The sequence below is a fragment of the Panicum hallii genome, chromosome 1 (genome assembly GCF_002211085.1).
Source record: "Panicum hallii strain FIL2 chromosome 1, PHallii_v3.1, whole genome shotgun sequence".
Lineage (NCBI taxonomy): Eukaryota > Viridiplantae > Streptophyta > Magnoliopsida > Poales > Poaceae > Panicum > Panicum hallii.
Window position 1 is genome coordinate 23,626,147 of NC_038042.1, and position 71,306 is coordinate 23,697,452.

General features: G+C 50.5%; 2 protein-coding genes across 2 annotated transcripts; one reads left to right on the forward strand and one right to left on the reverse strand.

Moving 5' to 3' along the window:
• The first annotated feature begins 6,569 nt into the window (after positions 1–6,569).
• Positions 6,570–7,616, forward strand: LOC112874522 (early nodulin-like protein 1). Its single transcript, XM_025937894.1, has 2 exons — positions 6,570–6,794; positions 6,923–7,616. The coding sequence occupies exons 1-2, from the start codon at positions 6,617–6,619 to the stop codon at positions 7,360–7,362; spliced, it is 618 nt and encodes a 205-aa protein (XP_025793679.1). The 5' UTR covers positions 6,570–6,616; the 3' UTR covers positions 7,363–7,616.
• Positions 7,617–7,905: 289 nt separating this feature from the next.
• LOC112896517 (anthocyanidin 5,3-O-glucosyltransferase-like) lies at positions 7,906–50,733 on the reverse strand. The gene is made up of 3 exons (XM_025964521.1): positions 50,652–50,733; positions 44,866–45,031; positions 7,906–8,851 (listed from the first exon to the last, which is right to left on the reverse strand). The coding sequence occupies exons 1-3, from the start codon at positions 50,731–50,733 to the stop codon at positions 7,906–7,908; spliced, it is 1,194 nt and encodes a 397-aa protein (XP_025820306.1).
• Positions 50,734–71,306: the final 20,573 nt, after the last annotated feature.

Below are 71,306 nucleotides of genomic sequence, written 5' to 3' on the forward strand. Positions count from 1 at the left end.
GCCTTCGGCTTCACTGTCTGCTGCTTTTGCCATGACACCTTCTTCCACCACCTGGCACCGCCGGCTTGGTCACCCCGGCCGCGACGTTTTGGCTCAGCTCAACCGTAGTATAGATGCTCCTTGTACTAAGGCTCCTGCTGAGCACCTCTGTCATGCGTGCCAGTTAGGTCGTCATGTTAGACTTCTGTTTTCTTCTTCCTCTTCGCATGCTGCGCATGCTTTTGATCTGATTCACTGTGACCTGTGGACATCTCCTGTACTCAGCATGTCTGGTTATAAATATTATCTGGTCATTGTTGATGATTTTTCTCATTACTCTTGGACTTTTCCTTTGCGCACCAAGTCTGAGACCTTCCCCACCCTCCTCCACTTCTTTGCCTGGGTGTCCACTCAGTTCGGCCTCACTGTTAAGGCCGTCCAGTGTGACAACGGGCGGGAGTTCGATAACTCCACCTCCCGGTCCTTCTTCCTGTCTCGGGGTGTTCAGCTGCGTATGTCTTGTCCGTATACCTCTCCTCAGAACGGCAAGGCTGAGCGGATGATTCGCACGACGAACGACGTCGTGCGCACCCTTCTGATCCAGGCCTCTCTGCCCCCGCGCTTCTGGGCTGAGAGCCTCCACACCGCCACCTACCTGCTTAACCATCTCCCGTCCACTGCTTCTCCTGCTCCCACTCCACACGACGCTCTCTTCGGTACCCCTCCTCGCTACGACCACCTTCGGGTCTTCGGGTGTGCGTGTTACCCTAACACCTCCGCCACCGCTTCTCACAGGCTGGCGCCCCGCTCGACTCGTTGTGTTCTCCTCGGGTACTCCCCTGACCACAAGGGGTACCGATGCCTTGACCTCACCTCTCGCCGCGTTCTGATCTCCCGACACGTCGTCTTTGACGAGTCGGATTTCCCTTACTCTACCTCCTCTACACCTTCTCCTGACCCCGAGCTGGAGACTCTATTTCCGACTGACCCGGTGGTTCAGCCACCGTTACCTGTCTGTCCTTTCCCTGCAGGTTTCCCTGGCACGCCGACACCGTCTCCAGTGATCCCTGCTGCGTCGAGCGTGGCCCCGGTGCCCGCGGTCGCGCCACGCGCGGTTCCCGGACCTCCGGTCGCGCCGCGCGCAGCCCCGGTGCCTTCACGTGCACCCGCGCGGTACGCCCAGCCGGTGCAGGTGTACCGGCGTCGCTCGGCACCGGCCCCGCCACCACAGCAGTACGCTAAGCCGGTGCAGGTGTACCGGCGTCGTTCGGCGCTGCCACTGGCGCCGCCTCCTGCTCTGGAGGCTTCTGCGACGCCGTCGTCGGCGCCGTCGCCGCCGCCGCCGCCTCCTCCGGCTCCCTCTCGGGCTGAGCCGGAGGTATACCACCCGCCAGTCATCCATCGGGATCCTCGGCATCTCCATCCCATGGTGACTGGGTGGATGGCGTCTCAGGCCGCGACTCTCTCCGCCGCCGAGGGAGAGCTGCGGGTCTCTCCGATACCCTCCTCTATCCGCGACGCCTTGTCGGATCCTCACTGGCGTCGCGCGATGGAAGAGGAGTACGCGGCTCTTCTTGCCAACCAGACGTGGGACCTCGTGCCGCGTCCGTCTGGTTGCAATGTGGTGACTGGCAAGTGGATCTGGACGCATAAGTGTCGGGCTGATGGCACACTGGAGCGCTACAAGGCTCGTTGGGTTCTCCGGGGGTTCCCCCAGCGGCCTGGTGTGGACTATGATGAGACTTTCAGCCCAATCGTGAAGCCTGCTACGGTGCGCACTATCCTGTCGCTTGCGCTCTCGCGCTCTTGGCCTGTGCACCAACTGGACGTGAAGAATGCGTTTCTTCACGGCACTCTGTTAGAGACCGTCTACTGCTCTCAGCCAGCGGGATTTGTGGATTCGAGTCGTCCGGATATGGTCTGCCGGCTCAACAAGTCTCTCTATGGGCTGAAGCAGGCTCCTCGGGCTTGGTACTCTCGGTTCGCCACGTTCTTGCTGACATTGGGGTTCACCGAGGCCAAGTCTGACACGTCTCTCTTCGTCTGCCGCCGAGGGAATGAGACCTCCTATTTGCTGCTCTACGTTGATGACATTGTGCTCACCGCCTCCAGTCAGCAGTTGCTTCAGAGTGTCATCTCCTCTCTGCAGCAGGAGTTTGCTATGAAGGATCTCGGTCAGCTCCACCACTTCTTGGGCGTCACTGTTGAGCCTCGCCCGTCTGGTCTTCTCATGCACCAGCGGCAGTACGCACTCGATATCCTGGAGCGGGCTGGGATGACTGATTGCAAGCCCTGCTCCACTCCTGTCGACACTCAGGCGAAGCTGTCCGCTGATCTGGGTGATCCGGTGGCTGATCCTACTGCCTACCGGAGTCTGGCTGGTGCTTTGCAGTACCTCACCTTCACCAGGCCAGACCTCACCTACGCTGTCCAGCAGGTCTGTCTCCACATGCATGATCCCCGTGAGTCACACCTTGCTGCGCTGAAGCGTCTCCTCCGCTACGTCCGTGGCACTGTGGACCTCGGCTTGGTACTTCACCGCTCGTCTTCTGCTGAGCTGGTGGTCTACACCGACGCTGACTGGGCTGGCTGCCCGGACACTCGTCGCTCCACTTCCGGCTACGCCGTCTTCCTGGGCGGTAACCTGGTCTCCTGGTCGTCCAAGCGGCAGCCGGTTGTCTCTCGCTCCAGTGCCGAGGCGGAGTACCGGGCTGTCGCTAACGGCGTAGCGGAGGCGTCCTGGCTACGGCAGCTCTTGGCAGAGCTCCACAGCCCGCTCGCCAAGAGCACGCTCATCTACTACGACAACGTCAGCGCCGTGTATCTCTCCACCAACCCCGTCCAGCATCAGCGGACAAAGCACGTGGAGATCGACCTACACTTCGTGCGCGACAGAGTCGCAATCGGCGATGTACGGGTCCTCCACGTCCCGACTACCTCCCAGTTTGCTGACATCTTCACCAAGGGGCTGCCCTCCTCGACTTTCTCGGAGTTTCGATCCAGCCTCAACGTAGCCGGTGGCTAGTTGTGGCTGCGGGGGGGTATTTGCCCTTGTACTCTCTTCTTGTCCAGTCTTGAAGACCGCTGCGCCAGTTGTTCAGACTGCGGGGGGGTGTTGGAGTATTGTGGCCCATGGAGGCCCATGCCATGTACATTACCTATATACCCACTTAGGGTTTTGGAATGGATGAGACACTCTTACTCTCTTTCACAAGGGATAGAAGATAAAAACAGGGCTAAATAAGCGAGTTTGAACTTTTCAGCTCCAAAGAAGGGGCTGCTATTTCTTTCAGGGCCATACAAGGAATTTAGAGTTCAATCTATCCTCTCATCCTGCATAGCTGTTGCCAGTATCTTCTTGTGCCCCACGGGCGCAACAAAGGCATCCACAACATATATACATTTGCGCCATTTGTTTGCAGCCTGCATGGGAGAGAGGCAGGGAGGCAATCATAGTTAATTCTTTGTTCTTGATCTATAGGTCATTGAAATGGTTTCTTTGATGGATCGTTTACTCAAGCTAGAAAATATGGACCTGCATCTTACTCCATATCGAGTTCTTGCAACTGGACTAGATGAAGGGCTGATTGAATTTATTCCTTCCAGTTCACTCTCTCAGGTAACTTAATATTGAACATAATGGAAGCTGATGTTGAGTGGTCAAATGACAAGTCAGCTTCTTATGAATTTTAGCTTCATAATAGTACCTTGATTTGTACGTACTTATGGTACAAATCTCTGATGAGTTAGGTATTGACTATTCTCAGGTTCTGTCAGAACATCGCAGTATTACAAGTTATCTACAGAGGTTCCATCCTGACGAAGATGGTCCTTTTGGTATTACTACCCAATGCTTGGAAACTTTCATAAAAAGCTGTGCTGGTTACTCTGTAATTACATATATAATGGGCACTGGAGACAGGTTGGTATTTCTTAATTGCCTTCTGGTTCTGACGTCTGAGTACCTCTATAATAGTAATGTTGCACAACTAAAGTTAATTTATAGAGGCTGTGTTTCAGTTCACTGTACGAACTAGGCCATTGTTACATGGAACATGCTTCCACCGTCAATCATAGCTGCTGCTGGTATTGTTGCATATCCAACACTGTGCGTTTTGTTTGAGGAATTGCATTTGCCTCAGTGGCCTCTTCAGTTTTTGTCTCTCTCATGAAGGATAGGGTTATTTAGTGTTCATTATATAATTACTAATGTATGTCAGTGCACCGTATGCTTGGTCAGCAGCAAAAGGAAAAAATACTGTAGCAGCTTAGCAAGGTCCATTAAGAATGATGATCTGTCAACTATCACAATTTTCACGTCTTCCTCTTGATATAGCGAGTTACTCATGTTAAGTTTCGATAATCTTAACCAGGGCTAACATTTTAATCTATTTTCTAGGCATCTCGATAATATTCTTTTAACAGATGATGGGCGACTTTTAACAGATGATGGGCGACTTTTCCATATTGACTTTGCTTTTATTCTCGGTAGAGATCCAAAACCATTTACACCACCCATGAAACTGTGCAAAGAGATGGTTGAGGCCATGGGTGGTGCTGAAAGGTAATTGTCGTAGAAAGCTTTGTTGAGTATTTGCACTTGTACTTATTTGCTATGTCTGCTCTTGAAGCATCATCATAACTTGTCTTTCTACTTCAGCCAATATTACTCGAGATTCAAGTCCTACTGCTGCGAAGCATACAACATTTTGCGGAAGTCCAGCAGCCTCATTTTGAACCTATTCAAGTTGATGGGGAGATCAAATATTCCAGTTCTCTCTCCCGACCAAAATGGAGATGTCAAGGTAAGTTGATTGCTACAAGTTGTGGACCTTGCACATTCTTCTAAAAAACTGTCAAAATGACACGCATTATCTCTTGATTTGTTTTGTTCTGGAAGGGCATTGATCTGCTTCAGCAGAATTTCCGGCTGGATCTGGATGATGAGGAGGCTATAGATTTCTTCCAGGGTCTCATCAACGAAAGCGTCACAGCCTTGTTTCCGCAAATGGTTGAGACCATCCATCGATGGGCACAATACTGGCGATAAGCTGACCGTCAGTTAAAATTTGTACATTGTGAATTTGGTAAATATTTTGCCCGCTGCCTCATGTTATATTATCTACATAATCAAGTTATTTACCATCAGAACCGAGTTAAATTTTTGCATAGATCATATAACATGAGGCAGCACATGGCGAGTAGTTCTTTGCAGGTGACTAGTATTAGCTCGCTACATAATAACAAAGGATTGTATATAGTGCGAATCTTGGCATTGGTGATTTGTGACACCTCCACTTAGGGTTGAGTCCATTAGTAATGGGAGGCAGTCCATATACTGGCGTGTGCTCAGCGGTGCTCAGCTAAATCATTATCGTCTAAAAAAGGCTAGTTAACATACTAGCTCATCTCTAGTTTGTGCATAATTAAGGACCTGAGTGTAATGAGAAAGGTCCTTGAAAACATGTGCCTACTTCCTGTAATAGTGGTGTAGTCTAATACATGTCTGAAGTTCGAAACATATCAGTTGTCTAGAAAAATTAAGGTCCTGAATGTAACGAGAAAGTTAGTTTAGTATAAGAGATGTCTTATGATTAATTTGGCTAAAAGAAGTTAGTTTTTTGCCTTCGATCTATCAGCGAAGTCCAATTGCTCGTCAAACTTCAAAACCAATCCATTTTGATCGTTGAACTATTTATCAGTACTTGTCAGTTAAGGCTCCTCCAATGGGGATCAATTGTATTTGTATTTTTGCACATGGAATCTGTACGTCCGCTATACTCATTTAAAAATTCAAAAAAGTAACTATAAATCGAGTGCACATTGCACTGTTCGGAGTTTAGAGGCTGTTTGGGAAGGTTCCGACTGGCAAAGCACTGTTCATCGGAGCTTAGTTACGGACATGACTGCACGCCTCAGCGTCTGCAGCATTGCAGAATCATCTTTCTATTATTAGAGGTTTTTTTAAGCCTCCACGTGATGCCATCTAGAAATTCTCGTACAAATTAAAAACATCGGGCCATCAATCTGACAACTCTAATCACATTATTGAATATTTATTTTTTCTAATAAATTATCCACCTATGCTATTATAAAAATAGGTTAAATTAATCTCTAAACATATACCTAAATTACCTAGTCCTGAACGGGCTCTTAGAATCTGCTGCTCTCTATTTTATAAATAAACAAAATCAAATAAAATAAACATCTGACGGCCGTTAACAGTGGGACCCACGCTTCTGGCTCAGGTGCCTGACCAGCTGACCGTTGGAGCTTTCTTCTTCAGTTCTTCTCCTGAAAAGACGACAAAGCCAACGGTAAAGTCCAAAACAGAAGATACTCGTGTCGTGCTCCCCGGCGTCCCCGCCCAGCCATTGCTGCTGCCATCGCCACCCAGCAGAGCCAATCGCCGTTACCAGACAGGCTAGATGCCAGTCAGAGGAAAGCAATAACGCCGCCAGCCCCCACCTCCCGAACGTTCGAGCCCAACGGCCACTTTGATCCCGTGCTCGTCCTCAGCCTACTTAAACGCACCGAGCCCGCCTCCAGGGGCACAGATCACGCCTTCTGCTTCTCCTCTGCCTCGAGCTCTCTCCCGCAACATCGCCCCTTCTTGCTCTTCTCCTGCAATAGTGCAATGGCGTCAAGGGCGGCGCTCCTCCTCTGCGCTTCGGTGGTCCTCGCCGTGGCGGCCGCCGCCGTGGCCAGGGACTTCGTCGTCGGCGGCGCCGACGACGCCTGGAAGGCGCTGGCGCAGCCCGACGCGCTCACCAAGTGGGCCTCGATCAACCGCTTCCACGTCGGCGACAACCTGGGTAAAGGATCCCTCGCCGTCGACGTTTTCTAGCGTAGCGAATCTGTGGGTCCAAGAATCGCAGAGATTTGCTGCTGCCATTTCAACCGTGTTTAATTTCTTGACCTCCTCTTCTTCGCGGCCGCGCAGTGTTCAAGCTCGGCGGCGCGGCGGACGACTCGGTGCTGGAGGTGACCCGCAACGACTACAACCGCTGCAGCACGGCGGCCCCGCTCGCCACCCACAAGGCCACCGCCGGCGGCGCCGCCGCCACGGTGCCGCTCCCCCGCTCCGGCCCGTACTACTTCGTCGGCGGCGCCCCAGGCAGCTGCCAGAAGGGCGAGCGCCTCCTCGTCGTCGTCATGTCCGAGAAGCACGGCCGCGGCCGCCTGCGTGGCCTGGCGCCGGTGCTGGCCCCGGCGCCCGCGCCCGAGGCTGAGTCCCCGCTGGCCGCCAGCTTCATCGGGGGCCCTGCCGCGGCGCCGGCGCCGGCCACCGGGGCCGCCGGGAAGACGGCTGCGTCTGCCGGGACCGGCGCTCTGCTCCTCGGCGCCACCGCCGTCCTCGGGGCCCTGCTGGTTGGGTGGTAGTGGAAGTGAAAGCGTTTTGTGTGCGGTGTTTGGGGAACAAGGATAGTTGCTTGCTGTTAAGCTCTATGGAACAAGGATAGTTGCTTGCTGTTAAGCCATGATAGGAGAGTTTTTTGTGGGAGATGATCAATCATAAATGGATAATTCAAAGATTATGTTGCAATCGAGAGTCGACAAATGTAAGGAGACACAATTATCGATCAGGTTAATCGATGATATGAAGTTGTGAGACAACGTGCAGCCTCTCCTGACAATATGCTATACTGGACACAATATTCAGTGAATCGATGAGACAAATGTAAGGAGACAACAGTTATCGATCAGATTAATGGGTGATACGAAGTTGTGAGACAACATGCACCCTCTCCTCACAATATGCTATACTGGACATTCTTGAAAATTCAGTATTGGAAGTCAGCTTTCAATATAGCAGCACATTGCCCCAACTGACTGATCAAATTCTACTGACATGATTGCAAGGTACAAATGGAAATAAAATCTTATTTTACATTTATCTGTCACACCACCCTATCAGTAACCATTTCAAGAGCTGCTAGTCTGCCCCAAATCTCTGATAAACTTTGCGAATGCCTCTTTAGAAGACCCGCCTTCCTTGATAGCCTCCAAGGCCTTCTCCTTGGTGACCGCGAGCCGCTCCCTCAGCATCTTCCCTTCCTCAGTGTCCATCACCAGCCTCACCTTCGCCTCCACCTCCTCCGCCTTGACAAACTCCCCGTACCCTTCCATCTCGACCGCGATCTCCATCTCCTCCACCAGAAACGCCTTGTTCATACTCTGCTCCGCGTACAGGGGCCAGCATATCATCGGCAACATAGCCATGATTGCCTCCAGCGTGGAGTTCCACCCGCTGTGCGTCACGAACGCGGCGATCGCCTCGTGCTCCACCACCTCCGACTGTGGCGCCCAGTTCTTCACCACCATGCCCCAGCCACTCGCCCTCTCCATGAAACCCGCCGGAAGCAGCCGTTCCAAGTCCGGCTCGGGGAACTGGCTCTGTTCTTCCCGCGGGGACACCGCCCACAGGAACCGGTGGCCGGAGCTCTCTAACCCGCGGGCGATCTCCTGCAGCTGCGCGGCCGAGAAGGCGCCCATGCTGCCGAAGCAGAGGAACACGACGCTCCGCTTGGGCTGCGCGTCCAGCCACGCCAGGCACTCGTGCCTCTCGCCGCCGCTGTCTCCCCTGCTGCCGCCGTTGACCAGAGGCTCGATGCAGTAAACTCTCGGCGTCGGTCTGCCGGGCGCGCAGACGCCGTCGTGGAGGGCCTTCAGGGCCGTGGGCTCCAGCCAATCGAAGGTGTTGACCAGCACGCCCGCTCCCTTCGCCATGCGCTTGAGCTGGTAGAGCCGGACCTTGGTCGCTTCGCTCTCCTTGTCCTGCACCGTCTGCAGCATGTCCGCCTCGCGGATCGGCAGCATGCCGGTGTTGGAATATTTGGGCCCTTTTAAACTCTTATTGACCAGGTGCGTGCTGAATTCAAGACAGGGGTTTTGTACAATGACACAGTACAACAATTTTGAAAAGGGATGTAGTGATCGAAACTTGAACCCTTGTATATTGTATAGGTATGCCATTTTAGCTCGCACCACGGAATTACGATCACGTGGTTCGACTCTGCGATTACTTGCACGCAGGCAAAACTTCTTCATGAAAGGTCAAAAATAGACTTTTATTTCATCAGCCTGTTGGGAATGTAGGTGTCCGAGAATGAAAGCTCGGCAACAGAGACCTCCCAAGTTTGATGAGCCAGGCAGTTTCTGTATTCCATGCTTGATAGGGCGCTAGAACCAAACCACTCACAATGTAAATTTAAATAATTCTAATAAAATCTCAAAGGCCCATTAGTGCAAAGGTGTATGGCAATAAATTAGTCTCATCTTGCCAATGGAGGTGCAGGAAATCGAATTTAAATAGTTGGATGCTCTCAATGCTCTTTCAAGTGTGGGTGAGAGGAAGAAGGAAGAACGCGCGCTCGCTCGCTACGTGTGCGTGAATAGTCCGCCAAAATCCGGTCCAATCCTTACGGGAACGCGGCTTCCTTTTGCAGATTTATTTTGCCACTTTGAATCTGTTACGGATTTCACGCACGGAATTTTTGGAACTCGTAACTGACTTGGTTTTTGAATGCTAAAAACCCTAGCAGTTCCTTCCTATAAATACGTACGGGTGCCGGCTAGAAACAGAATATAACAGAAGACGCACAATACGCCTCGACCTACCTGTTGCGCCGCCGCGTACGCTACTTTATCCCGTTCGTCGGCGTGCACCGGCGATTGGGAGAGCAGGTCTCCGGAACCTCGTCCTCAGCGATCCTGCACCGGGAGAGGGCGAATAAGGTTTTTGGGAAGCGCTCTGCGCGACTGCTCAAACGCTTTCACATCGCTGTCCTCTACGTCCTCGTCGCCAAGGCTCATCTTCCTCCTCGTCAGTGGGGCGCGACTCGGCGTCGTCAAGCGCGCGGAGGTGCTGATCGTCGCCGTCGTCTTATTTATTCCGGACAGCCTAGAGATGTACGATTTTCTATTCCTAACTATGTCTTTCATACCTAGTATGATCTGGTTAGGATTGATTTTGCTGCTACAATATTTTATCTTAAATCACTTGATCAGCATGTTTACATATGTTCATTTTCTGTACGCAATTTTCATCATGATCATGATTTATCTTCGGATTAATTTAAAACTGAAACTCTTATTTATTCCATCAATCCAAAAATCTTATTATAAGAATTTCAGTTTCATGGCTGGATTTGTTGATGCTCTGAGGCCCGAGAAGTTTTCTGGCGAGCACTTTAAGAGATGGCAAACGGGAATGATTCTGTGGTTCTCTACCATGAACCTGCTGTGGGTGTCCAAGGGCAAACCTGAGGGGCTTCTTACCCCTAAGCAGGTGTCAGACTCGGGGCCACGGGACTGTGTACATAACGTAGTTTAAAGAGGTTTAAGAGATTAAGTCCGTCTTATCTCTTATTTATCTCATTTATCTCTTATTTATCCAGTTTAAGTAGGAGATAGAGCTAACCGATACAGAAGGAATCTACTCGAGATATGTTCTGGTACGATTCCTTAGCTGGTGTTGGTTAGTATCCTTGTAACCCTGGTCTCTCGGATATATAAGGGAGGACAGGGACCCCTCTCAAAACACGATCTCCAGATCATTCTACACCAAAGGCAATACAAACCACCATACAGGACGTAGGGTATTACGCACCTAGCGGCCCGAACCTATCTAAGCTTTGTGTTCCTTGCACCTTCGAGTTCCTGATCTCGGCGTCTCCTCACCCAAAACTTACCACCTTGGGTATATCCCTCAGTGGGCAGCCGGTAAAACACCGACAACTGGCGCGCCAGGTAGGGGAGTGCGTCGAAGATCCACCGGCGAGCTCGATGGCATCTTTCCGATTCCCCAGGTCAGTTCCCTCTCAGGGCACGATATTTGTTTTTGGCTCGTGGGTCTGCATCGCAGATGGTGTGGGCGATTTTTGGTGATTCCTCGTCGACATGAAGCCAAAGACTCCCGCGGCGGATCCTCACAGTGACCTCGACAAGTTCGTTGATGATCTCGACGACCTGTCGATCCATGCATCCGCTGCGAAGATCAAGATGGAGTCAGCTCTCGGCTCGACTTCATCAAATGCTGCGGCAACTTCCCTTGGATTGGAATCATTCCAATCTAAGGACTCATGTAACCGATCTCAACTCGGTTTACGGGGCCTGGCCACTGATCTTCAGGAGGCCAGCGTCTCTAGGTCCCTTTTCGTGCTAGAGAAGGACCTGGACTCTCTGCTCCAGGTCGAAGGGCCTGAAGCCACAGCATGCCAAGGGGCTTCGGGTTGTATTGGCGCCAGTGATCTGATGATGAAGCGTCCCCCCATCAGGGAAGACTTAAAAGTGTTAATTTATCAGTCCCAGGAGGCTGATAACACTTTTATTACAACAGATGGTACATCACCGTACAACTCTTCGCGGTAGTGGGCAGTGAAGCGCCACTATCGCGAGGATTACAACTAAAACCCACACCACTACACTAGTTACGAAAAGGGAATCATCAGAGTCTTGCGCCATGCGGAATCCAACGGTGGCCTCAACCACAGGCAAGACTGGGTGCAGGACGAAACCCTACTCGTTGTCTTCGGGGACGTAGTCTGGGTCTTCCACTGTAAAAGTAAGAATGGGGTGAGTACAAACGTACTCAGCAAGTCCAATCACACCCACGGAGGGGGTATAACAGAAATTAATGCAAAGGACAATCCAAGGGTACGGTTAGGGTTTGTTTGCGGAAAACTCGGTTATATGCAAAGGTTCGTTTATAAATATTTTCAAAACTAGTTTTCAAACACCAAAAAGCACGTAATGTTGATCCACACAGGATCCAAGTTTTAAACTGCTACCGGACTCCCCGTCCGCCGTAGCACACGGCACAACTGCCGGACACCTTCCAAACAACTCACACCAGCCCAACCATTCCCAGAGAGAAACACTAGTTATGTGACCACACCATAACTTGCCCAATACCGTGGGCACGGCTATTCGAATAGATTTTCAACTCTGCAGAGGTGTGCAACTTTACCCACAGGTGGGGTACCACAGCACGAACACCTTAGTGCCGGTGCAGATCCCATCAAAGCCCTTACCCACCTTAGCTAGATCTGACTAGCCACCACGGGATCTATCAAGGGGTCATTCGACCTATCACCGAGGTTTAACCGGGGCATAAGTCACACAGAGCTTATCCCGTCTCCTTGATCACCCGTTGCACCCAGCTCTCCTGATGGCTATCAGACTAACTAGTGGGGTTAGGCCAAGCCGTTGCCCATACAACGGTCAAGTGGTTTGCACGATAGGAAGCTAGGTGAGACGACACATCAACTCGGTCCTTAGGGGTGACAAGATGGATATCTCCCTTCCACGCTCAACCACACAGGTACGAGCACACCAACGGCAATTCACACAGAAATGCCATCCATCCCGTCTAACTCACTTTTCAAAACCACACTTTATCCCTTCCCACACGTACACACACTTTCTTTGCAAAACCAGGTGGTCAAGGTATGGTTATCACAAGTAGGGGTGGCCATCCTACCATGTTTTCGGCACACAAAACCATGCAATTTTATAAAACAGGCCTCTGGGTTGTGTTTATAAAAACTAGGACAGAAACATGCATCAAAGGGTGGAGTTGAACTTGCCATCGTCAAGTCCTTGCGGAAGGTCCTGATCGAAGTACTGTCCCTCGGGTTCGGGGTCGCAGAACTGGTCCTCGGTTGCTTGGTCGCAGTCGGGAACTTCTTCGTTCACTCCGTGTCCTACGACGCAAACAAACATACATACAATCAAGCGAAAGAACTAAAAGCTTTTATCGTTGGGCTTGAATCGGAAATAATTTAGTTACGGAGTTAGGGGTGATATCTTTGGGTGGTTTCTTAATGGCATGACTAAAACTATACTAGAAAGGGCGTGGTAAAGTTTCGGGTCGATCGGAGGTCGTTTCGCACATAAAATGACGCGCTAAAGGTGGTTTCAGGGGTTAAGCGGGGGGTCCAGGGGCTTGTTTGTAAATGTTCGGAAAGAGTAAGGACCTATTTACGAATCCTAGAAATACCCTGAGCATGTTAAAATGTGTCGAGTATAACTAGGTTTATGTATCGAGGGCTCAAATTGAAATAACAAACGTGCGAGGTTTCTTTTACAAAAAGGAAGTGGATAGGGTGCTCCTAGAGAGGGGGGGCTTCTTGGGAAAAGAGGGAAAAGGAGGGGGCTGTGGGCAAAATGCCCCTTCTTCCTCCTCTCCCGTGCAAAACAGAGGAGGGGGGAGGCAGGGCGCCGGCGGCGGCCCGATCCGGCCGGCCAGGGCACGGCGGCGGTCCGGGGGTGGGGGAAAAGGGAGAGGGGCGCGTGGGGATCCCATCCCCGGCCTCACCTCGGGCTGAGGTGGAGCGTGGGGGCCGGCCGACGGAAGAGGGCGGCGGCGGTCGCAGGGCACGGCGGGACGGCGCCGGAGGTGGGGGAGGCGAGCGGTTAGGCGGCGTGGTGGGTTGTGAGGGTGCCGGGGGTGCCGGGGGCCTATTTATAGGCGCCCAAAGGCGGCGGGTGGTAGAGGCCGGTGGAGGGGCCGGCGAGCGGCGCGGGGCGCCTTAATGGCGGCCACGTCGTGGCGTCCGTGTCGTCGAGCGGCGGTGCGGGCAGCGAGGCCGGGGCGTCGCGACGGTGCGGGCACGTGGGGCGGCGCTGTGCGGCACAGGGCGAGAAGCGACGGCGCGCGCGCGGGCGGGACGCGGCAGCGGCGAGCGGCGCGGCACGCGCGGGGACAGGGCGCACGCGTGCGCGCGCGGCGCGGCGTGTCGCAGGTCCGGGGCGAGGGTGTGCACGTGGGAGCAGTGGCCGGGCCGGGCGCCAGCGGCGGAGAGGCGACGGCGCGCGCGGCGGGGCGACGGGTGGCGCGGCGAGCGGCGTGGCCACGCACGGGGAGGCGCGGGCCAGAGGCGGGTCGCGAGCGGCAGGTGGCACGGCGCGGCGTGCGGGGCACGCGGGACACGCGGGGCGGGCGCGCGTGCGCAGCACGGCCGGGGTAGCGCGGGCGCGCGGCCGGCCGTCGTTCGGGCATGCGGCAGGGGAAACAGGAAAGGAAAGAGAGAGGGAAGGAGAGGGAAAAGAAGGAAGGAAAAAGAAGAAAGGGAAAGAGAAAAGAAAAAAGAGAGAAAAGAAATGGAAGAGGGAAAAGAAAAAGGAGAGAAGGAGAGAGAGGGAGAGGGGCGCGTCGGCGCCGGTCGCGGCGGCGACCGCGGCCGGTCGGCCACGCGCGCGCGGGATTCGCGCGCTGCACGAGGAGCGCCGGCGCTAATTGCGGCGGGCGGTCGCGCGTGAGCGACAAGCCATCGAGCGATGCGGAACGGAACAGCGATCCGGTTAGGGTTAGGGTTTTGAAATTGAACCGTTTTTACGAATTACTCTAGCGCGTGAGCGGTGCGGGATGAAACGGCGGTCAGGCTCGCGTCGGCCGTCAGTGTGACGGTGAAACGGAGAGAGTTAGGGTTTTACGACGAATACATTTTCGGTCAGGACACCTTAACGCGTAGTTTAAATTTGAAATTTTCAGGGCGTCACAAACCTACCCCACTTAAATGAATCTCGTCCTCGAGATTCGGCTGGTTCCTAAATAGATGGGGAAATTCCTTCTTTAGGGCCTCTTCGCGTTCCCATGTCGCTTCTTCTACTCCATGTCTGCTCCATTGAACCCTGCATATCCGTACTTCGGAGTTTCTTGTCCTTCTAGTGACAGTGTTGTTATCGCCGTATTTTGACCGGGCCAGAAGTGGGCCATGGAGCAAGATGGGCTTAGAAGGCAGTCGTGACAAAGCTTGCAAATTGGGCCCTGTGCGGAAGATGGAGGCCATAAGGCCGTGTAAATTAGGAATAAGAAGTTAAGATTCGTGTCGTGTTAGGTTAGGGTTAGTTAAAGAGAACAAGTCCGCGGACTATAAATATGTATCATGAATAAACAAAAGAAGAATCATTCATCATCAACTCTCGGCGTATCGCCTCCCCTGTTCTAGGGTTTTCATCGGGTAAGTGCTATGCGACCCCGATCACGTTCTGCGTGATCGGGGTAGCGTTACCTTTGCTCGTTCGTTCATGCGTTGCTCGTGCTGAAGCCTTGTAGATGGCGAGTAGCGTTGTTTATCCTGGCATGCGTTGAGTAATCTTTTCCTTTGTGCTTTAATCGTGCTTTATATGTTACTCTCGCATGTTTGATTGTCGTGTTCGTTCATGAATACGATGGTTTTGTCTTGTTTCGTAGTTATCAGTAGATCCAATCTGTTGTGGCTGGTTTCTATTCATCTAGAAGCTTGGTTCGATATATGCATGATTAGGCCTTGCAAACGAGTTGAATGATCCGATAGTATACTCTATATCGGCTTGTCGCTTGAATGGAGGTTGTGTCAGGGATCGGCTTTCAGTTGTTTCCTTGCTCTCTGTTTAGATCGTTTTCTTGATGCTTTTGTGTATTTGTTAGGCTCAATTACGTGTAGGATGTTCCGATCATGCAGTGAGAGCTTAGTCGTCGTAGATTGGATCAGATTGTTATTTATGAAGCAAGTTTTATGTGGACATATATATGTATATATCCCTATGTTGCCCGTCCCAAAGATCCGATCCGGTATTGACACAATCGGCTCTTCATAGCCGATACCGGGGAGGAGGTAATGAGCCGATCACGGCTCGGACTAATCTTTACATATGTTTGTGCACGCAGGAGTTTGACACGTCACACCTTCCTGATCGGGTGTAGGATCAGGTGGCACGCCTAGCGACTCTCAGCCAGGGCGCGCGCCAGATCACTGGGCCATTGACCGAGGGACCGGGGCCCACCAGCCGTCCCGGAAGCCTCCCGGCTCCTCGTGTTGCCTGTCGCTGCCCGCCGGCGGGTTTTGACCGACAACACATTCTGGCACGCCCGGTGGGACGTTCTTCATCGACTTCGTCATCGTCATCGGCATCATCTTCATCGACTCCGTCGTCTTCGTCGACTCCGTTAGCGGTGATCAACAAGATGGCAAGGGAAGATCCGATTACTTACGACGAGCTCTCTGCTGAACACTAGCAGAGGTACGATGAAATCAAGACTCAGTTTGAAGCCGATCTCATCGGCTCTTTCGAAAGGACTCGCAACCATGGTGTCAGGTGGAAGGGATTTTCACCTGAAGGTGCTCTTGATGGGGTGGATTTATCCATTCCGTCTGAAGATCGTACTAGAGCGCTGCGGCAGGAAGTGAATTATGCGGTGGCTCATTCATTGCACCGACATTCGGAAAGTTTGGTTAATGCTTTTGAGCGTGTGGCTCTGCGTGTGGTCCAGGAGATTATGAAGCATCAACATTCCCCAACTGGACCTACCTTGGGAAGTCATAGAGGAGAATTGCCGTTCCAAACCAGACCACCACTACCATATACACTTGCAGCTGCAGAATCCCATGGTGCTCCAGCTTATGTAGTTTATAAAGAAGGTGGTGATCCCATGGATCACCAGTTTTTCAGCGAGCCACCTAAGGAGATCCCACATGGTTATGTGTGTATGTATATACCGGACAGTAATAATCCGGTACATCCTGTACAGAAGACAGTTGGAGGGGTTTCTGGAGCTGACGCGGATAAGCAAGCTTGGCTAGCAACTTATGCCACAGGGCCGAGTCATGACAGTGTGCACTCGGCCCCCGGGTTACAAACGGCGGAGCAAATTGGTGCCATCCTAAGGGATCAGTTTGGTATTTTGCCGAAAAGGAGAGCAATCGGCTATACAAAGCCGTATCCAAGCGATTATGACCTAATTCCATTGCCACCCAAGTATCGGCTCCCTGAGTTTACCAAATTCAGTGGGGCAGAAGGTTCTAGTTCTATCGAACATGTGAGCCGATATTTGGCACAGTTAGGCATGATTTCTGTATCGGATCCGTTACGAGTAAGGTTCTTCTCACAATCGCTTACAGGATCGGCCTTCGGGTGGTATACGTCATTGGGTCCTGACTCCATCCGTACATGGAAGCAGTTGGAAGAACAATTTCATATTCAGTATCATTCAGAAGCTGCAGAAGCAGGTATTGCCGATCTGGCGCAGATGCGACAGAAGCGTGGAGAAACCGTGGCAGAATTTATTCGACGCTTCAGGGAGATGAAGAACAGGTGCTATTCAACGCGGATCTCAGAAAAGGAAGCTGTGGAATTGGCATCTCTGGGGTTATTGAAGCCGATTAGAGATCTGGCTTTTCAATTGGAATTCACTTCGCTGGCACATCTCGTCCAGAAGTTGACGACGCACGAGCAGCGTCACCCTGAGCTGTATCAAGAAAAGTTCAAGCGCCAAGTAGCGCTAGCTGATACTGAAGAAACCGATGACTCCGGAGAAGAAGCGGAAGTATCGGTTGCAAAGTGGGCTCGTGGCGCAAATCCTGTATCGTGCAAGTGGGTAAAACAAGCAGGACCGGCAAAGGGGTTTGATTTTGATGTGAGCAAAGTGGAACAAATTTTTGACTTATTGTTAAAAGAAAAGCAGTTGAAGTTTGCAGAAGGATACAAACCCCCTACGGCGCAGGAATTGAAAGGAAGATCATATTGCAAGTGGCATGATTCTTTTACCCACAGCACAAGCGATTGTAAGGAACTCCGTCGGCAGATCCAATCGGCTATTGAACAGGGCCGATTGATCCTGGGCCAGACCGCCATGAAAGTTGACACTCAGCCGTTCCCTGGTGTCAATATGGTGGAAAGTACCGATCGGACGGCAAGGCGACAACTGGACTTCGCACTAGGCATCAACATGGCGGGGGTGGCATCACGCCGCCAGATCAAAGATGGAGAGGCTGATTCGAGCAATCGGCCCCAAAATGAAAAGGATGAATATGTTACAGAAAGGCAAGTAAGGTACGTAAGGAATCAACGGCCAACTTCTTCTGATCTTCTCAGGAAGTACGAGTACCAGTACCAGCAGCGCCTCCATTGGGAATCTGAGGAAGAGGAGTATGAGCGCCGGACCGGGAAGCGCTTGAGGAAGCACGAAGAAGCCCGCGATCATTGGCACTGCCCGTTCTTCAGGTACTGTTGGGATTCAGGTATGAGCCGATTGCCTACAATCAGGGATTGCCCAGAATGCGGACCAAGGAGACCAGAAGCAAGGGATTCGGTTTTCCAGCGGATAGGACCTGCTCCAATCCGGCAGGTGCGGGTTCGGTCACCACAAAAGGAAGACGAAGAAGAAGACAGGTATCATCGTCCCCGTTGGTGCCCCGATGGACTTAGTCATTCCCAGAAGCGCAGGGTTCAGCGGCTGCGTAGCTTGGAAGAGGCCGAAGCCAAATACATCGAGACTTTAAGGAAGGCACGACCGGATTTGGCAGAACGAGTTCATTATGTGCAGGAAAAGGAGTCGCGCCCGCCCAGGAAGGAATGGCGGCCCAAGTCAACAAAAGCCGATAAGAAGGTATCGGCTGATGCACATATGGTTTTTGTGCTTCCTGCAGAGTTCTACGCGAGGCCCCAGGAGGAGCCGTCGGTAGCCCAACTCGATTTGGGACCTCGGCCGGTGATATTCGAGAAGCCGCAAGCCGGCCTTGTTCTTTTTACAAAAACTTGGAAAATAGTGGGATGTATGGAACGGCCGACCTTAAGGATCGGCCGAGTTTTTTTATGCTGTGTCCTTTCTTCATCTGCAATGTTGATTTAACGGAAGAAGAAGGAAAGTTAGGATATGGTTTCACATCGGCTGATGAACTTGAGGAGATAGATATCGATCCTGGGGATAAGCCACGACCAACCTTCATAAGTAGGAAGTTACACCCGTCACTACGAGAGCCGATGATAGCTTTGCTGAAGGGATATGCCGATTGCTTCGCCTGGGATTACACGGAGATGCCTGGACTGGATAGGAGTATAGTAGAGCATCGGCTTCCCCTTAAGAGTGGTTTTCGACCGTTCCAGCAGCGGGCACGGCAGATGAAAGCCGAAGTCCTGGTTGAAGTAAAGAAAGAAGTAGAAAAGATGCTGGAAGCCGGATTTATCAGGACTTGCAGGTACGCTGAATGGATCTCGAGTGTCGTGCCCGTACAAAAGAAAGATGGCCGATGGAGGGTGTGCGTGGACTTCAGGGATCTTAATAGGGCCACTCCAAAGGATGAATACCCGATGCCCATTGCAGAGACATTGATCAATGCCGCCACCGGTCACAAGATTTTGAGTTTCACGGATGGTAATGCAGGGTATAATCAAATCTTCATGGCACCTGAAGATATACATAAAACTGCGTTCAGAGTGCCTGGAGCGGTGGGTTTGTTCGAGTACGTGGTTATGACTTTCGGCCTGAAGAATGCTTGCGCTACGTATCAGCGGGCCATGAACCATATCTTCCATGATCTGATCGGCAATCTAGTAGAAATTTATATCGACGACGTTGTGGTAAAGTCAGCATCGGTCGAGGGACATCTAGACGACCTGCGGCGGGTTCTGGAACGAACTAGAAAGTTTGGGCTCAGGATGAACCCAAAGAAGTGCGCTTTTGGTGTGTCGGCTGGGCAGTTCCTGGGATTTCTGGTTCATGAAAGAGGAATAGAAATTGGTCTAAAAAGTCAGGAAGCCGTACGCACCATGGTGCCACCCACCACCAAGAAAGAGCTCCAGCAACTCATTGGTAAGATTAACTTTGTCAGGAGGTTTATCTCTAATTTGTCTGGACGAATTGAGCCTTTTATGGAGTTAGTCAAGACTAGAACCACTGACGAGTTCCGCTGGGGGGCAGAACAGCAACGAGCATTTGAAGAAATCAAAGAATATTTGTCAAAACCGCCTGTGCTGGTGCCACCACAACAGGATAGACCATTCTATATATATTTATCAATGGGCAATACTTCTATTGCTTCGGTAGTGGTACAATTATATGATGGCAAAGAGAAGGTGGTCTTTTATCTCAGCAGAAGGTTGTTAGATGCAGAAACAAGGTACCCCGACATGGAAAAACTTTGTTTATGTTTATTTTTTACATGCACCAAGCTTCGCCATATCCTGCTATCGGCTGAAGTAGTCGTCATCTGCAAATCGGATGTCATAAAACACATGCTATCGGCTCCTATTTTGAAAGGCCGATTGGAGAAGTGGATGTTCGCGTTATCAGAATTTGATATCCGATATCAACCTGCAAGAGCGGTTAAAGGGCAGGCGTTAGCGGATCTCATTGCTGAGAGGGTTAACACCAGCATTGCAGCACTTTCTATACGAGCCTGGGCTATGTACTTCGACGGATCAGTGTGTGGAGATGGATGCGGCATCGGCGTCTTACTGGTGTCGCCTCGGGGGGCAACGTATTCTTTCTCGATCAGGTTACCTGTCGCCTGTACCAACAATCTTGCAGAATATGAGGCGGTATGAAAAGGTATGGAATTGCTTCTAGAGGCCGGAGCCGAAGCAGTGGAAGTTTTCGGGGATTCAAAATTGGTGATTTCCCAGCTTACAGAAGAATACAGGTGCGAAAGCGAGCTGCTGTTCCCAATGTGGGTCCAATGCCAGGAATTAATAGCGCAGTTCAGGTACATTAATTTTTATTGGATACCTAGAGCGCGGAATGCCGAAGCTAATGATCTAGCACAGCTGGCTTCAGGGTACAAAGCCGATGGGCCAGTTCATCAGGCGTATTTCCTGGACCAGGGAGATTGGAGAGCCGATATCTTCAATTACTTGAAGGATTCGGCTCGGGGGGCACCCAAGAGGATACGATACAAAGCTATGAAATATGTCCTCATAGGGGACGATATGTTTTACAGGACCTTGGAGGGGTTGCTGCTTAAATGTTTGGGGCCAGTTGAATCCAATCGGCTCCTGCATGAGGTTCATGAAGGAACGTGTGGGACTCATCAGTCGGCCCACAAGATGAAATGGCTAATTAGGCGATCAGGATACTATTGGCCTACCATGCTTGAAGATTGTTTTAAGTATTACAAAGGGTGTCAAGCATGTCAGAGGTTCGGAAAGATCCAGATGGTGCCAGCGTCCGTTATGAACCCCATCATTAAACCATGGCCGTTCAGAGGCTGGGGTATGGACATGATCGGCAAAATCAATCCTCCATCCAGCAAGGGTCATCAGTTCATTCTAGCTATCACAGATTATTTTACCAAATGGGTGGAAGCGGTCCCGATGAAGTCGGTGGCATCCAGGGATGTTATTCAGTTCGTCAAGGAGCACGTCATTCACAGATTCGGGATTCCACAGACTATTACAACAGATGGTGGCTCAGTTTTTATTTCGGAAGAATTCAAGAAGTTTGCTGCTGATATGGGAATCAAGCTGATTAGATCGTCCCCATATTATGCTCAGGCAAATGGACAGGCCGAAGCGTCCAACCAGAGTCTTATCAAGTTGATCAAAAGAAAGATTGATGAGTACTCTAGACGTTGGCACGAGGTCTTGTCAGAGGCACTTTGGGCATACCGCATATCATGTCACGGAGCGACAAAAATTTCTCCCTACCACTTGGTCTACGGGCAGGAGGCCGTGTTACCATGGGAGGTCACGGCCGGATCAAGGCGTGTGGAATTCCAGAATGACTTATCCGCTGAAGAATATGCTACTCTGATGAGCGATAATGTGGAAGATCTCACGGAACTCAGGTCACTGGAGAAGATCAAGGAGAATAAGGCTAAAGTGGCCCGTGCATATAATAAAAAGGTCAAGCCAAAGGAGTTTCAAGTGGGAGACTTGGTTTGGGAAGCAATATTACCATTGGGAACTAAAGACGCGGCCTATGGCAAGTGGTCTCCAAATTGGCACGGGCCGTACAGGGTTGACCAGGTCCTACCTGGGAACGCGTACATGTTTGAAGAATTAGACGGCGTCAAGTTTCCGGTAGCAGTCAACGGCCAACACCTGAAGAAATATTTCCCAAGTATTTGGGCTGACGAACAGTAAAGCCGATAGCACCCATCAGGCAAGAAGCCGATGCAACCAGCAGGTTAAGAAGGGGGGTGAAGGTTGAGTCGACGACGTTAGCATTGGCAAGACAGGAAACGGGAAAAGGGCCGATGAGCGCTGATCGGCCCGTACAATAATAGAAAGGATTAGAACAGCCGATGCGTTGCCATTGACTTTAGAAGCTTTTGTTTATGTCAATCAAAGCATCACGAATTATCAAACAGCCGATGTGCCACCATCGACTTTAGGTTCACTACATGGGTTCACCACATAAAGATACAAGGTTTATCCTTAACAGGACTACTGAAGAAAGGCGTCTATAGCAGCGATAGCATCTAGACGGATACGGTCGACCTCAGCAAGTACCGCCTCATCATCTTCGTCTGCCCCCGGCACTACTTGTTTGCTCAAGTTGCTCAGCTCGGCCAAGTCCGCCTTCAGCTCGGAAGTCAAAGCTTCTGCCTCCTGCTTAGAACCCGCAATGAGATCCTTTTCCTCCTGGATGCGCTGCTTGGCGGCCCGGACTTTGGCTTCAAGGTCTTCCAGTTCTTTTTCCAAAAGCCGAAGCCGATGGGAAGAAGCGGATGTGTCAACCTTCGCGTCGAGTGCGGCCTTCTTCTTGTTGATCGACTGACACATCTCAGCGATGATAGTCCTTAAGAGTGATTGGGAACGCCGAGTCTCGAGCCTGCGGCGAGCTTCTGCCACTTTTGCTTGGAAGGAAGAAAGGTATCCGGCCGGCAAGAGCTTGGCCTGGAGACTCACCGGGAGCTGGGAACTGACCTCGTCAAGGATCTTTTTAACTGCACTGGAGTCTTGAATCAGCGCGGAGATCGGACCCAACAGAAGCTCCTTCACGCGGAGGAGCCGATCGGCAGTGGTGGTCAGGCCCGAGGAAGAGTCATCGGCTTCCAATATGGTCGACCCAATCGTGGCAGGATCAAACGCAAGGAGTTCTAAAAGATCTAGGTTCTGGAGGAAAAGAGGGTAAGCAAGGTATTGCGGGAGAAGACCAAAGAAATTGCAAAGGAAAAGGGAAAGTCATACCTGTCCTGAGAAGGAAGTAGCGATGGCCAACGAAGGGACAATCGGCTCCCGGGGGCGCACCCTTTCCGAAGGACGAACGATAGTAGCAGAGGCCGCCTGAACCGCACCCTCGGAAGAAGAGGCAACAGCCGACGGGGCCACAGTCGGCTCCGCGAGAGGGATGGCCGATGAGATGGCAATCGGCTTCGCGGGACGTACCTCTCGTGCAGGGGAATCGGCAGTGGCCGAAGCGGTAGAGGATCCTTCCAAACAGGGGCCAGCGGGGGATGGAGTCACGGTCGGCGCCTGCAGGCTTGGTGAGGCAGCTGGGATAACAGCTGACGCAGAAGGATCCTCCAAGGTTGTTGCGCCCGGATCACGGAGAGCAATCAGGGCCCTGATAGGCGCATTCACATCCTCTGGCGCCTCTGAAGATGAACCTTTCTGGCATGGGGGTTCCTCCCCGCTGGAGACTTCCACAACGGCAGGCTGCAAGAGAAGAGAGTGCCGTTAAAGGAGACATGAACAAAGGCCCGATTGCAAAGCGAGAGGAGGGGTCAAACCTGGGCGACGACTGGAGATGAGGGAACAGGAGAAGACGGCGTGGCTTCCTTCCGGACCTTTCTGACCAGAATTTTCCTCGTTTTGGCGCGAGCTCGGGGGGCAACAGCTTCCAAAAGCCGTTTTCGCTTGGGGGTCAGCTTAGCAGTGCTCGGCTGAATCCGCATCACGCTTTTTGAGGGAGGAGGCTCATTCTTGCCGAAGAGAACCACAGGAGCAATCGCCAGGAAACAGAAGGGCGATCCATCATCGTTCATCGGCTCTGGGCCATCTTCTTGATGCAGAAATAAGGTGAATTCAGGAGGGATCCAGTAAAAGTTAAAAGAAGAAACACCAATCAAAGGCGGTACCTCTCCAGCCGGGATATCATACTCAGGATGGATTTGCTGCAGCATCGGGCCCAGAGCTCTTCGGAAAACGTGAGTTTTCCACATCGACCACCATCCCTCAAAGTCGACGGCCGAAGAAGTAAAGGAAAGATTGGTGGGAACAGACAAGGGAAGGTCTGTGAACAGACTGTAGCACCTCTGGGTGGTTAAGGCGTCAGGAAGGTCCACCCTGCTTGATGTCAACAGGTGAAGAAGGAAGTGGGGAGGCACCTGCGCAAGACCGAACTGCCGGGCTGCTACGACCGGCTGGTAAAACTCATAACCAGGCTTGAGGATCCGGTTGGAGGTGCTCATGCCAACTGGGAGGAGACAGGGCTGAACCATGATAGAGTAAAGGCGCCTGGTGTCGGCATCATAAGCAATGTCGGCCAGTCGGAAGGTAGCCGGGTTCTCAAAGAGCTCGGAATCGGCATAAGGAAGGAAGTTTGGGTTGTCAAGGCCTTTGTAGAAAATCCGGAACCATCGGGAAGCATCTAGAGGGTTCAGTTTCCCGCCAGGGAGACTATACAAGGCCTGCCCAAAACTAGTACTCCTAATCTGTCTCCCACTCAGATCAGAGAAGGAATTGCCGACTAAGGAAGGAAAATCAGGGTCAGAACTTTGGAAATAAAGACGAGCCCACAACTGGATAAACCACCATGGGCCACTGGTCCTGATTTTCTTCTGAGAAAGAAGGCTAGAAGTCATCAAATGGAGATATCTGTAAAGTTCCCCAAGAAATAGCTTACCAAGGCCAACAGATTGACCCCTGGCCAGCTCATAAGCCAAGGAGAGGTAGTTCTTGGTTGGAGCGAGGGAAGGGCCACAGAAGAGGAAATGTTCGAGCCATAGGTTCAGAAAGGCTGTGTGCTCCTTCTCCGATACAGGGCCTTTGCTTTTCTGGTGTTGGCTCAGGTATGTGCTCCAGTTAGTGCACTCGGTTTTGGATGACAGTTTATAAGGGACCACAGGGAGGCTGTAAGCAGAGGGGCAGGTTGATGATATGTCCAAGCCGGTAATCATCATAACATCTAGCAATGTTGGTGCTAATGGGCTGTGCCCGAAGAGAAAACAATTCAAGGCGTCAGACCAGAAATAGCCGATGGTCTTCAGAAGGTTCTCGTCTTTTTCAAGGGGAGAGAGAGACAGAGACAGAGCATCGGCTATCCCGATGGATTCCCATAAGGGCTGGTAAGCGCTCGCTACTCTGTTGTACCAAACTATCCAGTTTTCAGGTGGATTTGGCCAAGCGCGGAGGCTATCCGACCAAGATTCTAGGTCTATATCCTGACTCACAAAGGGGATCCGATTGGCTTCACAAGAGATCAAATCTATGGGTTTCTCATAGGAACGAGGCCCAAGGCAGAAAGAATTGGGGGAAGAAGGGTGCGGCAAGAAGATATCGGAAGCCTGAAAAACCCTAAGAAAAACAAGATTGCCGAAGGAGGAATTAATTAACCGCGCAGTAAAACTTGTAGATGCTGTGTTAAAATTAATGGGGAGTCGGAGTTCACCTTCAGACCAAAGACATCGGCGGCGGTGCGCGAAGACTCCGCGATCGGGAATCTTGAATCGGGATCCTGGAGGGCGGATCTAGGTTTGGCGGCGCAAGATTGGATATGTGTCTCAAGGACAAAGGGGGATCTTGCGGCTAGGGTTTGTGAGCGAAAAGGAGATCGGAGTTAACCTCCAGATGGTTGCGCTGGTTTGAAAGGCCGGCAGAAGGAAAAGTAAATTGAAGAGCGATTTCAGATCCGTATTGGTATACCCTAAAGCCGATGCGTTGCCATCGGCTCTTGAACAAATTATTGTGCACAAAAAAGAGGAGTTAATACGAAGACAGATTCCATTCACAGCAAGGTGGAAAAACAAAAGAGGGGCTAACTACTCCTAAAGATAAACTAGCAGGGACACCACGATCTACCACCAGTGCACATCAGAGGCCTTGCGGCGCTTGGACGGTGGAGCAATGCTGGTGCCGCTGTTGCTGCTACCGTCGCGGCTATCGCGTCGTCCCCGCCACTGCTGCTGGTGAAGCCGTCATCATCGTCGGCTCCTTCGCGGCCGTCGGAAGTGTCGTCCGATGACCTGTCAAAGAAAAAGGTACCTGCCATCGGATCTTCCTCGGAGGAGATGGAATCGGATTCTTCCTCTGAGAGAGAAAGGTCTTCTCCCCAAAGGGCATCGTCTTCCTCTTCTTCCAGCTCGGCTCCGAGGAGAAGTGCGAGATCCTCGCCATCAGTTAGAGAATCGTCGTCTTCAGACTGGTAATGGAAGTCCCACTCCACCGCGTCCCAATGCAGGGGAGCACGGACCTCATAAGCGGCGATGGGGTCATATTCTGGAGTTGGTTCTCGTGTTGTTTCGGATTCGTAAGAGATAATAGAGGAGGCAGAGGAGGAAGAGGCCATGGTAAAGGAAGGAAGGAGGAGTCGGCGATGGTCGTGAGAGAAAGTGGTTAGAGAAGGTGCTGGAAACCAGTTTATAAAGCCAGCAAGTGGGTGAAATGAATCGGCGCCGTAACGGTTCCCTAGGAGGCCGACGCAGAGCCGTCACGTCCATCGGAAGCCGAAAGGGCAGGGTTGTACGGATCGGAAGATGAAGGGTCAAGGCGGTGATGATTTCGGAATTATCATTACCGAAACCAGGGGGGCATGTGTTATCGCCGTATTTTGACCGGGCCAGAAGTGGGCCATGGAGCAAGATGGGCTTAGAAGGCAGTCGTGACAAAGCTTGCAAATTGGGCCCTGTGCGGAAGATGGAGGCCATAAGGCCGTGTAAATTAGGAATAAGCAGTTAAGATTCGTGTCGTGTTAGGTTAGGGTTAGTTAAAGAGAACAAGTCCACGGACTATAAATATGTATCATGAATAAACAAAAGAAGAATCATTCATCATCAACTCTCGGCGTATCGCCTCCCCTGTTCTAGGGTTTTCATCGGGTAAGTGCTATGCGACCCCGATCACGTTCTGCGTGATCGGGGTAGCGTTACCTTTGCTCGTTCGTTCATGCGTTGCTCGTGCTGAAGCCTTGTAGATGGCGAGTAGCGTTGTTTATCCTGGCATGCGTTGAGTAATCTTTTCCTTTGTGCTTTAATCGTGCTTTATATGTTACTCTCGCATGTTTGATTGTCGTGTTCGTTCATGAATACGATGGTTTTGTCTTGTTTCGTAGTTATCAGTAGATCCAATCTGTTGTGGCTAGTTTCTATTCATCTAGAAGCTTGGTTCGATATATGCATGATTAGGCCTTGCAAACGAGTTGAATGATCCGATAGTATACTCTGTATCGGCTTGTCGCTTGAATGGAGGTTGTGTCAGGGATCGGCTTTCAGTTGTTTCCTTGCTCTCTGTTTAGATCGTTTTCTCGATGCTTTTGTGTATTTGTTAGGCTCAATTACGTGTAGGATGTTCCGATCATGCAGTGAGAGCTTAGTCGTCGTAGATTGGATCAGATTGTTATTTATGAAGCAAGTTTTATGTGGACATATATATGTATATATCCCTATGTTGCCCGTCCCAAAGATCCGATCCGGTATTGACACAATCGGCTCTTCATAGCCGATACCGGGGAGGAGGTAATGAGCCGATCACGGCTCGGACTAATCTTTACATATGTCTGTGCACGCAGGAGTTTGACACGTCACACCTTCCTGATTGGGTGTAGGATCAGGTGGCACGCCTAGCGACTCTCAGCCAGGGCGCGCGCCAGATCACTGGGCCGTTGACCGAGGGACCGGGGCCCACCAGCCGTCCCGGAAGCCTCCCGGCTCCTCGTGTTGCCTGTCGCTGCCCGCCGGCGGGTTTTGACCGACAACAAGTGTCTAGAATTTTGACCGGTACCTCCTGGTATCGCAGATCCGGCTGCAGGTCTATTGTTTCCACTGGCACATTTTCTCCCTCGGGTACTCTCAAACACCTTCTTAATTGCGAGACATGAAATACTGGGTGTATATCTGACATTTCTTCTGGTAACTCCAGTTGGTACGCTACTGCTCCGACTCTCTTCAGAACTCGATACGGTCCAATGTATCGAGGGGCCAATTTTCCTTGCACTTGAAACCTTCGCGTTCCTCGAATGGGTGAGACCTTGAGATATACAAAATCGCCTGGGTTGAAACTTATTTCTCGCCTTCTCTTATCTGCGTAGTTCTTTTGCCGAGATTGAGCCGCCTTCAACTTCTCGCGGATCTCCGCTACTTTTTCTTCTGCTTCCTTTATTAGTGCAGGCCCTACTAGTGCACGTTCTCCAACTTCCGACCACATCAAGGGAGTTTTGCACCTTCTTCCATAGAGGGCTTCGAATGGCGACATGCCCAAGCTGGCTTGGTAGCTATTGTTGTACGAGAATTCTGCATAAGGTAGGCTCTGCTCCCAATCATTTCCATAGGTCAGGACGCATGCTCTCAGCATATCTTCCATGACCTGATTTATTCTTTCGGTCTGACCATCCGTCTGTGGGTGGTATGCGGAGCTAAAATCCAACTTAGTGCCCATGGCTTTATGCAGGCTTTTCCAAAATCTAGAGGTGAATTGGGTTCCTCTATCCGAGACAATTCTGCTAGGCACTCCATGTAACTTTACTATGTTCTCCACGTAAAGCTTTGCCAGCTTTTCTCCGCCATAAGTGGTTCGTACGGGTATGAAATGAGCCGATTTAGTGAGTCGGTCCACTATTACCCATATGGAATCGTGTCCCTTCTGTGTTCTGGGTAGGCCTACTACGAAGTCCATTCCTATTTCATCCCATTTCCAGACCGGGATAGGCAAGGGTTGCAATAATCCTGCCGGCTTTTGATGTTCGGCCTTGATCCTTTGGCAGGTATCACAATGAGCCACGAATCGTGCAATATCCGCCTTCATTCCATTCCACCAATATTTTTGCTTTATGTCCATATACATTTTGGTGGATCCTGGGTGGATGGAGTAGGCTGAGTTATGGGCTTCGTCCATGATTAGCTGCCGGAAGTCTCCATTCCGGGGCACACAAATCCTATCCTCGTACCATAATGTCCCCTTATCGTCTACTCTGAAACTCGGCGCTTTGTTTTCTCCAGTTTGTTTGCAGATCTTCATTAACTCTTGATCCGATTGTTGGGCCTCTCTAATTCCATCTTCTAGTGTCGATTGGATGTTTAGCACTTGGCTGGAACCTCGAGGAACAATGTGCACATTTAATCGTGCCATTTCCTCGCATAGATGGTCATCCTTGGGTCCATAGGTTTTCCGGCTTATGGCGTCGGCCACCACGTTCGCCTTTCCGGGGTGATACTGAATTTCCAAATTATAGTCCTTGACCAACTCCAACCATCTCCTTTGCCTTAGGTTTAAATCCGGCTGGGTGAAGATATACTTCAGGCTCTTGTGGTCGGTGTAAACCTCACACTTATTTCCAATCAGGTAATGTCTCCAAATCTTAAGGGCATGCACTACGACTGCTAATTCCAAATCATGGGTCGGATAATTCTGCTCATGAGTCCTGAGTTGGCGGGAGGCATATGCAATGACTTTCCCGTCTTGCATCAGTACGCACCCTAATCCTTGTCAGGATGCGTCACAATAAATGACAAAGTCCCGATGGATGTCCGGTAGGGTCAGCACTGGGGCGGTTGTCAACCTTTGCTTCAATTCTTGAAAACTTCTTTCACAATTTTCCGTCCAGGCGAACTTTTTCTCCTTCTTAAGAAGTTCCGTCATGGGTCATGCTATCTTAGAGAATCCCTCAATAAATCTCCGATAGTATCCGGCTAATCCAAGAAAACTTCTGATTTCACTAACGTTGGTCGGCCGCTGCCAGTTGGAGACCGCTTCGACCTTCTCTGGGTCCACTGCTACGCCTTCAGCGGTCAGAATGTGACCAAGGAAAGCTACTCTCTCTAGCCAGAATTCACACTTGCTAAATTTGGCAAATAGTTTATGTATCCTTAGCTTTTCCAACACTACCCGCAGATGTTGCTCATGTTCCTGAACACTCTTGGAGTAAATAAGTATGTCATCGATAAAGACTACGACAAACTTATCCAGTTCGTCCATGAATACCTTATTCATGAGGTTCATAAAATAGGCAGGGGCATTGGTTAGTCCGAAGGACATTACGGTGAACTCAAACTGCCCGTAGCGGGTGACAAAAGCTGTCTTAGGGATGTCACTTTCTCTAATCTTGAGCTGGAAGTATCCCGACCTTAGGTCGATCTTGGAAAAGTACTTGGCTCCTTTTAGCTGATCGAACAGGTCATCAATCCTGGGGAGGGGGTACTTATTCTTAATGGTAACTTCATTCAGTGCCCGGTAATCTACACATAACCTCATACTCCCATCCTTCTTCTTGACAAACAGCACTGGGGCTCCCCATGGCGACGAGCTTGGTCTGATGAAGCCAATTCGCTGCAGTTCTTCTAGTTGTTTCTTTAATTCTGTTAGCTCAGAAGCCGCCATCCTATAGGGTCTCTTGGCTATCGGAGAGGTTCCGGGAATAAGGTCTATGACGAATTCTATATCCCTGTCCGGCGGCATACCGGGAAGCTCTTCGGGGAATACATCTGGGTATTCGTTTACTACCGGGACTCCTTCTAAGGGCTTGGCTTCCATGCTAAATACCATTGGGTCAAACTTACTATCCCGGGTACGGCAGATCACTTGTACTCCTTCGTGGTTTGTTAGGTGTACCACTTTGTCGGTACAGCCTATGAGACCATTGTGTCGGCTTAACCAGTCCATTCCAAGGATCACGTCTAATCCCCCAGACTTAAGTACTACCAAATCTGCTAGAAAGTCTACCCCACTTAAATTGATCCTTACTCATGGACAACCTAATTGACAATTGATGTCGCCTCCAGGCGTCCGAGTTAATAGGGGTGTTTTTAGTAGCACTGTAGGTATTTTGTGTTTCTCCATATAGCTCGAGGATATAAACGAGTGCGATGCTCCAGAATCGAATAGTACTATTGCCAGAGCTGAGTTGACTAGGTACTCACCGAGCACTACGCCTTGAGCTTCTTGAGCCTCCTGCGCATCGATGTGATTGACGCGGGCTCGTCCAAATGATTGCTGGGGCTGTTTCGTCTGCTGGCTGTTGTCGTTGTTGCGGATAGGCACTCGGTTGGCACCGGTCAGGGCTGGTCTGGGTCCATTCACCGAGTTGGAGAAGGCTGATGTGGCCGGCTTATTCTTGGCGTAAGGGCAATTGGCAATATAATGCCCTATCTCGCGGCAGTTGAAGCAGGCCCTAACATTGTTGTTGTCGGAGGCGGCCAGACTTGCATTGCTCTGTGGGGCCCTCATGGTATTCTGGCTTCTAGGCTGTGTGTCAGGGGCCCGTGGTCCTGTCACTTGGGACTGAGTCCTATACTGCATTGGGGCCTGAGATCTTGGTGCAGTGTAGCAGGAGTTTCTCGGCCTTTGGAAGCGGTCCTGTTGGCGAGCCTTACTTTCCAGGAATTTGCGTTTATTATCTTTCCTCTCTTCGACTTTGGCCCTCTCCGTGAGGATGGCTTTGTTCATCAGGGTGTTGAAGTCCGGATAGATCTGTGGGGTAAGCAAGGTCCGGAGTTCTGGGCTTAATCCCTTCTTGAACATGTCTTGCTTCTTATCGTCGTCGCTCACTTCTTCCGGCGCATATCGGGCCAATTCCATGAACCGGTGGGTGTACTCTTCCACCGTCATGCTTCCTTATTGTAGTGCACGGAATTCATCCGCCTTGCGTTTCATGGTGGCCGAAGGGATGTGGTAGCGGCGGAACTCCCTTACGAATTCTCCCCAGGTGATGGTAGAGGCATCTTCGGCTGCGGCACAATAGTTTTCCCACCAGGATAATGCTGTTCCGGTGAGCTGGTGGGCTGCCAGAAGGACTTTGTCCCGGTCCTGGCATTCGAATGGTTCGAGCTTCCTCTGAATCACTCGCAACCAGTCATCTGCATCCAACGGGTTGCAAGATCCGGCAAAGGTGGGTGGTTTGGTCCTTAGAAAGGCCGTCAGCTTGTTGTTCATGTTCTGCCCTCGTGGTTGCCGGTTAACGAGGGCGTTAGCCAGTGTTTCCAGTATGAGGGTCTGGTTGTGAATTATTTGTGCCAGGTCTCCGAGGGGTGGGGGTGGTGGTAGTTGCTCTCCTCCTTGGTTTTCTCCTCGGTTCTGGCTTACTTCTTGTTCTCCTTGTGGAAGATTTTGCCCTACAGGCTGCGCTTCGGCACCAGCGGCTGCAGGGTTCCGGCTGCGGGAGGCCCTTGTGATGCTTCGGGGAGCCATCTGTTGATTGGGTAGAGTGGAGTTACTATTATGTGATGTTTAAGTTGTTTAATTCGTATATAAGGCAGAACCTACCTTCTGCCAGTATTTATATAACAAGCAGCAGACAACAAACCAGCATACAACATCACAAACAACAAGCACAAACAACTTTATTACTGCAAGGGGGGTACAGCTTGGGGTAAGGCTAGGTCTCGTACTACTCGTCCGGGATCAGGTACAACTTAAACAAAAGCAGCTGGGGACACATCACTAGGGTGGCGTCGGTCATTTTACTCGCGGGGCGGGCCTTCTTCTGGGGCGGGAAGCGTGAGTGATCCTTGCTCGTCGTCCTCTGGATTTCCATTGGTCAAGGGTTGCGCTGCAGCATTCGCTTTGATGGCGGCAGCGGAACTTTCAGGGTTCTCGGGTGGGGCTTGTGTGTTTCCAAAAAGGGGTCCCCATCCTATGATGGGCGTCCCGAGTAAAACATGGTCCTCCCCAATTGCCGGGACTGGTGTCCCACTTCGGGTCCAATCTTGCATGCGCCGGTCTCGGGCTTGCCTGAGGCTTTCTTGGGCGACTGCTTCGCTACTGACCGCGGCTGCGGCTCTCGCCTCGGCGTGGGCGGCTCGGATCTGCTGTATCCTCACTGCGAGCTCTGCTTGCTCGGCTCGATGGGTCTATTCCCTTAGAAGGTTGGCTTGCTCATCAAAGAGTTGGTCCAGGGCGGCTAGGTAAGTAGCCACTTGGTACAGGGGGCCTTCTTCGTGGCGACGTCGTTCCAGGTTTCTCATGCGCGCTTCCCAGACTGGGGTTCTGATGGCCGGCGGGAAGAATTTGGCTGGCGTGGGGGCGAGGTGTTCTTCAAAAATCCGGCACAGATAACGGAGTGCTTTTCTGATGGCCAAGGGGTAGGTGTCTTGGTGTCTAAACCGCATGGCGGTCGCTCGCCAAGGCTGAATGTCGGGGTAGCGGTTGCTCCTGGCGATGATCAGGATCACCCTGCAGCGGAGGGTACCATGGTGCTCGTACTCTCGGCTGTAGTACCTTGGGCGTTCCGTAATGCCAAGGTCCTCCAGGGTGTTGATTAAGAGGCCGGGAAAGCCAGGTGCTGCTTGGCAATCGCCCTGGGTCCATCCTTCCTCAGCCATCTGAAACATGAACAGGGTAAACAGTCTAGCATAGATACAAAAGGGAGTGGATAACATTTATTATTGCAACATGGGGGGTACAGTTTTCAGGGCTACGTGGCTTATTAGGGTAGAGTTCTAGTTCAGTGTGCTAATCCTATCACGGGGATTCTTCCTCGGTCCTGATAGAGCGCTTCTTTATTGGAAGGAACCGATCCATCTCGTTTTCGGTCTGAGTACCCTTATCCCAATGGGTTTCCATGGGTTCTTCTTCTTCTTCCTCTATCCATCCACCTATTCCGTTGCGGTTCTCGTATTCTTGCATCTGGGCTTGGAGGGCGGCTAAGGAATACTCGGCGCTTGCGGCTCTTGTCCGTTGTTCCTCCAGCTCCTGGGTTATCTTTTCAATCCCATGGATTAGCTGCTTCAGTTGTACTGCCTGTTCGTGGTAGAGCGCATCCATGCCAGTAAGATAGATGGACAGGTGGGAAACCGTATCTTCCAGGTCTTCTTCTTCTCGTCCAAGTCCCCTCATTCGGGCAATCCAAGTGCGTCCTCTTCCCTCAGCGGGTGGGAAAAATCCCATAGGGGTCCGCTGAAGGTGGTGCCTATAGAGCACACGCAGCCGTCGCAGGGCTTTGCGGGCGGCCTTTCGATAGGTGTCGGGGAAACGGAAGCCAGCGGTGGAGATGAACCAAGGGTCCACATCAGGGTAGCGGGTGCTTCTCTCCACAAAAACCATCATGTCGCACCGAAGGGTGCCTCCGGCGATGTACTCACGGTAGGCATACTCCGGTGGTTCCATAATCCCGACGCGTTCCAGGCTGAGCAATAGTAACTTGGGAAGGCCAGGCTCTGCGTGGCAGATTCCGTTAACCCATCCATTGTCAGCCATCTGGAACAAGGCAAAGACCAGTGTTGAGTGTTTGTGTAAAAAAAATTTCTAAATCGGGACAAGTTCTAGGGCCTAAAAAGGGGTCTCGCTCCTAGGGTCACGTCCTACGGCCAGCCTACGGCTCTGATACCACCTGAAGCATCCCCCCATCAGGGAAGACTTAAAAGTGTTAATTTATCAGTCCCAGGAGGCTGATAACACTTTTATTACAACAGATGGTACATCACCGTACAACTCTTCGCGGTAGTGGGCAGTGAAGCGCCACTATCGCGAGGATTACAACTAAAACCCACACCACTACACTAGTTACGAAAAGGGAATCATCAGAGTCTTGCGCCATGCGGAATCCAACGGTGGCCTCAACCACAGGCAAGACTGGGTGCAGGACGAAACCCTACTCGTTGTCTTCGGGGACGTAGTCTGGGTCTTCCACTGTAAAAGTAAGAATGGGGTGAGTACAAACGTACTCAGCAAGTCCAATCACACCCACGGAGGGGGTATAACAGAAATTAATGCAAAGGACAATCCAAGGGTACGGTTAGGGTTTGTTTGCGGAAAACTCGGTTATATGCAAAGGTTCGTTTATAAATATTTTCAAAACTAGTTTTCAAACACCAAAAAGCACGTAATGTTGATCCACACAGGATCCAAGTTTTAAACTGCTACCGGACTCCCCGTCCGCCGTAGCACACGGCACAACTGCCGGACACCTTCCAAACAACTCACACCAGCCCAACCATTCCCAGAGAGAAACACTAGTTATGTGACCACACCATAACTTGCCCAATACCGTGGGCACGGCTATTCGAATAGATTTTCAACTCTGCAGAGGTGTGCAACTTTACCCACAGGTGGGGTACCACAGCACGAACACCTTAGTGCCGGTGCAGATCCCATCAAAGCCCTTACCCACCTTAGCTAGATCTGACTAGCCACCACGGGATCTATCAAGGGGTCATTCGACCTATCACCGAGGTTTAACCGGGGCATAAGTCACACAGAGCTTATCCCGTCTCCTTGATCACCCGTTGCACCCAGCTCTCCTGATGGCTATCAGACTAACTAGTGGGGTTAGGCCAAGCCGTTGCCCATACAACGGTCAAGTGGTTTGCACGATAGGAAGCTAGGTGAGACGACACATCAACTCGGTCCTTAGGGGTGACAAGATGGATATCTCCCTTCCACGCTCAACCACACAGGTACGAGCACACCAACGGCAATTCACACAGAAATGCCATCCATCCCGTCTAACTCACTTTTCAAAACCACACTTTATCCCTTCCCACACGTACACACACTTTCTTTGCAAAACCAGGTGGTCAAGGTATGGTTATCACAAGTAGGGGTGGCCATCCTACCATGTTTTCGGCACACAAAACCATGCAATTTTATAAAACAGGCCTCTGGGTTGTGTTTATAAAAACTAGGACAGAAACATGCATCAAAGGGTGGAGTTGAACTTGCCATCGTCAAGTCCTTGCGGAAGGTCCTGATCGAAGTACTGTCCCTCGGGTTCGGGGTCGCAGAACTGGTCCTCGGTTGCTTGGTCGCAGTCGGGAACTTCTTCGTTCACTCCGTGTCCTACGACGCAAACAAACATACATACAATCAAGCGAAAGAACTAAAAGCTTTTATCGTTGGGCTTGAATCGGAAATAATTTAGTTACGGAGTTAGGGGTGATATCTTTGGGTGGTTTCTTAATGGCATGACTAAAACTATACTAGAAAGGGCGTGGTAAAGTTTCGGGTCGATCGGAGGTCGTTTCGCACATAAAATGACGCGCTAAAGGTGGTTTCAGGGGTTAAGCGGGGGGTCCAGGGGCTTGTTTGTAAATGTTCGGAAAGAGTAAGGACCTATTTACGAATCCTAGAAATACCCTGAGCATGTTAAAATGTGTCGAGTATAACTAGGTTTATGTATCGAGGGCTCAAATTGAAATAACAAACGCGCGAGGTTTCTTTTACAAAAAGGAAGTGGATAGGGTGCTCCTAGAGAGGGGGGGGGCTTCTTGGGAAAAGAGGGAAAAGGAGGGGGCTGTGGGCAAAATGCCCCTTCTTCCTCCTCTCCCGTGCAAAACAGAGGAGGGGGGAGGCAGGGCGCCGGCGGCGGCCCGATCCGGCCGGCCAGGGCACGGCGGCGGTCCGGGGGTGGGGGAAAAGGGAGAGGGGCGCGTGGGGATCCCATCCCCGGCCTCACCTCGGGCTAAGGTGGAGCGTGGGGGCCGGCCGACGGAAGAGGGCGGCGGCGGTCGCAGGGCACGGCGGGGCGGCGCCGGAGGTGGGGGAGGCGAGCGGTTAGGCGGCGTGGTGGGTTGTGAGGGTGCCGGGGGCCTATTTATAGGTGCCCAAAGGCGGCGGGTGGTAGAGGCCGGTGGAGGGGCCGGCGAGCGGCGCGGGGCGCCTTAATGGCGGCCGCGTCATGGCGTCCGTGTCGTCGAGCGGCGGCGCGGGCAGCGAGGCCGGGGCGTCGCGATGGTGCGGGCACGTGGGGCGGCGCTGTGCGGCACAGGGCGAGTAGCGACGGCGCGCGCGCGGGCGGGACGCGGCAGCGGCGAGCGTCGCGGCACGCGCGGGGACAGGGCGCGCGCGTGCGCGCGCGGCGCGGCGTGTCGCGGGTCCGGGGCGAGGGTGCGCACGTGGGAGCAGTGGCCGGGCCGGGCGCCAGCGGCGGAGAGGCGACGGCGCGCGCGGCGGGGCGACGGGTGGCGCGGCGAGCGGCGCGGCCACGCACGGGGAGGCGCGGGCCAGAGGCGGGTCGCGAGCGGCAGGTGGCACGGCGCGGCGTGCGGGGCACGCGGGACATGCGGGGCGGGCGCGCGTGCGCAGCACGGCCGGGGTAGCGCGGGCGCGCGGCCGGCCGTCGTTTGGGCATGCGGCAGGGGAAACAGGAAAGGAAAGAGAGAGGGAAGGAGAGGGAAAAGAAGGAAGGAAAAAGAAGAAAGGGAAAGAGAAAAGAAAAAAGAGAGAAAAGAAATGGAAGAGGGAAAAGAAAAAGGAGAGAAGGAGAGAGAGGGAGAGGGGCGCGTCGGCGCCGGTCGCGGCGGCGACCGCGGCCGGTCGGCCACGCGCGCGCGGGATTCGTGCGCTGCACGAGGAGCGCCGGCGCTAATCGCGGCGGGCGGTCGCGCGTGAGCGACAAGCCATCGAGCGATGCGGAACGGAACAGCGATCCGGTTAGAGTTAGGGTTTTGAAATTGAACCGTTTTTACGAATTACTCTAGCGCGTGAGCGATGCGGGATGAAACGGCGGTCAGGCTCGCGTCGGCCGTTAGTGTGACGGTGAAACGGAGAGAGTCAGGGTTTTACGACGAATACATTTTCGGTCAGGACACCTTAACGCGTAGTTTAAATTTGAAATTTTCAGGGCGTCACAGATGATCACCTGCATGCCGGAGGGGCGCATTGTACATTGGAGGGGCATGGAGCTCTCCAATCTACTCGAGGCTGGGGGTCAACTTGTGGCTCACCTCGAGCCTTTGCCCTTTTAGGAGGGCAGGCCGCTGGCCGCCGTGGCGGAGGAGTCAACTGAACTAGTCGATGCGAGCTCTGATGAGCTCACCTCCCGCCAGGTGTTAATGGCGGAAGAAGGCAAGGACGATGGTGGCTTCCCCATCATCAACTTCAACGCGGTCTCTGAAGATGAGGCCATAGCCAACGCCGGCGACGAGAACGACGCCGATCGTGAGGCACGGAGGGCCAGGAATAGAGCCCGCACAATCCGGCGGAGGAGGGTCAACGAGCGTAGGCGATCTATGCATCGCGAGCTTGACCCTAAATTCCTCGCCGTAAGTGAACGGGGTTTCAGGACCCCGGTGGCCAACATTGCCAGGGTTACGGCCATTCTCGAGCGCAGCGACGATCCGAACATGCGTCAAGCACTTCTTTACGCACAGAGGGCCTGGATCCAGTTGGATCAGCAAAACCCAGCGTCCACCATCAGGAGGAGCGCGTGGGCGAGAGTCGGAGCCAAGCTCACAGCCAAACGGCTGGCGGACGCCTTCGACTTCAGCCCAGCCACAACAACGACAACGCTCACGGGAGCCAAGCCCCTGGCGGGAGGCAGCAGCCACCTCTAGGGGGCAACCCGTGACAGGCCAATCATCGGCCTCCTCCAGAAGACCTGCGCCAGCACATCAATGAAGGCCGCGGTCCGTGATCTACTCCAGGCGTAGGGTACGTGAAGAAGTCGAGACTGAAGGAACTAATTGCAGTGATCGCTTCCCAGCTTTCTCTGCACGATTCAGTAGCTATAAGTACCCTGAGTGCTTCAAGCCGATCGGCATCACCAAGTACGACGGCAAGCAGGCTCCTCAGCAGTGGCTACGTTGCTAGTCCACGGCCATCGAGGTCACAGGGGCTCTAACATCACCAAGGTCATCTATTTCCTGATGGCCTTGGACCCTGCGCCGCTCACGTGGCTGGAGAGCCTCAGCAGCAACTCCATCGACTCCTGGGAGCGCCTCAAGAAGGTCTTCATCGACAACTTCCAGGGAGCGATTGCTCGCACAGGTACTCGTCATGATCTTGCTCAGTATAAGCAGGAACGTAACAAGCTCCTGCAGTCCTACACACGTCGCTTCTTCGACGTCCGCGCCACCATCGCGAACATCTCGGAGGACGACATCATCGACTGCTTCTACAACGGCATCACCGACCCAGGCATCTACAGGGATTTTGGGTGGAACAGGCCGAAGACTGTTGCGGGCCTTCATGATATGATGCACGATTGGTCCGAACAGGAGGAGAAGATGCGGGAGCGGTTCCCACGGTGCCAAGATAGCAATTTGAGGTGTCCAAACGACAACCGCAACGACAAAGGCCAGCGGGACTATTCGGGTCCACCCCGAAAGCGCAAGCCAGATGATCTCATCGCGGCTGTGGATCATCCCCCGCGGGGCAAGAAGTCGACAACGCAGGAGGAGTTTGAAAAGCTCCTGCAGAAGAAGTGCCCATGGCATCCAGGTGCCAATCACGCGGCTATCAATTGCTACCACCTCCGGAGGACATTCAGCAACTCCGGTGGTGGCAGGAAGAACAAGAAGCCTGCGGACAAAGAACTCGAGGATGACGACCAGGAGGACCAAGGGCGCAACCCGAAGTTTCAGGACGCTTCGAAGACCGTCAACGTCATCTTCGGGGGAGATGGGGATTTTAACTCCAGGCGGGACCAGAAGCTGCTTCTCCGGGAGATCATGTCCGTCGAGCCGGCGGTACCACGACCACTCCATTGGTCGGAGGTCCCCATCTGATTCTCCCGCGACGATCAGTGGACGAGTTTCTCGGAGCCTGGCAAGTTTCCTCTAGTTTTGGATCCTGTGGTGGCTGAGGTCAGGCTCACCAAGGTGCTCATCGATGGTGGGAGCGGTCTCAACCTCATCTTCGCCAGCACTCTGAGGAAGATGGGCTTGGACTTCAAGGACATGCTGGTTCCGAGCAAGTCTCCCTTCTACGGCATCGTCCCAGGTAACGCGGCGCATCCACTAGGTACGGTAGTTCTCCCAGTCATCTTCGCCACGAGGGAGAACTACCGCACTGAGTTCATCAAATTCAAAGTGGCCAGCTTCGAATCTTCTTACCATGCAATATTGGGTCGTCCGGCACTCACCAAGTTTATGGCAGTGCCACATTATGTTTATCTGCTTCACAAGATGCCAGGACTAAGTGGAGTACTTACTCTCCGAGGCGACTTGAAGAAGTCGTATGACTGCAATCAGGAGGCAATCCAGTACGCTTCGACTACTCGTGTGCCAGATGCTTCAGGAGAAGTACTCGCGGCCGCGCAGCAGCTCTCCCAGTCTGGGCTGGAAATCCCCTCAAGAAAGGCCAGCAAGTCGAGCATCCAGTCGACTGATGATGTGGCCCTCAAGACGATCCAGCTCTAGGAGGGTGATTCATCTAAGACCGCTATCATCGGCGCGGGCTTAGGTGAGAAATAGGAAATCGCGCTCGTCAGCTTCCTTCGGGCTAACTGAGACATATTCGCGTGGAAACCTGCGGATATGCTAGGGGTGCCCAGGGAGTTGATCGAGTATAGTCTGAATGTATATCCAAAGGCGGTGCCTAAAAAGCAACGCCTGCGAAGGTTTGCCCATGATAAGCGTGAGGCCATAAAACGGGAGATAGCTAAACTCCTCGCGGCTGGATTCATTAAAGAAGTGATCCATCCAGAGTGGGTAGCTAATCCCGTCCTTGTACGAAAAAAGAACAATGAATGGAGAATTTGTGTTGACTACACTGATCTAAACAAGCACTGTCCAAAAGATCACTTTGGGCTGCCACGCATTGATCAAGTCGTCGACTTGACGGCTGGTTGTGTCCTTCTTTGCTTCCTTGATTGTTATTCAGGATATCATCAGATTGCGCTCAAGGAGGAGGACCAGATTAAGACCACGTTCATCACCCCGTATGGGACATACGCTTACAAGACTATGTCCTTCGGGTTGAAAAATGCAGGAACAACCTACCAGCGTGCGATCCAGATGTGCTTCGCGGATCAGCTGCATCGGAACGTTGAAGCCTATGTGGACGATGTGGTCATCAAGACCAGGGATTCCGGTGATTTGATTACATATTTGGAAGAAACGTTCAACAGTTTGCGTGGGTTTCGGAGGAAGCTCAACCCAACCAAGTGCGTTTTTGGAGTACCTTCAGGGAAATTGCTTGGGTTCATCGTCAGCAACCGGGGCATTGAGGCCAACCCTGTAAAGATTTCGGCCATCACTGATATGGGGGCTCCGGCCACAATCAAGGATGTGCAGAAATTAACAGGTTGTATGGCGGCCCTGAACAGGTTCATCTCCCGACTCGGGGATACAGGACTACCCTTCTTCAAGCTCTTGAAACGCCAAGATAAGTTCCAATGGACGGAGGAGGCCGAGCGGGCTCTGCAAGATCTGAAACATCACCTTCAGTCTCCTCCGATCCTTACAGCACCATTGTCGGGGGAAGATCTACTACTTTACATTGCGGCAACAACTCATCTTGTTAGCAGTGCCATTGTAGTCGAGCGGGGCGAAGAAGGCCATGCATTTGGAGTGCAGAAGCCTATCTACTTCATCAGCGAGGTACTCTCCGAATCCAAGGTACGGTACCCGACCGTCCAGAAGCTTTTATATGCAATCCTAATCGCATCAAGAAAGCTGCGCCATTATTTCGATGAATACCAGATCACTGTGATTACGGATTTCCCGTTGGTGGATATTCTTCATAATCAAGACACCACGGGGCATATATCAAAGTGGGCACTGGAACTGGGGGCTTTGTCAATCGAATTCAAGCCACGCACTGCGATCAAGTCTCAAGCCTTAGTCGATTTTATGGCTGAATGGAGGGAGAATCAAGTTCCAACGCTGGTCGACAAGCTAGAGCACTGGACCATGTACTTTGATGGGTCTCTCAGGCTCGATGGCGTCGGCGCCGGGGTTCTGCTTATTTCTCCACGGGGCGAGCAATTGAAGTAGGTCCTTCAGATCCTGTGGGAGGTATCCAACAATGAAGCCGAGTATGAAGCCTTGCTTCACGGGCTCCGTTTGGCCATCTCACTAGGGATTAAGCGACTACTTGTGTATGGCGACTCTCTTCTTGTCGTTCAGCAAGTCAACAAAGAGTGGGACTGCAACAAGGAGATGATGGATGCCTATGTACAGGAAGTGCGCAAATTGGAAAACAAATTTTCCGGCCTGGAGGTTCATCATGTGCTACGGGAGCACAACGTTGGTGCAAATACTTTGTCCAAGCTGGGATCAACTCGTGCTCAGGTTCCACTAGGAGTTTTTGTCCAGGAGCTCATGCAGCCATCCATCAAGTCTCCTCCACAGGTAGCCATCGACGCGGGTCCCCAACAACCCGATCGAGAGGTTATGGTGCTGGGGGAGGACTGGCGAGAGGTTTTTATCGACTTCATCCGAGAACAAAGGCTACCAGCGGGAATTAATGCAAGAAGCGCAGAGGCGGCACGCATCATGCGCAGAAGCAAGGGTTTTGTCCTAGTCGACAACAAGCTCTATTGGCGCGGCGCTCGGTCAGGCGTTCTCATGAAGTGTGTCACAAAGGAAGATGGCTACGACATACTGCGGGAGATCCACGAGGGTGTCTGCGGTAACAACGTAGCTTCAAGAACGCTGGTGGGGAAAGCATACAGGGCCGGTTTCTGGTGGCCCACCGCGGTATCCGATGTGGAGGATCTCGTGCGCAGGTGCCAAAATTGTCAATTCTTTGGTAAGCAGTCTCATGTTCCAGCCCACAGCCTCATCACCATACCGCCATCCTGGCCCTTTGCTTGCTGGAGCCTTGATATGATTGGGCCCTTCACAACGGCGCCAGGCGGTTTCACCCATGTGTTGGTGGTTATCAACAAGTTTACCAAGTGGATCGAGTACAAGCCGATAGCTAAGCTCACACCAGATCGGGTTGTTGTTTCATCTCTGATATCTTGCACCGTTTCGGCTTCCCGAATACCATCATCAAGGACTCAGGATCAAATTTTACGGCCAACCAGTTCTAGGAGTTCTGTGAGAATGCATGCATCGAGATTAAATATGTTTCTGTTGCACACCCAAGGGCCAATGGACAAGTCAAAAGGGCGAACGGCATGATAATCGGTGGCCTCAAGAAGAGACTCTATGATGAAAACAGCAAGAAGGGAGGCAAATGGATACATGAGCTGCCACATGTCATCTGGGGGCTTCGGACTCAGTCGTCCAAAGCCACGGGACAAACACCGTTCTTTCTCGTGTATGGATCTGAAGCCATATTACCGGCTGACATCATGTGGAGGTCCCCAAGGGTTGAAATGTACAACGAAGGCGAGGCGGATGAGGCGAGGCACTTAGAGCTTGATTCTGTCGAAGAGGCTCGTTGCACCGCTCTTGTTCAGTTAGCCCGATACCTGCAGGGGATTCGGCGATATCACGATCGCAACATGAAGGAACGGTCATTCAGCATAGGTGACTTGGTCCTACGTCGCATCCAAGACGAGTCTAGCCTACACAAGCTCAACTCAAGGTGGGAGGGTTCGTTCGTCGTCAAACAGGTTACAAGACCAGGGTCATATCGACTACAATATCCCGAGGGTCAAGATGTCCCGAACTCCTGGAACATCCAGAACCTGCGCAAGTTCTACCCATGAGAAGATGTTTGGGGATAGCTGAATCTCCGAGCGCCTAGGCGGTCTTTTTCCTCGAATCAATTTGGAGGCCATACGCCACAAGATTCGGGTTGTAAATCTCTTCATGAACATATGGAGGCTACGGCCACGTGCAACGTTTATATAAATCAACTTCTTATTATGAATTTTACGGAGGTTACGGCCACGTTTATATCTTATCGACTTCATTTTTTGATGGAAGCCTCGGCTCCATTCCTACCTTCTACGAATCGACTTCCGCCACGACCTTGGATGGTCGCTCGCTACCGCATTTATTCCAACAAAATTGATCCGTTCGATTGGTTTCTACCCAGTTCGTTGCACTCAGGATAGTTTCATTTTTCGCCTTAGACTTGGCAGACCCGCGGCGATGCCCGTGTTTGCTCCCAGCGGTTTCGATCCGCTTGTCGGGTTCTTACGTAACTCGCTGAGTGCGCTCATATGAGGAGCGACCTTGACTACATCCAGAGTCGATGCACTCGGGGTAGTTTCATTTTTCTGCCTTATGCACGGCAATTTCACGACGACGCTCGTGTTCTTTTCTAACAGTTTACACCAGCTCGATCGGGTTGTGGTTAACCTGTTAGATGAGTTCCTACATGGAGCTATGGCTACCTTCAGGATCGCTGCACCCGGGGTAGTGTCTACTACTTAGCCTTTTAAGCCTGGATGCCAATTCATCCGAGGCAGACAAGTGGAGACATCAAAGAAACTATATATACAAGGAAGTAAATACTTGTTTTTTACACCCTAATCCTGCAGTACACTTTGTACTATTTATTCTGCTACAGGTTGGGCTTCTTGGAGGTATTGGTCGAATTGATCCTCGATGCAGTCCGCAGCCATGCCCTGAGCAAATATCTCTAGTTGTGCCCTCGGCACAAAAGACTTCGCGAAGGCGAGGGCGTGGCTGACGCATGCAACCGGGGCTTCCGAGAGGAATCTGACCACCTTTTGCGGGGCTCCGCAAAGTCATTCTAGCAAGGGCCGCGGGCTTGTTTCGCCTTCTTCTGGTGGATCGACCATGTCCACCAGTTCCTGGGCGGCTTCCTTGAAAATTTCCAATTCCTTCTCCCACGATCCCTTTTCCTTGCCTAGCATCTTGATTTGCCGAAGGCAGTCGGCGAACCGTCGCTCAGTATCAGCGACTACCTTCTGCAGCCTCTTGACGTCATCTGTACAGCGATATAGCATATTCTTCACGTTAGTAAGCAGCTCTTCTTTGTATTTTATGATTTTCCTAAGCTCTACGGTGAAAATATTTCAGCAACCAGGGGAACCCATTAAGGAAAAGTACCCGAGGGAAGTGAGGGCTTACCTTTGTGCGCTTTCTTTTGCTCCTTGAGCTACTCCTGGTGCGCCGCCTGTTGCTCCTTGAGCTGTTTTTGGAGCTCGGAGTTTGCCTTCTCGAGGTTTTGCAGGTCGTTCTTTAGCAACCAAGTCTCTCAAGTTCTTTCTTGTTTCAGCATGTCAAACTCCCTCTGCAGATAGTAGTTTTTCGTCTGCTCGTCGGAGATGCGCTTGTCCAGGGCAGCCAGCTCTTGGTGACCACTCACAACCGCGCTCAGCTTCTCTGATTTCTTTTGGGAGTGAGTGATCACATTCTGCGTAATGGTGGAGATTGAGTCAAAACAACTTGTCAATACGTACAAGCAGAACAATACTCAGGTCTTACCATGGAAAAATCATACAGTTCCTTGAAGGTTCTCTTGAAGGTCTTTATGTTCTCAACCGTCAGCATGGGGTCATCCACCAGGTCGGTGTTGATGATATTTTTGTACCCGAGCCTGGCCTTCAGTATCTCACCACGACTCCTTGATGTCCCGGCGGCTTCTTCAGGTGGTGGCTGCTGGGCACCTGCAAGCACAAATGTTTTCAGCGCATTGCGCCTGGATCCCGGCAGCTAGCCGCGGGCGGTCAGATGCTTACCTACGCCATCCGTAGGCGCGGCATCAGGGGCCTCGACTTGTCCCTCACCACCGGTTGGAGTCTGGGGGGCGGCAAGTCGGGCAGCGTCGTGTCCGCCTTGGGGGCTGGCTCCGTGAGCGCTGACTCACCAGGCGCCGATGGCTTGGGGGCTGGAGCGGCTGTGGCTGGCCCCGCGCTGGAAGACTCAGCTCGGGTTGATGACTCGGGGGCTGAGGTAGTCGTGGCCGGTTCCAGCTGGAGCTGCACCGCGCTTGCAGCCCTGATGATATCGAAGTCATTGTTATACAAGTTGAAAAGAGCAGGATATTTATGTGACCAGATGCAAACTTACAGTTTAGACTTCTTTTTGACGGCCTTTTTCACCCGCAAGGCCCATCATGGAGTTTCCATTGCTGGCGGCGGGGTTTGATCAGCCGATGGTGTGGTCCCCGCCACGGCAATGGTAACGGCCGCGGTGGCGGATGGACCTGTTCCCATCTCTTCGGGCTCGGTCCTAGGTGAAGAAGCGGGAAGACTATAAGTGGATACTGTCAGCATATAATAATACTGATATTTGGCAACTCATCAAAGCAGCAAACCAGTACCTGGAAGATTCGACTTCTTGCACCTTTCGTTTGCGCACTACTCGACGACCCTGCGGCACCTGAGGTAGGGCTTCGGTTAACTCCACGGCTGGCCTGGAGGAGTTATCCCTTCCTGCCTTCCTTTCAGCTTCCTCCTCCACTAGGTGGCCCTCGTCCTCCGTGGACCTGCTGCTGGGCAGGGCCTGGGCTATGCGAGCCCTCTTTGCTTCAACAGCGGCATTGGGGAGGAGGTGGTCTGGCCGGGGGATGTCGGGTTGTGGCGGGTAGCTGCGGTACAGTTCTGTGTGCCCCTGCAAAAGATTTTTCAGTTAGCAGCGGCAGAACAGAGTGTGTCTCCAAAAAAAAGTAGTCGAATACTCACCGGCATTGGAGCATTTCGTGCGGAAAACAATTCTGGGATGTAGGGGATGGCGTCCACGTCTAGCAGTACCCGTCTGACTCGGAGGAGTGCGGCGTCGTCTGACAGCTCCTCTGCGCATATGCGAGACGGATCTTTAGAGCCTGTGTACTCGAATCCAAGTTGGTGGCGCTGTTGGATCGGTTGGACTCGGCGTTTGAAGAAAGAGAACATAACAAAAGCGCCGGTCACCCCCATCAGCTTGTTAGCTTCTATGAATTCTAATAATTCCTCGACTTGATCCCGATCTCCCCTGGAAAGTTTAAGATTCCACTCTAGCCTCACTACAGGTGGGTTATTTGTTTTTTCTGGGAGTTGGAGGGCATGATTTTCAGTATAGAACCAATGATTTTTCCACCCGGGAATGTTGGAGGGGAATTTGTACGAGAGGTACTTTTCGCCGGCCTGCTGACGTAGTTGGATGCCGGCGCCCCCTACAACAGAAAGTTTTTTCGAGGTGGGTTGTGGCCTGACGCGGAAGAGGAAGCGGAAAAGATCCCAGTGGAGCTCGATTCCGAGGAAGGCTTCACAGAAATGGATAAAAATAGAAATGTGGCAAATAGAATTTGGGTTGAGGTGATGGAGCTCAAGGCCGTAATAATAAAGAAGGCCGCGGAAGAAAGAACAAGAGGGGAGGGCCAATCCCCGTTCGGCAAAATGGTAAAATGTGATGATTTCGTCGACATTTTCCATAGGGAAAGGTTCATGGTAAGAGGGGCGCCAATTGACAAGATTCTTGTCTCGCAGCAACCCCTCGGATACAAGTCTGTTAAGATCGTTGAGGGAACACTTACTGTGTGTCCACACCCCGGTCGGTGGCTGCGCCTCCTTCTTCTTCCCTTCTGCTTCTGATTTCTTGGGCGCCATCTCCGGATTCGCTCGCCACGAGTTGCTCGGGGGCTGCAGGGAGAGGGCCGGGGAGATCTGGAGGGTTGGGATTTCTTCGAGAGGATGGCGGCGGCGTGTGGCTCTGTTTGGGGATTTTTGCTGCTCTTGGCAAATTGCAGATTGGAAGTACAGTCTTTTCTCACTTTCGCCGCGGGGTTAAATAACCAGCAGCTGGGGAAAAGTTTACTGTTTCGAAGTTGAAAGGCCGTTTTTGGGAATATTCCGAAGATGAGGGGTCATTTGGTGGACTGTTTAGATTAAATATTCGGTTAATCATTTTTTCAGGGTTAATTGGCCCGAAAAAAGGGTTTTTTCGAATTCATGATCTAACTTCCATCATTTGTACCATCACATTGGTAATTTGCTATGTTCACATTTTTAGCTTGCATGCCACGGTTTTTGGATCCTTATCTCCAATTTTGAGGGATTTGGATTCAAGGCTCGGGGGCTGCGGGGTACGTGGCATCGACTACTTATTTTTTCAAGTTTGTTTGAAAAAGTGAGTAAGGAAGATTCAAGACTAAAGTGACCCTCAGTCTGATTCTTCGATTCAACCAAAGGCTCGGGGGGTACTCCATATGGAGTGCGATTTTTCAATAGTACACCATATCAGAAACAAAATTCAGGGCATGAGCACCTCATAGCTTCGATGCAGCCAAGTAAGTACTCGAAGAAGGACTTCAAGATGAAGCTTTGAAAGAAGCCAAAGACTATTTCGAAAGTACTCGAGAAGGCTGCAGTACTCAGCTACGAAGAGCTCGGGGGCTTGTCAGACCCGGGGCCACAGGACTGTGTACATAACATAGTTTAAAGAGGTTTAAGAGATTAAGTCCGTCTTATCTCTTATTTATCTCGTTTATCTCTTATTTATCCCGTTTAAGTAGGAGATAGAGCTAACCGATATAGAAGGAATCTACTCGAGATATGTTCTGGTACGATTCCTTAGCTGGTGTTGGTTAGTATCCTTGTAACCCTGACCTCTCGGATATATAAGGGAGGACAGGGACCCCTCTCGAAACACGATCTCCAGATCATTCTACACCAAAGGCAATACAAACCACCATACAGGACGTAGGGTATTACGCACCTAGCGGCCCGAACCTGTCTAAGCTTTGTGTTCCTTGCACCTTCGAGTTCCTTGCACCTTGGGTATATCCCTTGGTGGGCAGCCGGTAAAACACCGACAGCAGGAGAAGGCTTTTACCGAGGCTGAAAGGACCTCAAGATGCCTAGAAGGGGGGAGGGGTTAATAGGCTAATCTGAAACTTAAAACACTTTGAACATGGTTAGTAACACAGATGTCCGGATACTCCGGATATATGTCCGGATACTCCGGATATCAAGTCCGGAGTGTCCGGAGATCATGTCCGGACTATCCGGGTATGAAACAAGCTACACAAGAACAAAGATAATGATGCTGTAAATTAGATCCTGTAAATTTAGAGGGACTAGTGGTACCTTTGGAGTATTTCTCACCAGTTATCTTACTCCTGAGACTTGTGTAATCATAGATCGACCTCAAACCCTAGAAAGCTAGTCTCACAAGCAAACAACCACAAAGACAAGCTAGAATTGCAAGAGTGAGACAGAATTTATTTCCCGAAGTTCACTCCCAAAGGAGCTACGTCTCCGTTGAGGAAGAATTCAAGAGACGGTGCTCAAGAAACCCTATGCTCCTCTCCCAAGGGTGAGACCAACGCTCAAATCCAAGGTCACTTACTATGAATTCCTCGGAGAGGAAAGATGATTACAAACTTGCTGTGATGCTCACAACTCAATCATGCAATCACAAGCGATGCCTAGCCGTCTAGGAGCTTGAAGCTCCAAGAGTAACAAACTAGAATCCACAGGCTAGACTTGGATGATGTGCTCAAGAGATGGAATCAAGGCTTACTTGCTCAAATCTTAGCTCTTGCAACAATCTCACTTCAATCCCCTAAGAAAATCACTCAAGAATGGAGCAAATGGGAAGTGAGAGGGCTCTCTTTTGCTTATAGGCAGTTCTGGTCGAAATGAGCAAGAGAGAGGGAAATGAGGGGGTATGGGGGGTATTTATACCCCCTCACCCAGAAACTAGCCGTTGGGAGAGGGGTACCCGGAAACTCCGGGTATATGTCCGGATACTCCAGACATAGGTGTTCGGAGACTCCGGACCAGTGAGTTTTGCGGACCGGTAACAGTAACCCGGAGACTCCGGGTATACGTCCGGATACTTTGTCCGGACATTCCGGACTGGAACCCGGACACTCTGGGTTAGACAGTGAAATTCACAGGAAGTCCCTTTTTAAGTGGTAGGATTGTTTCTCATGGTTTTTGTGGGTTCTGTTGAGCACAACTACCACGTCCACGCTTGTGGATCAAAGTTCCTCTTGATAGTACGGCGTTCCTATACTCAATTTCAAAAATAAAATCTAGTCTTTTGGTACACTTGAGAACACCGCTTTTCATATCCTTTTTTGAGAGTTCACGCTTCGTTATATGTTTTGCTCAGTCACCCTTAGCACCTGCACACATGCTTAATAACATGATTAAATATACATGTGCTTTGTCATTTATCACCAAAACCCACTTAGGGGCCTAGATGTCTTTCAATCTCCCCTTTTTTGGTGATTGATGACAACCCACATGTATCTCATTTCATAACCATAAAGATGTAATGTTAAGCATGTAAAGAGCTCCCCCTTAATGTATGCCATGAGTTTGAATTTCAAATTGACTTCTCTAAAGTCAAGGTTAGCATATTAGAAAAAGATATGAAAGCTCTTTATACACTCTGCAGTGGGGTGAGCAAGTGTGTGTTGAGATAGTGTGTAATGCAGATGTCATGTTATTCAATCAAGAAAAACTTGTGTTGACAACAGAACCCGGAGACTCCGGGTATATGTTCGGAGACTCTGGACCATGTGTCCAGAGTATCCGGAATAATTTCCGGAGTATCCGGACCATCAGCACAGAACACAGAAAAATAATATTGCATCACAATCTAAATAAGAGTCACACTATCACTTCAGCCTTAAAAAAAACTTCAAACTGATAATCAACACAGAGTAGCACACATTACAAGTTTTCTCACACCACATAGTCCTTACATGAAGATTGTTCAAGCGAAATGATAAGACGACATTAAGTGTTATACAAAGACAAAATGAGTACATAAATGATCATTTTCACTCCCCCTTTGTCATCAAGTGCCAAAAAGGAAATGAAAAAGAGCAAGGAGGTCTTCTACTCATCATCATCATCTTGGGCATCCTCATCGGAGGTATCCTCATCTTCATCCGAGTTAGGGATCTCGCGGTAGTTGGGGGGTGCTTCTTCCTCGGTCTCTTCCTCTTCATCAAAAATCTCTTGGCCGCGAGGAGGAGAGCGACGAGAGCGAGTAGGGGCACGGGTGCATAGACGTGGGCGAGGAAGTGGAGCATGAGCAGCAGCAATGGCGGCCTCATCCGCAGCATCCCATTCGGCAAATGGGTCATCAAACTTGGGCAACTCATGGTAGGGATCCGCCGGAAGCCCCAAGTGACTCTTGATCTCAATAATGTCACGGCGGTTTTCATTGATTTCTTGAGTTGCATTTTTGCACATGCAGAAAATGCTCTTCAGTGCCCTCTTGATGATCGAGTCATGGTGACCACAGCGAGAAGATGATGGACTCGAATAAGATGGAGCTGGGTCAAACCTCGGGTTTCTTGTAGCACCGGCATGAAGAGGAGGTGCGTGCGGTGCATCACCGGACTGAGGACGAAGATGAAGTGCAGCATGCTTGCAGTCCTTAGGAAAAGTAACCTTGGTAACCCTCTCGATCATATAAATGATATAAGGAGCAGATGGTAGAAATTTCTGGGGATCATTCATCGTCCTCCTTAACTCATTCCAAATAAAATCCATAATGGAGAAGGGTCTCCCAACGGGCATGACACGGGCAAGAAGGTTGCAAGGAAAGTATCTAAGTGCAGTAGCATCACCATCCTTAGCATCAATGGTGGCACGAAAGAATTGATTCATTGTGTAGTAGAAGGGTTGGAGGGTGCTTGCATTGCCGGCTTCCACTAGAATCAGATTGTAGAAGAGAGCCAGTAGCTGATTTGGCTTCAACTGATTTTCCACATGAATTGGATCTCTCTTCTCATCCTCTGAGCCAAGTCCAAGAAGCCTAGAGAATGTCATGTAATCTACCCCATACTTCACTCCCTCGGTGGTCCAAAAGAAGGCAATTTGCCTTGCATCATAAAATAGAGAGGAGTGAAATTGAGCAAGTATCTCCTCATTCCAATTGTACCTAAACCCCATGATATCATAGAGACCGAATTCCTTGCACTTTGCAATGGCTTTATTGAAGAATGGGTCATTGATCTTCTCAAAATATGCCCAGTTAACATATTTGCAAGAGACAATAGGGGCCTTGCCCTTGCGCATGACAACAGAGGAGTAGAAGTCTTGATGCAACTGACACCAAAATCTCCTTTCCAAGTTTTCCGCCTTCTCATACTTGTACACATCCTCCTTGCGTGCATTGGTGAGTGCCACTGTTTGCTTGAAGTAGTTTCTTCCCATGGAAATAGTAAACTCGGGTAGAATTTGAGGACGGGTAAGCTTCGGCACCTAGGATATTGACGTTGATCTTCTGGATATTCGATTTGAAGACATGGAGGTGTGCGAGGGCAGATTTCGCAAGCAATTCCCCGTCTTGATGGATTTGCCCGAGAAGGAGGAGGCACAGCCATGCTTGGCATCATGTATGGGGCTTGACGAGGTGGATGAGCTTGTGAGCTGCTCCCTGTGGGCTCTTTGCCAGGACGATGACATGGACGGGAGAGTGCACTTCCTTCAACGATTCGACCATGGGATTTGAATGAAATTTGTGGTACAAGCTGCTAGACATGAGGGAAGATAATGCCCTAAAGGATATCCAATTTCATCAACTACATTGAGAGATCGGGCGATTTGAAGTTTGAATACCTTAAAGGAGTTGAAAAATGCGGGAAACTTCAAATCCAATGCGTTCTCCGAAGATTCCGGACGGGAGAGTGCACTTCCTTCAACGATTTGCAATCCTTATGGGCGAGGAAGGTGGAAATCGCCCCTTGGACGAGAGGGAGGCAGTGGAGAGGAAGAAGGGGTCGGTGGCGGTGAAAAATAGAAGAGAGAAGCATTTTGACCGACCCCCCACGGTATATATGGGATGGTTTTACCATCTGGAGTATCCGGACATATGTCCGGAGTATCCGGAGTATCCAGCTCCCCCTAAATCTGAGAAGGATTTCAATGAAGGATAGGATTGAATTTTGATGTGAGAAATCTAGTGATGTGAGAGGCTCACTTAACTTGAGACTAGCCAACAATCAACAATGGGAACAATAGTCTCAAGTAAGCAAGAAAAGATTCAAATTATTTTGAAAATCACACTCCTAGCAATTCTAGTAGGTTTTTCAAAAGAGATTTCTCTATAGCAATCAAACATGTGCATGATCTCAAACTAAGTTACAAGAATCCAAAATATTTAGCTCACTCCTCAAGGTACAAAACCTTTGCTCATCATGTGGTTTAGTGAAGATATCGGCTAGTTGTTTATCGGTGCTTACGTGACTCAAAACGATATCTCCTTTGGTCTCATGGTCTCTCAAGAAATGGTGCCTTATATCAATGTGTTTGGTTCTTGAGTGGTTTACTGTGTTGTTAGCTAGCTTGATTGCACTCTCGTTGTCACACAAGAGTGGAATCTTACTAAACTTACAACCAAAATCGCTCAAGGTGGATTTCATCCAAAGTAGTTGCGCACAACCACCTGCAGCAACATATTCGGATTCGGCAGTGGATAAGGCAACAGAATTTTGTTTCTTGGAACTCCAAGACACAAGGGACCGGCCAAGAAATTGACAAGTCCCCGATGTACTCTTCCTATCTACTTTGCAACCGGCATAATCCGTATCGGAGTAGCCAAGTAGATTGAAAGTGGAGCCCTTGGGATACCACAAGCCAAGGTATGGAGTGTAAACCAAATATCTTAGAATTCTCTTAACAGCCATAAGATGACATTCCTTAGGATTAGCTTGAAACCTTGCACACATGCACACACTAAGTATGTGTTGTCGATCGAAACCCACCGGCGAGCAGCAACAGGCAACACGAGGAGTCAGGAGGCTTCCGGGACGGCTGGTGGGCCCCGGTCCCTCGGTCAACGGCCCAGCGATCTGGCGCATACCCTGGCTTGGAGTTGCTAGGCGTGCCACCTGATCCTGTACCTGATCAGGAAGGTGTGATTCGTGAAATTCCTGTAAGCACAGACACTTGTAAAGATTAGTCCGAGCCGTGATCGGCTCATCACTCCTCCCCGGTATCGGCTATAAAGAGCCGATTGCATCATTACCGGATCGGATCTTTGGGTCAGACAACATATGTATATAATAATGGGATAAAACTTGCTTTACAGATATTAATTTAATCCAATCTACGACAGCTAAGCCCTCACTACACAATCGGAACATCCTACACGTGATTGAGCCTAACGAATACGCAAAGCATCAGAACAAACAACCCAAACAGAGACCCTAAGAACAGCTAAAGAGTCGATTCCTTAAGGAACCCTCTATGCAGACTAAGATCCGATACTAACGTACTGCCGGAACTTTCAACTCGTTTGCAAGGCCTAATCATGCACATATTGAGCTAAATCCCTAACAAGTAGTAACTAGCCATAACAGACCGGATTTATCAATAAAAACAAAGCAAGACGCGATCATTGCATCCATGAACGGGTGCAATGATCGCGGAGCACGCAAGAACAACGAACAGAGCAAGATCATGATATAAAAATAACATTACTCTATGCGCGCTATGATAACTAATGCTACTCGCCATCTACAAGGCTTCAGAACAAGCAACACATAAAGCAACAAGCAAGAGCAATGCGCCCCCGATCACGCGAAGCGTGATCAGGGGGCAACATGGCACTTACCCGATGAAGAACCCTGGAACAGGGGAGGCGATGCGCCGTGAGTTGTTGATGAATGAATCTCCTTCTTGTTTATTCATGGTACATATTTATAGTCCGTAGACTTGCTCTCCTTAACTAACCCTAACCAAACACGATACGAATCCTAACTGCCTAAGCTTGAGTTTACACGGCCTTGCTGGCCCCAAACACCCGTACAGGACCCAATTTGTAATCCTATCATCACCTTTCCCCAGGCCCGGTTTGCTCCTTGGCCCACTTTTGGCCCATCCAGAATATGGCGATAACACATGCCCCCCTGGTTTCGGCAATGGTAATTCCGAAATCATTTATTTTAAAACCATCTCGACCCTTCGGCTTCCGATCCGTATACGCCTTTTCGACTCCCAACCGATATGACCGCCCTGTACCAGTCTCCTCGGGAACTGTCACGACGCCGATTTACCTTACCCCTTGATTTACCTTTATAAACTTACCCACGACAACTTCCCCAGTCATCTTTCTTCTGCAACCATTACCAATTACACTCCTCCTCTTCTTCCACCATGGCTTCTTCTTCCTCTGCCTCTTCCACCATTTCTTACGAATCTGAGTCCTCTCGAGAGCCAACCCCGGAATTCGACCCAATCGCCGCTTACGAGGTCCGTGCTCCCCTGCATTGGGACACAGAGGAGTGGGACTTCCGTTACCAGTCAGAGGATGATGAATCCCTGACTGATGGCGAGGGTCTCGTACTTCTCCTCGGAGCCGAGATGGAGGAAGATGAAGACGACGCGTCTTGGGGAGAGGATCTTTCTTCCTCGGAGAAAAGAGCCGATTCCTTCTCCTCCGAAGAAGATCCGATGGCAGGTACCTTCCTTCTTGGCAAGTCATCGGACGATTCTTCCGACAGCAGCGCAGGAGCCGAAGGCGACGACAGCTTCACCAGCGACGATAGCGGGGATGACGACGACAGCGGCAGCGACACCGGCGATAGTGGCCCAAGCATTGCTCCGTCGCCCAAGCGCCGCAAGACCTCCGGCGTGTACCGGTGGTAGACTGTAGCGTCCCCATTAGGCCATCTTTAGGAGCAGTTAACTCCTCTTTTGTATTTGCTGTCTCGCTATGAATAAAATCTACTTTTGTACCAGCAATTCTTTTTGTGCGTAATTGTCTATTTCGAGAGCCGATGGCAACGCATTGGCTTCAGAGTAACCGATCCGGATTTGAAATAGCCCTTCAATTTACTTTACCCTTCCGCTGGCCTTTTACCTGACACAAATCTCCAAGGATTCTGGGATCCAGATCAACTTCGATCCCCTTTTCTCACAAACCCTAACCGCAAGATCCTCCCCGGTCCTTGAGACACATATCCGATCTTGCGCCGCCAAACCTAGATCCGCCCTCCAGGATCCCGATTCAAGATTCCCGATGGCGGAGTCTTCGTGCACCGCCGCCGATGTCTTTGGTCTGAAGGTGAACTCCGACCCCCCATTAATTTTAACACAGCATCTGCAAGTTTTACTGCGCGGTTAATTAATTCCTCCTTCGGCAATCTTGTTTTTCTTAGGGTTTTTTCAGGCTTCCGATATCTTCTTGCCGCACCCTTCTTCCCCCAATTCTTTCTGCCTTGGGCCTCGCTCCTATGAGAGACCCATAGATTTGATCTCTTGTGAAGCCAATCGGATCCCCTTTGTGAGTCAGGATATAGACCTAGAATCTTGGTCGGATAGCCTCCGCGCTTGGCCAAATCCACCTGAAAACTGGATAGTTTGGTACAACAGAGTAGCGAGCGCTTACCAGCCCTTATGGGAATCCATCGGGATAGCCGATGCTCTGTCTCTGTCTCTCTCTCCCCTTGAAAAAGACGAGAACCTTCTGAAGACCATCGGCTATTTCTGGTCTGACGCCTTGAATTGTTTTCTCTTCGGGCACAGCCCATTAGCACCAACATTGCTAGATGTTATGATGATTACCGGCTTGGACATATCATCAACCTGCCCCTCTGCTTACAGCCTCCCTGTGGTCCCTTATAAACTGTCATCCAAAACTGAGTGCACTAACTGGAGCACATACCTGAGCCAACACCAGAAAAGCAAGGGCCCTGTATCGGAGAAGGAGCACACAGCCTTTCTGAACCTATGGCTCGAACATTTCCTCTTCTGTGGCCCTTCCCTCGCTCCAACCAAGAACTACCTCTCCTTGGCTTATGAGCTGGCCAGGGGTCAATCTGTTGGCCTTGGTAGGCTATTTCTCGGGGAACTTTACAGATATCTCCATTTGATGACTTCTAGCCTTCTTTCTTAGAAGAAAATCAGGACCGGTGGCCCATGGTGGTTTATCCAGTTGTGGGCTCGTCTTTATTTCCAAAGTTCTGACCCTGATTTTCCTTCCTTACTCGGCAATTCCTTCCCTGATCTGAGTGGGAGACAGATTAGGTGTACTAGTTTCGGGCAGGCCTTGTATAGTCTCCCTGGCAGGAAACTGAACCCTCTAGATGCTTCCCGATGGTTCCGGATTTTCTACAAAGGCCTTGACAACCCAAACTTCCTTCCTTATGCCGATTCCGAGCTCTTTGAGAACCCGGCTACCTTCCGACTGGCCGAAATTGCCTATGATGCCGACACCAGGCGCCTTTACTCTATCATGGTTCGGCCCTGTCTCCTCCCAGTTGGCATGAGCACCTCCAACCGGATCCTCAAGCCTGGTTATGAGTTTTACCAGCCGGTCGTAGCAGCCCGGCAGTTCGGTCTTGCGCAGGTGCCTCCCCACTTCCTTCTTCACCTGTTGACATCAAGCAGGGTGGACCTTCCTGATGCCTTAACCACCCAGAGGTGCTACAGTCTGTTCACAGACCTTCCCTTGTCTGTTCCCACCAATCTTTCCTTTACTTCTTCGGCCGTCGACTTTGAGGGATGGTGGTCGATGTGGAAAACTCACGTTTTCCGAAGAGCTCTGGGCCCGATGCTGCAGCAAATCCATCCTGAGTATGATATCCCGGCTGGAGAGGTACCGCCTTTGATTGGTATTTCTTCTTTTAACTTTTACTGGACCCCTTCTGACCCCATTTTCTGCTTCTGCAGCAAGAAGACGGCCCAGAGCCGATGAACGATGATGGATCGCCCTTCTGTTTCCTGGCGATTGCTCCTGTGGTTCTCTTCGGCAAGAATGCACCTCCTCCCTCAAAAAGCGTGATGCGGATTCAGCCGAGCACTGCTAAGCTGACCCCCAAGCGAAAACGGCTTTTGGAAGCTGTTGCCCCCCGAGCTCGCGCCAAAACGAGGAAAATTCTGGTCAGAAAGGTCCGGAAGGAAGCCACACCGTCTTCTCCTGTTCCGTCATCTCCAGTCGTCGCCTAGGTTTGGCCCCTCCTCTCGCTTTGCAATCGGGCCTTTGTTCATGTCTCCTTTAACGGCACTCTCTTCTCTTGCAGCCTGCCGTTGTAGAAGTCTCCAGCGGGGAGGAGCCCCCATGCCAGAAAGGTTCATCTTCAGAGGCACTAGAGGATGTGAATGCGCCTATCAGGGCCCTGATTGCTCTCCGTGATCCGGGCACAACAACCTTGGAGGATCCTTCTGCGTCAGCTATTATCCCAGCTGCCTCACCAAGCCCGCAGGCGCCGATTGTGACTCCATCCCCCGCTGGCCCCTGTTTGGAAGGACCCTCTACCGCTTCGGCCACTGCCGATTCCCCTGCACGAGAGGTACGTCCCGCGAAGCCGATTGCCATCTCATCGGCCATCCCTCTCGCGGAGCCGACTGTTGCCCCGTCGGCTGTTGCCTCTTCTTCCGAGGGTGCGGTTCAGGCGGCCTCTGCTGCTATCGTTCGTCCTTCAGAAAGGGTGCACCCCCGGGAGCCGATCGTCCCTTCGTTGGCCATCGCTACTTCCTTCTTAGGACAGGTATGACTTTCCCTTTTCCTTTGCAATTGCTTTGGTCTTCTCCCGCAATACCTTGCTTACCCTCTTTTCCTCCAGAACCTAGATCTTTCAGAACTCCTTGCGTTTGATCCTGCCACGATTGGGTCGACCATATTGGAAGCCGATGACTCTTCCTCGGGCCTGACCAGCACTGCCGATCGGCTCCTCCACGTGAAGGAGCTTCTGTTGGGTCCGATCTCCGCGCTGATTCAAGACTCCAGTGCAGTTAAAAAGATCCTTGACGAGGTCAATTCCCAGCTCCCGGTGAGTCTCCAGGCCAAGCTCTTGCCGGCCGGATACCTTTCTTCCTTCCAAGCAAAAGTGGCAGAAGCTCGCCGCAGGATCGAGACTCGGCGTTCCCAATCACTCTTAAGGACCATCATCGCTGAGATGTGTCAGTCGATCAACAAGAAGAAGGCCGCACTCGACGCGAAGGTTGACACATCCGCTTCTGCCCATCGGCTTCGGCTTTTGGAGAAAGAACTGGAAGACCTTGAAGCCAAAGTCCGGGCCACCAAGCAGCGCATCCAGGAGGAGAAGGATCTCATTGCGGGTTCTAAGCAGGAGGCAGAAGCTTTGACTTCCGAGCTGAAGGCGGACTTGGCCGAGCTGAGCAACTTGAGCAAACAAGTAGTGCCGGGGGCAAACGAAGATGATGAGGCAGTACTTGCTGAGGTCGACCGTATCCGTCTAGATGCTATCGCTGCTATAGACGCCTTTCTTCAGTAGTCCTGTTTAGGATAAACTTTGTATCTTTATGTAGTGAACCCATGTAGTGAACCTAAAGTCGATGGTGGCACATCGGCTGTTTGATAATTTGTGATGCTTTGATTGCCATAAGCAAAAGCTTCTAAAGTCAATGGCAACGCATCGGCTGTTCTAATCCTTTCTATTATTGTACGGGCCAATCAGCGCTCATCGGCCCTTTTCCCGTTTCCTGTCTTGCCAATGCTAACGTGGTCGACTCAACCTTCACCCCCCTTCTTAACCTGCTGGTTGCATCGGCTTCTTGCCTGATGGGTGCTATCGGCTTTACTGTTCGTCAACCCACATACTTGGGAAATATTTCTTTAGGTGTTGGCCGTTGACTGCTACCGGAAACTTGACGCCGTCCAATTCTTCAAGCATGTATGCGTTCCCGGGTAGGACCTGGTCAACCCTGTACGGTCCATGCCAATTTGGGGACCACTTGCCATAGGTTGCATCTTTGATTCCCAACGGTAATACCGCTTCCCAAACCAAGTCTCCTACCTGGAATTCCTTTGGCTTGACCTTATTATATGCACGGGCTACTTTAGCCTTATTCTCCTTAATCTTCTCTAGTGACCATAGCCTGAGTTCCGTGAGGTCCTCCACATTATCACTCATCAGAGTAGCGTACTCTTCAGCGGATAAGTCATTCTGGAACTCTATGCGTCTGGACCCAGCTGTAACCTCCCACGGTAACACGGCTTCCTGCCCATAGACCAAATGGTAAGGGGAAGTTTTTGTCGCCCCGTGACAAGATATGCGGTATGCCCATAATGCTTCGACAAGACTTCGTGCCAGCGTCTGGGATATTCGTCGATCTTCCTCTTAATCAATTTAATAAGGCTCTGGTTGGATGCTTCGGCTTGCCCATTCGCCTGGGCGTAATAAGGAGATGACCTAATCAGCTTGATACCCATATCGGTAGCAAACTTCTTGAATTCTTCTGAAATAAAGGCCGAGCCACCATCTGTTGTTATAGTCTGTGGAATCCCGAATCTGTGAATAACGTGTTCTTTGACGAACTGAATCACATCTTTGGATGCTACTGACTTCATTGGGACAGCTTCTACCCATTTGGTAAAATAATCTGTGATAGCTAAAATGAACTGATGACCCTTGCTAGACGGAGGATTGATTTTGCCGATCATATCCATGCCCCAGCCTCTGAACGGCCACGGTTTAACAATGGGATTCATCACTGACGCTGGCACCATCTGGATTTTTCCGAATCTCTGGCATGCCTGACACCCTTTATAATACTTAAAACAATCTTCCAGCATGGTGGGCCAGTAGTATCCTGACCGCCTGATTAGCCACTTCATCTTGTGAGCTGACTGATGAGTCCCGCACGTTCCTTCGTGAACTTCATGCAGGAGCCGATTGGACTCGGTCGGTCCTAGACATTTGAGCAACAACCCCTCCATGGTCCTGTAAAACATATCATCTCCTATCAGGACGTACCTCATAGCTTTATATCGTATCTTCCTGGGTGCCCCCCGAGCCGAATCCTTCAAGTAGTTGAAGATATCGGCTCTCCAATCTCCCTGGTCCAGGAAGTACGCCTGATGTCTGGGCCCATCGGCTTTGTATCCTGAAGCCAGCTGCGCGAGATCATTGGCCTCTGCATTCTGAGCTCTAGGTATCCAATAAAAATTTATATACCTGAACTGGGTATCAACTCCTGGCAGTGCATCCACAGCGGAAATAATATCTCACTTTCACACCTGTAGTCCTCGGTGAGTTGGGAAATTACCAATTTGGAGTCTCCGAAAACCTCTACAGCTTCAGCTCCGGCCTCCAGAAGCAATTCCATGCCTTTACGCACCGCCTCATACTCTGCAAGGTTATTAGTACAAGTGGCCGGTAACCTAATTGAGAAAGAGTATGCTGCCCCCCGAGGCGATACCAGCAGGATGCCGATTCCACATCCATCTCCACAGACGGATCCATCGAAATACATGGCCCAGGCTCGTACGGAAAGCGTTGCTATGTTGGTATTAACCCTCTCAGCAATGAGATCTGCCAGTGCTTGCCCTTTAACTGCCTTCGCGGGTTGATATCGGATGTCGAATTCTGATAATGCAAACATCCATTTGCCCAATCGGCCTTTCAACACAGGAGCCGATAGCATATGCTTTATAACATCCGATTTGCAGATGATGATTACCTCAGCCGACAGCAGGATGTGATGAAGCTTGGTGCATGTAAAAAACAAACAAAGGCAAAGTTTTTCCATGTCAGAGTACCTCGTTTCGGCGTCCAACATCCTTCTGCTGAGATAAAATACCACCCGTTCCTTGTCGTCGTATAACTGCACTACCACCGAAGCGATAGAGGTGTCACCGACCGATAAATATATGTAAAATGGCCTGTCTTGTTGGGTGGCACCAACACAGGTGGTCTGACAAATAGTCTTTGATTTCTTCGAATGCCCGTTGTTGTTCTGCCCCCCAGCGGAACTCTTCATTGGTTTTGATTTTTACCAGTTCCATAAAGGGTTCAATTCGCCCAGATAAGTTAGAGATAAACCTCCTGACAAAGTTAATTTTGCCAATAAGTTGTTGGAGTTCTTTCTTGTTAGTGGGCGGCACCATAGTACGCACGGCCTGCTGACTTTTTAGGCCGATCTCTATTCCTCTTTCATGGACCAGGAAACCCAAGAACTGCCCAGCTATTACACCAAAAGTGCATTTTTTCGGATTCATCCTGAGCCCGAATCTTCTGGTTCGTTCCAAAATTTGCCGTAGATCATCTAGGTGCCCTTCGACCGATGCTGACTTGACCACGACATCATCGATGTAGATCTCTACCAGATTGCCGATTAGGTCATGGAAGATATGGTTCATGGCACGCTGATACGTTGCTCCGGCATTTTTCAATCCGAAGGTCATAACCACGTACTCGAACAGCCCACCGCTCCGGGTACCCTGAACGCCGTTTTGTGTATGTCTTCAGGAGCCATGAAAATCTGATTGTACCCAGCATTACCATCCATAAAGCTCAAAATCTTGTGGCCAGCAGCCGCATTGATTAATATTTCTGCAACAGGCATCGGATATTCATCCTTCGGAGTGGCCCTATTAAGATCTCTGAAATCCACACAAACCCGCCACCGGCCATCCTTCTTTTGCACGGGTACGACACTTGAAATCCACTCAGCATATCTGCAAACCCTGATAAATCTGGCTTCTATCATTTTTTCTATTTCCTTTTTTACTTCGACCAAGACATCGGCTTTCATCTGACGTATCCGCTGTTGGAACGGTCGAAATCCACTTTTGAGAGGGAGCCGATGCTCCACTATGCTCCTATCGAGCCCAGGCATTTCCGTATAATCCCAGGCGAAGCAATCGGCATATTCTTTCAATAGGGTTATCATCGGCTCTCGAAATGACGGATGCAATTTCTTACTAATGAACGTTGGCCGCGGCTTATCCCCGGGACCAATATCGATCTCTTCAAGTTCATCAGCCGATGTGAAGCCATATCCTAGCTTCCCGTCCTCTGTTAGATCAATGCTGCAAATAGGAAAAGAAGATAACGAAACGATCTCCAGCCGATCGGTGGTATCGGCTGATACACATATTTCACTACCTTCCAAGTGTTTAAGAAAAGAATCAGGCCGGCTGTCAAAGCTGGCCATCTCACAACAGCTACGTAAAGCACCTATCACCAAAAATTCATTTTTTGGGGGCCGATTGCGCGAATCGGCCTCAATGGGTACATTATTGTGACTTCCTTCATGCAACTTTTCTACTCTGTAAGGCCAGTGGATAAGACCAGCCTTACTCCATTTTTTGTAGCCTCAATGCGGTCACACCCTTCTAGGCTCATCCCTGAAATCGGCTCTTGGTCCTCCGCATCCCAGATGCTCATGGCAGCATGCGAAATCTCGATTGAGTCGTCTGCCTGGACTACCTCCACTTCGTCTCCATCCCACTGGATCAAGCATTGATGCATTGTTGAGGGGATACAACAGTTGGTGTGAATCAAGTCCCTGCCGAGTAGGATGTTATAGGTGCTTTTGCTGTTGACGACGAAGAAGGAAGTCGGGACGGTCTTGCTCCCGATGGTGAGATCTACACTGAGGACACCCTGAGCTTCTGAAATCTGCCCATTAAAGTCACTTAACGTGACATTAGTCTTGATCAAATCCCCGGTGGATCGCCCCAATCGGCGCAGAACTGAATATGGCATAATGTTGACCGCCGCTCCCGTATCCACCAGCATTTTATTAACGGGCTGACCATTGATATACCCTTTGAGATATAATGCCTTCAAGTGCTTGTAATTCTTGGCTTGCGGCTTCTCGAATATCACCGGCCGTGGTCCCAGATCAAGCTGGGCTACGGATGGCTCCTCGTAGGCCTGAGCATGGAATTCTGCAGGAAGCACAAAAACCATGTGTGTATCAGCCGATACCTTCTTATCGGCTTTTGTCGGCTTGGGCCGCCATTCTTTCCTCGAAGCGCGCGGCTTCTTTCCCTGCTCATAATGAACTTGTTCTGCCAGATCCGGTCGCGCTTTTCTCAATGTCTCGTTGTATTTGGCCTCGGCTTCCTCCAAGCTCCGTAGCCTCTGAACCCGACGCTTCTGTGAACGATTTAGTCCATCCGGGCACCAACGTGGGCGATGATACCTATCCCCCTCTTCATCTTCCCCTCGTGGTGATTGAACCCGCCGTTGCTGAGTTGGCGCAGGTCCTAATCTCCCAAAAACTGATTCCCTTGCCTCTATCTTCATAGGTGCACATTCTGGGCAGTCCCTAACAGTAGGCAATCGGCTCATACCGGAATCCCAACAGTACCTGAAGAATGGGCAGTACCAATGATCATGAGCATCCTCATGCTTCTTCAAACGCTTTCCGGTGCGATGCTCATATTCTTCGTCTTCAGATTCCCGCCGGAGGCGCTGCTGGTACTGATACTCGTATTTCCTGAGAAGGTCAGAAGAAGTTGGACGTTGATTCCTTACATACCTTACTCGCTCTTCCGTGACATATTCTTTTCCCTCTTTTTGGGGCCGATTGCTGGAACCACCCTTCATATTTTTGGCCTGATGTCGCGATGCTATCCCTGCCATATTGATGCCGAGCGCGAAGTCCAACTGCCACCTTGCAGACCGGTCATTTTGTTCTACCATGTTTACACCAGGAAAAGGCTGAGTGTCTACCTTCATGGCAGTCTTCCCCAAGATCAATCGGTCCTGTTCAATAGCCGATTGTATTTGCCGACGGAGCTCCTTGCAATCACTCGTACCGTGAGTAAAGGAGTCATGCCATTTACAATATGATCTTCCTTTTAGCTCCTGTGCCGTGGGAAGCTTATGTCCCTCTGGAAACTTCAATTGCTTTTCTTTTAGCAATAAGTTGAAAATTTGTTCGACTTTACTCACATCAAAGTCGAATCCTTTTGCAGGACCAGTTTGCTTCAGCCACTTACAAGGCACAGGACTCGCGCCACGAGCCCACTCAGCAACCGATACCTCTAGTTCCTCCTCAGAGTCATCAGCTTTTTCCGTGTCGGCCACCGCTACTTGACGCTTAAATCTGTCTTGGTATAACTCAGGATGACGCTGCTCATATGTTGATAGTTTCTGGACCAGATGCGCCAAAGAGGTGAATTCCAGTTGAAAAGCCAGATCCAGGATCGGCTTCAATAACCCCACTGATGCTAATTCGACAGCTTCTTTTTCTGAGATCCGCGTTGAATAACACCTATTCTTCATCTCTCTGAAGCGTCTAATAAACTCCGCTACGGTTTCTCCACGCTTCTGTCGGAGCTGTGCCAGATCGGCAATTCCTGCCTCCGCGGCTTCTGAATGATACTGAATATGGAATTGCTCCTCCAACTGCTTCCAGGTACGGATGGAGTCAGGACCTAATGACGTGTACCATCCAAAGGCTGGTCCTGTAAGCGATTGCGAGAAGAACCTCACTCGCAACGGATCTGATACAGAAATCATACCCAACTGTGCTAAATATCGGCTCACATGCTCAATGGAGCTAGATCCTTCTGCCCCACTGAATTTAGTGAACTCGGGGAGCCGATACTTGGGTGGTAATGGGATTAAGTCGTAGTCTCCTGGATACGGCTTAGTATAGCCGATCGCTCTCCTTTTTGGTAATATGCCGAACTGATCCCTTAGGATATTGCTGACTTGCTCCGCTGTCTGTAACCCAGGGGCCGAGTGCATACTATCATGACTCGGCCCGGTAGCATAAGTTGCTAGCCACGCTTGTTTATCCGCGTCAGCTCCAGAAACCCCTCCAACTGTCTTCTGTACAGGATGTGCCGGATTGCTACTGTCCGGTATATACATACACACATAACCATGTGGGATCTCCCTAGGTGGCTCGCTGAAAAACTGGTGATCCATAGGATCACCGCCCTCTTTATAAACTACATAAGCTGGAGCACCATGGGATTCTGCAGCTGCAAGTGTATATGGTAGTGGTGGTCTGGTTTGGAACGGCAATTCTCCTCTATGACTTCCCAAGGCAGGTCCAGTTGGGGAATGTTGATGCTTCATAATCTCCTGGACCACACGCAGAGCCACACGCTCAAAAGCATTAACCAAACTTTCCGAGTGTCGGTGCAATGAATGAGCCACCGCATAATTCACTTCCTGCCGCAGCGCTCTAGTACGATCTTCAGACGGAATAGATAAATCCACCCCATCAAGAGCACCTTCAGGTGAAAATCCCTTCCACCTGACACCATGGTTGCGAGTCCTTTCGAAAGAGCCGATGAGATCGGCTTCAAACTGAGTCTTGATTTCATCATACTTCTGCTTATGTTCAACAGAGAGTTCCTCGTAAGTGATCGGATCGTCCCTTGACATCCCGCCGACCACTGCTGACAGAGCCGACGAAGATGACGGAGTTGCTGAAGAAGATGCAAACGCTAATAACGAAGTTGACGAAGATGGTGCAAACGCCGATGACGAAGTCGATGAAGAAGGTCCCACCGGGCGTGCCAGAATGTGTTGTCGATCGAAACCCACCGGCGAGCAGCGACAGGCAACACGAGGAGCCAGGAGGCTTCCGGGACGGCTGGTGGGCCCCGGTCCCTCGGTCAACGGCCCAGCGATCTGGCGCACACCCTGGCTTGGAGTTGCTAGGCGTGCCACCTGATCCTGTACCTGATCAGGAAGATGTGATTCGTGAAATTCCTGTAAGCACAGACACTTGTAAAGATTAGTCCGAGCCGTGATTGGCTCATCACTCCTCCCCGGTATCGGCTATAAAGAGCCGATCGCATCATTACCGGATCGGATCTTTGGGTCAAACAACATATGTATATAATAATGGGATTAAAACTTGCTTTAAAGATATCAATCTGATCCAATCTACGACAGCTAAGCCTTCACTACACAATCGAAACATCCTACACGTGATTGAGCCTAACAAATACGCAAAGCATCGGAACAAACAACCCAAACAGAGACCCTAAGAACAGCTAAAGAGCCGATTCCTTAAGGAACCCTCTATGCAGACTAAGGTCCGATACTAACGTACTGCCGGAACTTTCAACTCGTTTGCAAGGCCTAATCATGCATATATTGAGCTAAATCCCTAACAAGCAGGAACTAGCCATAACAGATCGGATCTATCAATAAAAACAAAGCAAGACGCAATCATTGCATCCATGAACGGGTGCGATGATCGCGGAGCACGCAAGAACAACGAACAGAGCAAGATCATGATATAAAAATAACATTACTCTATGCGCGCTATGATAACTAATGCTACTCGCCATCTACAAGGCTTCAGAACGAGCAACACACAAAGCAACAAGCAAGAGCAATGCGCCCCCCCCCGCGTGATCGGGGGCAACATGGCACTTACCCGATGAAGAACCCCGGAACAGGGGAGGCGATGCGCCGTGAGTTGTTGATGAATGAATCTCTCCTCTTGTTTATTCATGGTACATATTTATAGTCCGTGGACTTGCTCTCCTTAACTAACCCTAACCATACACGATACGAACCCTAATTGCCTAAGCTTGAGTTTACACGGCCTTGCTGGCCCCAAACACCCGTACAGGACCCGATTTGTAATCCTATCATCACCTTTCCCCAGGCCCGTTTTGCTCCTTGGCCCACTCTTGGTCCATCCAGAATATGGCGATAACAGATACTAACCAACTCCAGCTAAGGAATCGTACAAGAACATGTCTCGAGTAGATTCCCTCTGTATCGGTTAGCTCTATCTCCTACTTAAATGGGATAAATAAAAGATAAATGACATAAATAAGAGATAAGACGGATTTAATCTCTTAAACCTCTTTAAACTACGCCATGTACACAGTCCCGTGGCCCCAGGTCTGACAGGTGGTCCGGTCGGGGGATGTCGGGTTGTGGTGGATAACTCCGGTACAACATTGTGTGTCCCTACAGAGGATTTTTCAGTCAGCAGTTATAGAAAAATAGAACTTATTCCAAAGAAGTCGAACACTTACCAGCTTTGGAGGATTTTGTGCAGAAAACAACTCCGGGATGTAGGGAACTGCGTTCACGTCCTGCAGCACTCGCTTGACCCGAATGAGCGCGGCATCGTAGTCAGCTCCTCTGCGCACATCCGAGATGGGTCTTCAGCACCTATGTACTTGAAGCCTAGTGTATGGCACTGTTGGATTGGCTGGATTCGACATTTGAAGAAGGAAAACATTACGGACGCGCCAGTCACTCTTATTTCTTTATGGGCTGCTATGATGGCTAGCAACTCGTTGACCTGGTCCATGTCCCCTCTGGAGAGTTCGGTGTTCCACTCCGGCCAAATGATAGGGGGTTTACCAGATCTTTCAGGAAGTTGGGGGACATGGTTTCCAATGTAGAACCAATGGCTCTTCCATCCAGGAATGTTGGAGGGAAATTTGTAGGAAAGGTATCTATCACCGTCTTGTTGTCTAAGCTGGATGCCGGCGTCCCCTACAACAGATGGAGTTTTGGAGGTGGGTTGCGGCTTTACCCGGAAGAGATAGCGGAAAAGATCCCAATGGGGTTCAATTCCAAGAAAAGCTTCGCAAAAATGGATGAAGATAGCAATGTGACATATTGAATTTGGGTTGAGGTGATGGAGCTCAAGCCCGTAGAAATAAAGAAGGCCCCGGAAGAAAGAGCAAGAGGGGAGAGCCAAACCCCATTTAGAAAAATGGTAAAATGAGACGATTTCATCCACATTTTCCATGGGAAGAAGTTCGCGAAAAGAGGGGCGGCAGTTGACAAGACTTTTCTCCTGAAGCAAACCCTCAGAAACAAGATTCATGAGTTCGTTGTTGGAGCACTTACTGTAAGTCCACTCCCCAGATGGCGGCTGTGACTCTTTCCCCTTCCCATCCTTCTTGTTGGATCTCTTGGGCGTCATTTCTAGATCTGCTTGCCACGAGTTGCTCAGGGGCTGCACAGAAGGGGTGGAGGGATTCGGCTAGTTTGGGGGCTTGACAAAGGGGGTGATGGCGGAGCACAGATCTGACTGGGGATTCGGAAATTTCTCGGCGGATTGAAGATTGGAAGCACGGATTTTACCTTAAGTTACCACGGGGTTAAATAACAAGCGGCTGGATATAGGAGTACTGTTCCGAAGTTGAAGAGTTGTGTCAGGGAATATTCGGCAGATGAGGGGTCATTTGGTGGATTTTTTAGATAAATTATTCGATTAACCATTTTTTCAGGGTGAATTGTCCTGAAAAAAGGGGTTTTTCGAATTCCAAATCTAATTTCCATCATTTGTACCATTACACCAGTTATGTATCATGGGAACATTTTTTTCACTGCATGCCGCGACTTTTGGATCCTTATTTCCAAAGCTGAGAGATTTGGATTCAAGGCTCGGGTGCTACGGGATACGTGGCATCGACTGTTTATTTTTAAAATTTATTCAAAAAGTAAGTAAGGAAGATTCAAGACCAATGTGACCCTCAGCCTGATTCTTTGATTCAACCTAAGGCTCGGGGGCTACTCCATATGGAGTGCAATTTCTCATCGCACACCATACCAAAGAAGTAATTCGGGGCATGAGTACCTCATAGCTTCGATGCAGCCAAGAAAGTACTCGAAGAAGAACTTCAAGACGGAGCTTCAAAAGAAGCCGAAGACTATTTCGAAAGTACTCGAGGAGCCTGCAATACTCAGCTACGAAGAGCTCGGGGGCTTGTCAGACCCGGAACTACGGGACTGTGTACATAACGTAGTTCATACACGAATAGGAGATATGACATATCCTATACCTTATCTATGTTGTACTCTACTCGCATGCGAAGTAGGACTAGCCGGTACAGAAGGAAACTACTCGAGTTGTACTCGAGTACAGTTCCTAGGCTAGTATCGGACTAGGATTCATGTAACCCTGTCCTCCCGGATATATAAGGGCGCGTAGGGACCCCCTCAAAACAACATCAACACCCAAGGCAATACAAACCACCAAACAGGACGTAGGGTATTACGCACATTGCGGCCCAAACCTGTCTAAACCTTGTGTTGCTTGTACCTTCGAGTTCCTGATCTCGGCGTCACCCTACCTAAAACTTACCACCTCGGGTATACCCCTCGATGGGCAGGCGGTAAAACACCGATAGAATGCCTTAAGGATTTTCTTCTCAAGAATGACTTTATAATGGGCAAAGCCGATTCTACTCTATTTACTCACAAAATTGATAAAGATATTTTTTTGCCAAATATATGTGCATGACATCATATTTGGTTCTACTGATAAGAAATTTTGTGAGGAATTTAGTAGGATCATGACCAAGAGGTTTGAGATGTCCATAATGGGTGAATTGAAGTTCTTCCTTGGATTTCAAGTCAACCAAATGAAGGAAGAGACTTTCATATGTCAAACCAAGTATGTGAAGGATATGCTTAAGAAGTTTGACATGGCTGATGCACAGCCTCCCAAGACACCCATGGCATTAAATGGTCATCTTGATCTCAATGAAGAAGGGAAGTCGGTTGATCAAAAGGTATATCGCTCTATGATTGGCTCTCTTCTTTACCTTTGTGCATCTAGGCCGGATATTATGCTTAGTGTGTGCATGTGTGCAAAATTTCAAGCCAATCCTGTCGGTGTTTAACCGGCTGCCCACCGAGGGATATACCCAAGGTGGTAAGTTTTGGGTGAGGAGACGCCGAGATCAGGAACTCGAAGGTGCAAGGAACACAAGATTTAGACAGGTTCGGGCCGCAAGGTGCGTAATACCCTACGTCCTGTATGGTGGTTTGTATTCCTTTGGTGTAGAATGATCTAGAGATCGTGTTTTTTAAAGGGGTCCCTGTCCTCCCTTATATATCCGAGAGGCCAGGGTTACAAAGATACTAACCAACACCAGCTAAGGAATCATACCAGAACATGCGTCGAGTAGATTCTCCCTGTATCGGTTAGCTTTATCTCCTATTTAAACAGAATAAATAAGAGATAAACAAGATGAATAAGAGATAAGATGGACTTAATCTCTTAAACCTCTTTAAACTACGTTATGTACCCAGTTCCGTGGCCCCGGGTCTGACAAGCCCCCAAGCTCTTCGTAGCTGAGTACTGTAGGCTTATCGACTACTTTCGAAGCAGTCTTCAACTTCTTCTAAAGCTTTGTCTTGAAGTCCTTCTTCGAGTACTTGCTTGGCTGCATCGAAGTTATGAGATGCTCATGCCCCAAATTTTTGTTATGGTGTGCGATTTAAAAATCGCACTCCATATGGAGTAGCCCCCGAGGCTTAGGTTGAATCGGAGAATCAGGCTGAGGGTCCCGTTAGTCTGTAATCCTCATTATCCTTCAAAGAAATTTGAAAAATAAGTAGTCGATGCCACGTATCCCGCAGTCCCCGAGCCTTGAATCCAGATCCCACAAATTTGGAGACAAGGATCCGAAAATCGTGGCATGCAGGATAAAAAATGGCAACTTGAGAAATTACCAAAATGATGATACAAATGATGGAAATTAGATCATGAATTCGGAAAACCCCTTTTTTCGGGCTAATTAGCTCTGAAAAAATGATTAATCGAATATTTAATCCAAACAGTCCACCAAATGACCCCTCATCTTCGGAATATTCCCAAAAAGCGACTCTTGAACTTCGGAATAGTAACTTTCCCCACCCCGCTGGTTATTTAACCCTGTGGTAACAGTGAGAAAAACTGTGCTTTCAATCTGCGTTTTGCCAAGAGCCACCAAAATCCCCAATCAGAGCCAAGCGCCGCCACCGTCCCCAATTGGAGCCAAGCGCCATCGCCGTCCCCAATCGGAGCCAAGCGCCGTCGCCGTCCCCTCAAAGAAATCCCCCCAGCCCGATCTCCCCGCCCCTCTCCCCGCAGCCCCTGAGCATCTCGTGGCAAGCGAATCAGAGATGGCGCCCAAAAAGTCAGAGATCGAAAGGAAGAAGAAGGAGGCGCAGCCGTTGACCGCGGAGTGGACACACAGTAAGTGCTGCCTCAACGATCTAAACAAGCTAGTTTCTGAGGGGTTGCTGCAAGAGAAGAACCTTGTCAACTGGCGCCTCTCTTACCGTGAACCTTTCCCCATAGAAAATATTGATGAAATCGTCACATTTCTCCATTTTGCCGAACGGGGATTGGCCCTCCCCTCTTGTTCTCTCTTCCACGGCCTTCTTTATTACTACGGGCTTGAGCTCCATCACCTCAACCCGAATTCCATCTGCCACATTTCGATTTTTATCTATTTTTGCGAAGCTTTCCTTGGAATCGAACCCCACTGGGATCTTTTCCGCTTCCTCTTCCGTAT

What these genes read in the sequence shown, in the direction of transcription:
- LOC112896517 (XM_025964521.1), bottom strand. Translation starts at nt 50,733, where the DNA reads ATGCTGCACTTCATCTTCGTCCTCAGTCCGGTGATGCACCGCACGCAC. An exon ending in GGTGCTACAAGAAACCCGAG is followed by an intron (nt 45,032 to 50,651) that starts GTTTGACCCAGC and finishes TTGTGCTTGCAG; the next exon opens with GTGCCCAGCAGCCACCACCT. An exon ending in AAGAGAACCTTCAAGGAACT is followed by an intron (nt 8,852 to 44,865) that starts GTATGATTTTTC and finishes TCTTGAATTCAG; the next exon opens with CACGCACCTGGTCAATAAGA.
- LOC112874522 (XM_025937894.1), top strand. Translation starts at nt 6,617, where the DNA reads ATGGCGTCAAGGGCGGCGCTCCTCCTCTGCGCTTCGGTGGTCCTCGCC. An exon ending in CCACGTCGGCGACAACCTGG is followed by an intron (nt 6,795 to 6,922) that starts GTAAAGGATCCC and finishes GCGGCCGCGCAG; the next exon opens with TGTTCAAGCTCGGCGGCGCG.